The sequence below is a fragment of the Podarcis tiliguerta genome (assembly GCF_965153285.1).
Source record: "Podarcis tiliguerta genome assembly, chromosome: 4".
Classification (NCBI taxonomy): Eukaryota; Metazoa; Chordata; class Lepidosauria; order Squamata; family Lacertidae; genus Podarcis; species Podarcis tiliguerta.
Genome location: NC_139537.1, coordinates 90,430,874 through 90,502,962, shown reverse-complemented (window position 1 = coordinate 90,502,962; position 72,089 = coordinate 90,430,874).

Genomic DNA, 72,089 nt, shown 5'->3' with positions numbered 1-72,089 from the left:
AAAATGGTGCCAAACTCTTGCAAACGATCCCCTGAAAGCTTTTACGGTGGAAACAGATGGGTTTTAATCCTGGGAAACAGAATCAGCTCTCGACGTCTGGACAACTTTTTTTGAAAAAACCCCTAAGCCCCACGGTCACAATTTGATCAAAAATCTGACGTTCTGCAATTCACTCAAAAATGCTGCCAAAATGTTGCAAACGATCCCCTGAAAGCTTTTTCGGTGGAAACAGATGGGTTTTAATCGTGGGAAAAAGAATTAGCCCTCGAAGTCTGAACAACTTTTTTTGAAAAAATCCCTAAGCCGCGCGGTCACAATTTCAGCAAAAATCTGACGTTCTGCAATTTAGTAAAAATGCTGCCAAACTCTTGCAAACGATCCCCTGAAAGCTTTTACGGTGGAAACAGATGGGTTTTAATCCTGGGAAACAGAATCAGCCCTCGACGTCTGGACAACTTTTTCTGAAAAAATCCGTAAGCCGCGCGGTCACAATTTCAGCAAAAATCTGACGTTCTGCAATTCACTCAAAAATGCTGTCAAAATGTTGCAAACGATCCCCTGAAAGCTTTTTCGGTGGAAACAGATGGGTTTTAATGCTGGGAAAAAGAATTAGCCCTCGACGTCTGAACAACTTTTTTTGAAAAAATCCCTAAGCCGCGCGGTCACAATTTCAGCAAAAATCTGACGTTCTGCAATTTAGTCAAAAATGGTGCCACACTGTTTAAACCATCCCCTGAAAGCTTTTTCGGTGGAAACAGATGGGTTTTTATCATGGGAAACAGAATTAGCCCTCGAGGTCTGAACACCTTTTTTTGAAAAACATCCCTAAGCCGCGCGGTCACAATTTCAGCAAAAATCTGACTTTCTGCAATTCACTCAAAAATGGTGCCACACTGTTGCAAACCATCCCCTGAAAGCTTTTTCGGTGGAAACAGATGGGTTTTAATCGTGGGAAGAAGAATTAGCCCTCGACGTCTGAACAACTTTTTTTGAAAAAATCCCTAAGCCGCGCGGTCACAATTTCAGCAAAAATCTGACGTTCTGCAATTTAGTCAAAAATGGTGCCAAACTCTTGCAAACGATCCCCTGAAAGCTTTTACGGTGGAAACAGATGGGTTTTAATCCTGGGAAACAGAATCAGCCCTCGACGTCTGGACAACTTTTTTTGAAAAAACCCCTAAGCCCCGCGGTCACAATTTGAGCAAAAATCTGACGTTCTGCAATTCACTCAAAAATGCTGCCAAAATGTTGCAAACGATCCCCTGAAAGCTTTTTCGGTGGAAACAGATGGGTTTTAATGCTGGGAAAAAGAATTAGCCCTCAACGTCTGAACAACTTTTTTTGAAAAAATCCCTAAGCCGCGCGGTCACAATTTCAGCAAAAATCTGACGTTCTGCAATTTAGTCAAAAATGGTGCGAAAACTGTTGCAAACGATCCCCTGAAAGCTTTTAGGGTGGAAACAGATGGGTTTTAATCCTGGGAAACAGAATCAGCCCTCGACGTCTGGACAACTTTTTTTGAAAAAATCCCTAAGCCGCGCGGTCACAATTTCAGCAAAAATCTGAGGTTCTGCAATTCACTCAAAAATGCTGCCACACTGTTGCAAACCATCCCCTGAAAGCTTTTTCGGTGGAAACAGATGGGTTTTTATCATGGGAAACAGAATTAGCCCTCGAGGTCTGAACACCTTTTATTGAAAAAAATCCGTAAGCCGCGCGGTCACAATTTCAGCAAAAATCTGACGTTCTGCAATTTAGTCAAAAATGGTGCGAAAACTGTTGCAAACGATCCCCTGAAAGCTTTTACGGTGGAAACAGATGGGTTTTAATCCTGGGAAACAGAATCAGCCCTCGACGTCTGGACAACTTTTTTTGAAAAAACCCCTAAGCCCAGCGGTCACAATTTGAGCAAAAATCTGACGTTCTGCAATTCACTCAAAAATGCTGCCAAAATGTTGCAAACGATCCCCTGAAAACTTTTTCGGTGGAAACAGATGGGTTTTAATGCTGGGAAAAAGAATTAGCCCTCAACGTCTGAACACCTTTTTTTGAAAAAATCCCTAAGCCGCGCGGTCACAATTTCAGCAAAAATCTGACGTTCTGCAATTCACTCAAAAATGGTGCCACACTGTTGCAAACGATCCCCTGAAAGCTTTTACGGTGGAAACAGATGGGTTTTAATCCTGGGAAACAGAATCAGCCCTCGACGTCTGGACAACTTTTTTTGAAAAAATCCCTAAGCCGCGCAGTCACAATTTCAGCAAAAATCTGACGTTCTGCAATTCACTCAAAAATGCTGCCAAAATGTTGCAAACGATCCCCTGAAAGCTTTTTCGGTGGAAACAGATGGGTTTTAATCGTGAGAAAAAGAATTAGCCCTCGACTTCTGGACAACTTTTTTTGAAAAAATCCCTAAGCCGCGCGGTCACAATTTCAGCAAAAATCTGACGTTCTGCAATTTAGTCAAAAATGGTGCCAAACTGTTGCAAACGATCCCCTGAAAGCTTTTACGGTGGAAACAGATGGGTTTTTATCATGGGAAACAGAATTAGCCCTCGAGGTCTGAACACCTTTTTTTGAAAAACATCCCTAAGCCGCGCGGTCACAATTTCAGCAAAAATCTGACGTTCTGCAATTCACTCAAAAATGCTGCCAAAATGTTGCAAACGATCCCCTGAAAGCTTTTTCGGTGGAAACAGATGGGTTTTAATCCTGGGAAAAAGAATTAGCTCTCGAGATCTGAACAACTTTTTTTGAAAAAAATCCCTAAGCCGCGCGGTCACAATTTCAGCAAAAATCTGACGTTCTGCAATTAAGTCAAAAATGGTGCCAAACTCTTGCAAACGATCCCCTGAAAGCTTTTTCGGTGGAAACAGATGGGTTTTTGTCATGGGAAACAGATTTAGCCCTCGACTTCTGGACAACTTTTTTTGAAAAAATCCCTAAGCCGCGCGGTCACAATTTCAGCAAAAATCTGACGTTCTGCAATTTAGTCAAAAATGGTGCCAAACTGTTGCAAACGACCCCCTGAAAGCTTTTACGGTGGAAACAGATGGGTTTTTATCATGGGAAACAGAATTAGCCCTCGAGGTCTGAATACCTTTTTTTGAAAAAATCCCTAAGCCGCGCGGTCACAATTTCAGCAAAAATCTGACGTTCTGCAATTTAGTCAAAAATGGTGCCAAACTCTTGCAAACGATCCCCTGAAAGCTTTTACGGTGGAAACAGATGGGTTTTAATCCTGGGAAACAGAATCAGCCCTCGACGTCTGGACAACTTTTTTTGAAAAAACCCCTAAGCCCCGCGGCCACAATTTGATCAAAAATCTGACGTTCTGCAATTCACTCAAAAATGCTGCCAAAATGTTGCAAACGATCCCCTAAAAGCTTTTTCGGTGGAAACAGATGGGTTTTAATGCTGGGAAAAAGAATTAGCCCTCGACGTCTGGACACCTTTTTTTGAAAAAATCCCTAAGCCGCGCGGTCACAATTTCAGCAAAAATCTGACGTTCTGCAATTCACTCAAAAATGCTGCCACACTGTTGCAAACCATCCCCTGAAAGCTTTTTCGGTGGAAACAGATGGGTTTTTATCATGGGAAACAGAATCAGCCCTCGACGTCTGAACACCTTTTTTTGAAAAAATCCCTAAGCCGCTCGGTCACAATTTCAGCAAATATCTGACGTTCTGCAATTCACTCAAAAATGGTGCCACACTGTTGCAAACCATCCCCTGAAAGCTTTTTCGGTGGAAACAGATGGGTTTTTATCATGGGAAACAGAATTAGCCCTCGAGGTCTGAACACCTTTTTTGAAAAAATCCCTAAGCCGCGCGGTCACAATTTCAGCAAAAATCTGACGTTCTGCAATTCACTCAAAAATGGTGCCACACTGTTGCAAACGATCCCCTGAAAGCTTTTTCGGTGGAAACAGATGGGTTTTTATCATGGGAAACAGAATTAGCCCTCGAGGTCTGAACACCTTTTTTTGAAAAACATCCCTAAGCCGCGCGGTCACAATTTCAGCAAAAATCTGACGTTCTGCAATTCACTCAAAAATGCTGCCAAAATGTTGCAAACGATCCCCTGAAAGCTTTTTCGGTGGAAACAGATGGGTTTTAATCGTGAGAAAAAGAATTAGCCCTCGACGTCTGAACAACGGTTTTTGAAAAAATCCCTAAGCCGCGCGGTCACAATTTCAGCAAAAATCTGACGTTCTGCAATTCACTCAAAAATGCTGCCAAAATGTTGCAAACGATCCCCTGAAAGCTTTTTCGGTGGAAACAGATGGGTTTTAATCCTGGGAAAAAGAATTAGCCCTCGAGATCTGAACAACTTTTTTTGAAAAAAATCCCTAAGCCGCGCGGTCACAATTTCAGCAAAAATCTGACGTTCTGCAATTTAGTCAAAAATGGTGCCAAACTCTTGCAAACGATCCCCTGAAAGCTTTTTCGGTGGAAACAGATGGGTTTTTGTCATGGGAAACAGATTTAGCCCTCGACTTCTGGACAACTTTTTTTGAAAAAATCCCTAAGCCGCGCGGTCACAATTTCAGCAAAAATCTGACGTTCTGCAATTTAGTCAAAAATGGTGCCACACTGTTTAAACCATCCCCTGAAAGCTTTTTCGGTGGAAACAGATGGGTTTTTATCATGGGAAACAGAATTAGCCCTCGAGGTCTGAACACCTTTTTTTGAAAAACATCCCTAAGCCGCGCGGTCACAATTTCAGCAAAAATCTGACTTTCTGCAATTCACTCAAAAATGGTGCCACACTGTTGCAAACCATCCCCTGAAAGCTTTTTCGGTGGAAACAGATGGGTTTTAATCGTGGGAAGAAGAATTAGCCCTCGACGTCTGAACAACTTTTTTTGAAAAAATCCCTAAGCCGCGCGGTCACAATTTCAGCAAAAATCTGACGTTCTGCAATTTAGTCAAAAATGGTGCCAAACTCTTGCAAACGATCCCCTGAAAGCTTTTACGGTGGAAACAGATGGGTTTTAATCCTGGGAAACAGAATCAGCCCTCGACGTCTGGACAACTTTTTTTGAAAAAACCCCTAAGCCCCGCGGTCACAATTTGAGCAAAAATCTGACGTTCTGCAATTCACTCAAAAATGCTGCCAAAATGTTGCAAACGATCCCCTGAAAGCTTTTTCGGTGGAAACAGATGGGTTTTAATGCTGGGAAAAAGAATTAGCCCTCAACGTCTGAACAACTTTTTTTGAAAAAATCCCTAAGCCGCGCGGTCACAATTTCAGCAAAAATCTGACGTTCTGCAATTTAGTCAAAAATGGTGCGAAAACTGTTGCAAACGATCCCCTGAAAGCTTTTAGGGTGGAAACAGATGGGTTTTAATCCTGGGAAACAGAATCAGCCCTCGACGTCTGGACAACTTTTTTTGAAAAAATCCCTAAGCCGCGCGGTCACAATTTCAGCAAAAATCTGAGGTTCTGCAATTCACTCAAAAATGCTGCCACACTGTTGCAAACCATCCCCTGAAAGCTTTTTCGGTGGAAACAGATGGGTTTTTATCATGGGAAACAGAATTAGCCCTCGAGGTCTGAACACCTTTTATTGAAAAAAATCCGTAAGCCGCGCGGTCACAATTTCAGCAAAAATCTGACGTTCTGCAATTTAGTCAAAAATGGTGCGAAAACTGTTGCAAACGATCCCCTGAAAGCTTTTACGGTGGAAACAGATGGGTTTTAATCCTGGGAAACAGAATCAGCCCTCGACGTCTGGACAACTTTTTTTGAAAAAACCCCTAAGCCCAGCGGTCACAATTTGAGCAAAAATCTGACGTTCTGCAATTCACTCAAAAATGCTGCCAAAATGTTGCAAACGATCCCCTGAAAACTTTTTCGGTGGAAACAGATGGGTTTTAATGCTGGGAAAAAGAATTAGCCCTCAACGTCTGAACACCTTTTTTTGAAAAAATCCCTAAGCCGCGCGGTCACAATTTCAGCAAAAATCTGACGTTCTGCAATTCACTCAAAAATGGTGCCACACTGTTGCAAACGATCCCCTGAAAGCTTTTACGGTGGAAACAGATGGGTTTTAATCCTGGGAAACAGAATCAGCCCTCGACGTCTGGACAACTTTTTTTGAAAAAATCCCTAAGCCGCGCAGTCACAATTTCAGCAAAAATCTGACGTTCTGCAATTCACTCAAAAATGCTGCCAAAATGTTGCAAACGATCCCCTGAAAGCTTTTTCGGTGGAAACAGATGGGTTTTAATCGTGAGAAAAAGAATTAGCCCTCGACTTCTGGACAACTTTTTTTGAAAAAATCCCTAAGCCGCGCGGTCACAATTTCAGCAAAAATCTGACGTTCTGCAATTTAGTCAAAAATGGTGCCAAACTGTTGCAAACGATCCCCTGAAAGCTTTTACGGTGGAAACAGATGGGTTTTTATCATGGGAAACAGAATTAGCCCTCGAGGTCTGAACACCTTTTTTTGAAAAACATCCCTAAGCCGCGCGGTCACAATTTCAGCAAAAATCTGACGTTCTGCAATTCACTCAAAAATGCTGCCAAAATGTTGCAAACGATCCCCTGAAAGCTTTTTCGGTGGAAACAGATGGGTTTTAATCCTGGGAAAAAGAATTAGCTCTCGAGATCTGAACAACTTTTTTTGAAAAAAATCCCTAAGCCGCGCGGTCACAATTTCAGCAAAAATCTGACGTTCTGCAATTAAGTCAAAAATGGTGCCAAACTCTTGCAAACGATCCCCTGAAAGCTTTTTCGGTGGAAACAGATGGGTTTTTGTCATGGGAAACAGATTTAGCCCTCGACTTCTGGACAACTTTTTTTGAAAAAATCCCTAAGCCGCGCGGTCACAATTTCAGCAAAAATCTGACGTTCTGCAATTTAGTCAAAAATGGTGCCAAACTGTTGCAAACGACCCCCTGAAAGCTTTTACGGTGGAAACAGATGGGTTTTTATCATGGGAAACAGAATTAGCCCTCGAGGTCTGAATACCTTTTTTTGAAAAAATCCCTAAGCCGCGCGGTCACAATTTCAGCAAAAATCTGACGTTCTGCAATTTAGTCAAAAATGGTGCCAAACTCTTGCAAACGATCCCCTGAAAGCTTTTACGGTGGAAACAGATGGGTTTTAATCCTGGGAAACAGAATCAGCCCTCGACGTCTGGACAACTTTTTTTGAAAAAACCCCTAAGCCCCGCGGCCACAATTTGATCAAAAATCTGACGTTCTGCAATTCACTCAAAAATGCTGCCAAAATGTTGCAAACGATCCCCTAAAAGCTTTTTCGGTGGAAACAGATGGGTTTTAATGCTGGGAAAAAGAATTAGCCCTCGACGTCTGGACACCTTTTTTTGAAAAAATCCCTAAGCCGCGCGGTCACAATTTCAGCAAAAATCTGACGTTCTGCAATTCACTCAAAAATGCTGCCACACTGTTGCAAACCATCCCCTGAAAGCTTTTTCGGTGGAAACAGATGGGTTTTTATCATGGGAAACAGAATCAGCCCTCGACGTCTGAACACCTTTTTTTGAAAAAATCCCTAAGCCGCTCGGTCACAATTTCAGCAAATATCTGACGTTCTGCAATTCACTCAAAAATGGTGCCACACTGTTGCAAACCATCCCCTGAAAGCTTTTTCGGTGGAAACAGATGGGTTTTTATCATGGGAAACAGAATTAGCCCTCGAGGTCTGAACACCTTTTTTGAAAAAATCCCTAAGCCGCGCGGTCACAATTTCAGCAAAAATCTGACGTTCTGCAATTCACTCAAAAATGGTGCCACACTGTTGCAAACGATCCCCTGAAAGCTTTTTCGGTGGAAACAGATGGGTTTTTATCATGGGAAACAGAATTAGCCCTCGAGGTCTGAACACCTTTTTTTGAAAAACATCCCTAAGCCGCGCGGTCACAATTTCAGCAAAAATCTGACGTTCTGCAATTCACTCAAAAATGCTGCCAAAATGTTGCAAACGATCCCCTGAAAGCTTTTTCGGTGGAAACAGATGGGTTTTAATCGTGAGAAAAAGAATTAGCCCTCGACGTCTGAACAACGGTTTTTGAAAAAATCCCTAAGCCGCGCGGTCACAATTTCAGCAAAAATCTGACGTTCTGCAATTCACTCAAAAATGCTGCCAAAATGTTGCAAACGATCCCCTGAAAGCTTTTTCGGTGGAAACAGATGGGTTTTAATCCTGGGAAAAAGAATTAGCCCTCGAGATCTGAACAACTTTTTTTGAAAAAAATCCCTAAGCCGCGCGGTCACAATTTCAGCAAAAATCTGACGTTCTGCAATTTAGTCAAAAATGGTGCCAAACTCTTGCAAACGATCCCCTGAAAGCTTTTTCGGTGGAAACAGATGGGTTTTTGTCATGGGAAACAGATTTAGCCCTCGACTTCTGGACAACTTTTTTTGAAAAAATCCCTAAGCCGCGCGGTCACAATTTCAGCAAAAATCTGACGTTCTGCAATTTAGTCAAAAATGGTGCCAAACTGTTGCAAACGATCCCCTGAAAGCTTTTACGGTGGAAACAGATGGGTTTTTATCATGGGAAACAGAATTAGCCCTCGAGGTCTGAACACCTTTTTTTGAAAAACATCCCTAAGCCGCGCGGTCACAATTTCAGCAAAAATCTGACGTTCTGCAATTTAGTCAAAAATGGTGCCAAACTCTTGAAAACGATCCCCTGAAAGCTTTTACGGTGGAAACAGATGGGTTTTAATCCTGGGAAACAGAATCAGCCCTCGACGTCTGGACAACTTTTTCTGAAAACATACCTAAGCCGCGCGGTCACAATTTCAGCAAAAATCTGACGTTCTGCAATTCACTCAAAAATGCTGCCAAAATGTTGCAAACGATCCCCTGAAAGCTTTTTCGGTGGAAACAGATGGGTTTTAATCCTGGGAAAAAGAATTAGCTCTCGAGATCTGAACAACTTTTTTTGAAAAAAATCCCTAAGCCGCGCGGTCACAATTTCAGCAAAAATCTGACGTTCTGCAATTAAGTCAAAAATGGTGCCAAACTCTTGCAAACGATCCCCTGAAAGCTTTTTCGGTGGAAACAGATGGGTTTTTGTCATGGGAAACAGATTTAGCCCTCGACTTCTGGACAACTTTTTTTGAAAAAATCCCTAAGCCGCGCGGTCACAATTTCAGCAAAAATCTGACGTTCTGCAATTTAGTCAAAAATGGTGCCAAACTGTTGCAAACGACCCCCTGAAAGCTTTTACGGTGGAAACAGATGGGTTTTTATCATGGGAAACAGAATTAGCCCTCGAGGTCTGAATACCTTTTTTTGAAAAAATCCCTAAGCCGCGCGGTCACAATTTCAGCAAAAATCTGACGTTCTGCAATTTAGTCAAAAATGGTGCCAAACTCTTGCAAACGATCCCCTGAAAGCTTTTACGGTGGAAACAGATGGGTTTTAATCCTGGGAAACAGAATCAGCCCTCGACGTCTGGACAACTTTTTTTGAAAAAACCCCTAAGGCCCGCGGCCACAATTTGATCAAAAATCTGACGTTCTGCAATTCACTCAAAAATGATGCCAAAATGTTGCAAACGATCCCCTGAAAGCTTTTTCGGTGGAAACAGATGGGTTTTAATGCTGGGAAAAAGAATTAGCCCTCGACGTCTGGACACCTTTTTTTGAAAAAATCCCTAAGCCGCGCGGTCACAATTTCAGCAAAAATCTGACGTTCTGCAATTCACTCAAAAATGCTGCCACACTGTTGCAAACCATCCCCTGAAAGCTTTTTCGGTGGAAACAGATGGGTTTTTATCATGGGAAACAGAATCAGCCCTCGACGTCTGAACACCTTTTTTTGAAAAAATCCCTAAGCCGCTCGGTCACAATTTCAGCAAATATCTGACGTTCTGCAATTCACTCAAAAATGGTGCCACACTGTTGCAAACCATCCCCTGAAAGCTTTTTCGGTGGAAACAGATGGGTTTTTATCATGGGAAACAGAATTAGCCCTCGAGGTCTGAACACCTTTTTTGAAAAAATCCCTAAGCCGCGCGGTCACAATTTCAGCAAAAATCTGACGTTCTGCAATTCACTCAAAAATGGTGCCACACTGTTGCAAACGATCCCCTGAAAGCTTTTTCGGTGGAAACAGATGGGTTTTTATCATGGGAAACAGAATTAGCCCTCGAGGTCTGAACACCTTTTTTTGAAAAACATCCCTAAGCCGCGCGGTCACAATTTCAGCAAAAATCTGACGTTCTGCAATTCACTCAAAAATGCTGCCAAAATGTTGCAAACGATCCCCTGAAAGCTTTTACGGTGGAAACAGATGGGTTTTAATCCTGGGAAACAGAATCAGCCCTCGACGTCTGGACAACTTTTTCTGAAAACATCCCTAAGCCGCGCGGTCACAATTTCAGCAAAAATCTGACGTTCTGCAATTCACTCAAAAATGCTGCCAAAATGTTGCAAACGATCCCCTGAAAGCTTTTTCGGTGGAAACAGATGGGTTTTTATCATGGGAAACAGAATTAGCCCTCGAGGTCTGAACACCTTTTTTTGAAAAAATCCCTAAGCCGCGCGGTCACAATTTCAGCAAAAATCTGACGTTCTGCAATTTAGTCAAAAATGGTGCCAAACTCTTGCAAACGATCCCCTGAAAGCTTTTACGGTGGAAACAGATGGGTTTTAATCCTGGGAAACAGAATCAGCCCTCGACGTCTGGACAACTTTTTTTGAAAAAACCCCTAAGCCCCGCGGCCACAATTTGATCAAAAATCTGACGTTCTGCAATTCACTCAAAAATGCTGCCAAAATGTTGCAAACGATCCCCTGAAAGCTTTTTCGGTGGAAACAGATGGGTTTTAATCGTGGGAAAAAGAATTAGCCCTCGACGTCTGAACAACTTTTTTTGAAAAAATCCCTAAGCCGCGCGGTCACAATTTCAGCAAAAATCTGACATTCTGCAATTTAGTCAAAAATGCTGCCAAACTCTTGCAAACGATCCCCTGAAAGCTTTTACGGTGGAAACAGATGGGTTTTAATGCTGGGAAAAAGAATTAGCCCTCGACGTCTGAACAACTTTTTTTGAAAAAATCCCTAAGCCGCGCGGTCACAATTTCAGCAAAAATCTGACGTTCTGCAATTCACTCAAAAATGCTGCCACACTGTTGCAAACCATCCCCTGAAAGCTTTTTCGGTGGAAACAAATGGGTTTTTATAATGGGAAACAGAATCAGCCCTCGACGTCTGAACACCTTTTTTTGAAAAAATCCCTAAGCCGCTCGGTCACAATTTCAGCAAATATCTGACGTTCTGCAATTCACTCAAAAATGGTGCCACACTGTTGCAAACCATCCCCTGAAAGCTTTTTCGGTGGAAACAAATGGGTTTTTATAATGGGAAACAGAATCAGCCCTCGACGTCTGAACACCTTTTTTTGAAAAAATCCCTAAGCCGCTCGGTCACAATTTCAGCAAATATCTGACGTTCTGCAATTCACTCAAAAATGGTGCCACACTGTTGCAAACCATCCCCTGAAAGCTTTTTCGGTGGAAACAGATGGGTTTTTATCATGGGAAACAGAATTAGCCCTCGAGGTCTGAACACCTTTTTTGAAAAAATCCCTAAGCCGCGCGGTCACAATTTCAGCAAAAATCTGACGTTCTGCAATTCACTCAAAAATGGTGCCACACTGTTGCAAACGATCCCCTGAAAGCTTTTTCGGTGGAAACAGATGGGTTTTTATCATGGGAAACAGAATTAGCCCTCGAGGTCTGAACACCTTTTTTTGAAAAACATCCCTAAGCCGCGCGGTCACAATTTCAGCAAAAATCTGACGTTCTGCAATTCACTCAAAAATGCTGCCAAAATGTTGCAAACGATCCCCTGAAAGCTTTTTCGGTGGAAACAGATGGGTTTTAATCCTGGGAAACAGAATCAGCCCTCGACGTCTGGACAACCTTTTTTGAAAAAACCCCTAAGCCCCGCGGTCACAATTTGATCAAAAATCTGACGTTCTGCAATTCACTCAAAAATGCTGCCAAAATGTTGCAAACGATCCCCTGAAAGCTTTTTCGGTGGAAACAGATGGGTTTTAATCGTGGGAAAAAGAATTAGCCCTTGACGTCTGAACAACTTTTTTTGAAAAAATCCCTAAGCCGCGCGGTCACAATTTCAGCAAAAATCTGACGTTCTGAAATTTAGTCAAAAATGGTGCCAAACTCTTGCAAACGATCCCCTGAAAGCTTTTACGGTGGAAACAGATGGGTTTTAATCCTGGGAAACAGAATCAGCCCTCGACGTCTGGACAACTTTTTCTGAAAAAATCCGTAAGCCGCGCGGTCACAATTTCAGCAAAAATCTGACGTTCTGCAATTCACTCAAAAATGCTGCCAAAATGTTGCAAACGATCCCCTGAAAGCTTTTTCGGTGGAAACAGATGGGTTTTAATGCTGGGAAAAAGAATTAGCCCTCGACGTCTGAACACCTTTTTTTGAAAAAATCCCTAAGCCGCGCGGTCACAATTTCAGCAAAAATCTGACGTTCTGCAATTCACTCAAAAATGCTGCCACACTGTTGCAAACCATCCCCTGAAAGCTTTTTCGGTGGAAACAGATGGGTTTTTATCATCGGAAACAGAATTAGCCCTCGAGGTCTGAACACCTTTTTCTGAAAAAATCCCTAAGCCGCGTGGTCACAATTTCAGCAAAAATCTGACGTTCTGCAATTTAGTCAAAAATGGTGCCAAACTCTTGCAAACGATCCCCTGAAAGATTTTACGGTGGAAATAGATGGGTTTTAATGCTGGGAAACAGAATCAGCCCTCGACGTCTGGACAACTTTCTTTGAAAAAATCCCTAAGCCGCGCGTTCACAATTTCAGCAAAAATCTGACGTTCTGCAATTCACTCAAAAATGCTGCCAAAATGTTGCAAACGATCCCCTGAAAGCTTTTTCGGTGGAAACAGATGGGTTTTTATCATGGGAAACAGAATTAGCCCTCGAGGTCTGAACACCTTTTTTGAAAAAATCCCTAAGCCGCGTGGTCACAATTTCAGCAAAAATCTGACGTTCTGCAATTCACTCAAAAATGGTGCCACACTGTTGCAAACGATCCCCTGAAAGCTTTTTCGAAGGAAACAGATGGGTTTTAATCCTGGGAAACAGAATCAGCCCTCGACATCTGGACAACTTTTTCTGAAAAAATCCCTAAGCCGCGCGGTCACAATTTCAGCAAAAATCTGACGTTCTGCAATTCACTCAAAAATGGTGCCACACTGTTGCAAACCATCCCCTGAAAGCTTTTTCGGTGGAAACAGATGGGTTTTAATCCTGGGAAAAAGAATTAGCCCTCGACGTCTGAACACCTTTTTTAAAAAATATCCCTAAGCCGCGCGGTCACAATTTCAGCAAAAATCTGACGTTCTGCAATTTAGTCAAAAATGGTGCCAAACTCTTGCAAACGATCCCCTGAAAGCTTTTTCGGTGGAAACAGATGGGTTTTAATCCTGGGAAACAGAATCAGCCCTCGACGTCTGGACAACTTTTTCTGAAAAAGTCCCTAAGCCGCGCGGTCACAATTTCAGCAAAAATCTGACGTTCTGCAATTCACTCAAAAATGGTGCCACACTGTTGCAAACGATCCCCTCAAAGCTTTTTCGGTGCAAACAGATGGGTTTTTATCCTGGGAAAAAATTAGCCCTCGAGGTCTGAACACCTTTTTTTGAAAAAATCCCTAAGCCGCGTGGTCACAATTTCAGCAAAAATCTGACGTTCTGCAATTTAGTCAAAAATGGTGCCAAACTCTTGCAAACGATCCCCTGAAAGCTTTTTCGGTGGAAACAGATGGGTTTTAATCCTGGGAAACAGAATCAGCCTTCGACGTCTGGACAACTTTTTCTGAAAAAATCCCTAAGCCGCGCGGTCACAATTTCAGCAAAAATCTGACGTTCTGCAATTCACTCAAAAATGCTGCCAAAATGTTGCAAACGATCCCCTCAAAGCTTTTTTGGTGGAAACAGATGGGTTTTTATCCTGGGAAACAGAATTAGCCCTCGACGTCTGAACACCTTTTTTAAAAAATATCCCTAAGCCGCGCGGTCACAATTTCAGCAAAAATCTGACGTTCTGCAATTTAGTCAAAAATGGTGCCAAACGCTTGCAAACGATCCCCGGAAAGCTTTATCGGTGGAAACAGATGGGTTTTAATCCTGGGAAAAAGAATCAGCCCTCGACCTCTGTACACCTTTTTTTAAAAAAATCCCTAAGCCGCGCGGTCACAATTTCAGCAAAAATCTGACGTTCTGCAATTTCGTCAAAAATGGTGCCAAACTCTTGCAAACGATCCCCTGAAAGCTTTTTCGGTGGAAACAGATGGGTTTTAATCCTGGGAAACAGAATCAGCCCTCGACGTCTGGACAACTTTTTTAAAAAATATCCCTAAGCCGCGCGGTCACAATTTCAGCAAAAATCTGACGTTCTGCAATTTAGTCAAAAATGGTGCCAAACTCTTGCAAACGATCCCCGGAAAGCTTTATCGGTGGAAACAGATGGGTTTTAATCCTGGGAAAAAGAATCAGCCCTCGACCTCTGTACACCTTTTTTTTAAAAAATCCCTAAGCCGCGCGGTCACAATTTCAGCAAAAATCTGACGTTCTGCAATTTCGTCAAAAATGGTGCCAAACTCTTGCAAACGATCCCATGAAAGCTTTTTCGGTGGAAACAGATGGGTTTTAATCCTGGGAAAGAGAATCAGCCCTCTACGTCTGGACAACTTTTTCTGAAAAAATACCTAAGCCGCGCGGTCACAATTTCAGCAAAAATCTGACGTTCTGCAATTCACTCAAAAATGCTGCCAAAATGTTGCAAACGATCCCCTGAAAGCTTTTTCGGTGGAAACAGATGGGTTTTAATCCTGGGAAACAGAATTAGCCCTCGACGTCTGAACACCTTTTTTTAAAAATATCCCTAAGCCGCGCGGTCACAATTTCAGCAAAAATCTGACGTTCTGCAATTTAGTCAAAAATGGTGCCAAACTCTTGCAAACGATCCCCTGAAAGCTTTTTCGATGGAAACAGATGGGTTTTAATCCTGGGAAACAGAATCAGCCCTCGACGTCTGGACAACTTTTTCTGAAAAAATCCCTAAGCCGCGCGGTCACAATTTCAGCAAAAATCTGATGTTCTGCAATTCACTCAAAAATGGTGCCACACTGTTGCAAACGATCCCCTCAAAGCTTTTTCGGTGGAAACAGATGGGTTTTTATCCTGGGAAAAAGAATTAGCCCTCGAGGTCTGAACACCTTTTTTTGAAAAAATCCCTAAGCCGCGTGGTCACAATTTCAGCAAAAATCTGACGTTCTGCAATTTAGTCAAAAATGGTGCCAAACTCTTGCAAACGATCCCCTGAAAGCTTTTTCGGTGGAAACAGATGGGTTTTAATCCTGGGAAACAGAATCAGCCTTCGACGTCTGGACAACTTTTTCTGAAAAAATCCCTAAGCCGCGCGGTCACAATTTCAGCAAAAATCTGACATTCTGCAATTTAGTCAAAAATGCTGCCACAATGTTGCAAACGATCTCCTCAAACCTTTTTCTGTGGAAACAGATGGGTTTTAATCCTGGGAAAAAGAATTAGCCCTCGACGTCTGAACAACCATTTTTGAAAAAATCCCTAAGCCGCGCGGTCACAATTTCAGCAAAAATCTGACGTTCTGCAATTCACTCAAAAATGGTGCCACACTGTTGAAAACTATCCCCTGAAAGCTTTATCGGTGGAAACAGATGGGTTTTAATCCTGGGAAACAGAATTAGCCCTCGACGTCTGAATACCTTTTTCTGAAAAAATCCCTAAGCCGCGCGGTCACAATTTCAGCAAAAATCTGACGTTCTGCAATTCACTCAAAAATGCTGCCACACTGTTGCAAACGATCCCCTCAAAGCTTTTTCGGTGGAAACAGATGGGTTTTAATCCTGGGGAAAAGAATTAGCCCTCGACGTCTGAACAACTTTTTTTGAAAAAATCCCTAAGCCGCGCGGTCACAATTTCAGCAAAAATCTGACGTTCTGCAATTTAGTCAAAAATGGTGCCAAACTGTGGCAAACGATCCCCTGAAAGCTTTTTCGGTGGAAACAGATGGGTTTTTATCATGGGAAACAGAATTAGCCCTCGACGTCTGAATACCTTTTTCTGAAAAAATCCCTAAGCCGCGCGGTCACAATTTCAGCAAAAATCTGACGTTCTGCAATTTCGTCAAAAATGGTGCCAAACTCTTGCAAACGATCCCCGGAAAGCTTTATCGGTGGAAACAGATGGGTTTTAACCCTGGGAAAAAGAATCAGCCCTCGACCTCTGTACACCTTTTTTTAAAAAAATCCCTAAGCCGCGCGGTCACAATTTCAGCAAAAATCTGACGTTCTGCAATTTCGTCAAAAATGGTGCCAAACTCTTGCAAACCATCCCCTGAAAGCTTTTTCGGTGGAAACAGATGGGTTTTAATCCTGGGAAACAGAATCAGCCCTCGACGTCTGGACAACTTTTTTAAAAAATATCCCTAAGCCGCGCGGTCACAATTTCAGCAAAAATCTGACGTTCTGCAATTTAGTCAAAAATGGTGCCAAACTCTTGCAAACGATCCCCGGAAAGCTTTATCGGTGGAAACAGATGGGTTTTAATCCTGGGAAAAAGAATCAGCCCTCGACCTCTGTACACCTTTTTTTTAAAAAATCCCTAAGCCGCGCGGTCACAATTTCAGCAAAAATCTGACGTTCTGCAATTTCGTCAAAAATGGTGCCAAACTCTTGCAAACGATCCCCGGAAAGCTTTTTCGGTGGAAACAGATGGGTTTTAATCCTGGGATACAGAATCAGCCCTCGACGTCTGGACAACTTTTTTAAAAAATATCCCTAAGCCGCACGGTCACAATTTCAGCAAAAATCTGACGTTCTGCAATTTAGTCAAAAATGGTGCCAAACGCTTGCAAACGATCCCCGGAAAGCTTTATCGGTGGAAACAGATGGGTTTTAATCCTGGGAAAAAGAATCAGCCCTCGACCTCTGTACACCTTTTTTTAAAAAAATCCCTAAGCCGCGCGGTCACAATTTCAGCAAAAATCTGACGTTCTGCAATTTCGTCAAAAATGGTGCCAAACTCTTGCAAACGATCCCCTGAAAGCGTTTTCGGTGGAAACAGATGGGTTTTAATCCTGGGAAAAAGAATCAGCCCTCGACGTCTGGACAACTTTTTCTGAAAAAATACCTAAGCTGCGCGGTCACAATTTCAGCAAAAATCTGACGTTCTGCAATTCACTCAAAAATGCTGCCAAAATGTTGCAAACGATCCCCTGAAAGCTTTTTCAGTGGAAACAGATGGGTTTTAATCCTGGGAAACAGAATCAGCCTTCGACGTCTGTACAACTTTTTCTGAAAAAATCCGTAAGCCGCGCGGTCACAATTTCAGCAAAAATCTGACGTTCTGCAATTTAGTCAAAAATGCTGCCAAAATGTTGCAAACGATCTCCTCAAAGCTTTTTCGGTGGAAACAGATGGGTTTTTATCCTGGGAAAAAGAATTATCCCTCGAGGTCTGAACACCTTTTTTTGAAAAAATCCCTAAGCCGCGTGGTCACAATTTCAGCAAAAATCTGACGTTCTGCAATTTAGTCAAAAATGGTGCCAAACTCTTGCAAACGATCCCCTGAAAGCATTTTCGGTGGAAACAGATGGGTTTTAATCCTGGGAAACAGAATCAGCCTTCGACGTCTGGACAACTTTTTCTGAAAAAATCCCTAAGCCGCGCGGTCACAATTTCAGCAAAAATCTGACGTTCTGCAATTCACTCAAAAATGCTGCCAAAATGTTGCAAACGATCCCCTGAAAGCTTTTTGGTGGGAAACAGATGGGTTTTAATCCTCGGAAAAAGAATTAGCCCTCGACGTCTGAACACCTTTTTTTGAAAAAATCCCTAAGCCGCGCGGTCAAAATTTCAGCAAAAATCTGACGTTCTGCAATTCACTCAAAAATGGTGCCACACTCTTGCAAACGATCCCCTGAAAGCTTTTTCGGTGGAAACAGATGGGTTTTTATCCTGGGAAAAAGAATTAGCCCTCGACGTCTGAACACCTTTTTTTAAAAATATCCCTAAACCGCGCGGTCACAATTTCAGCAAAAATCTGACGTTCTGCAATTTAGTCAAAAATGCTGCCACAATGTTGCAAACGATCCCCTGAAAGCTTTTTCGGTGGAAACAGATGGGTTTTAATCCTGGGGAAAAGAATTAGCCCTCGACGTCTGAACACCTTTTTTTGAAAAAATCCCTAAGCCGCGCGGTCACAATTTCAGCAAAAATCTGACGTTCTGCAATTCACTCAAAAATGCTGCCAAAATGTTGCAAACCATCCCCTGAAAGCTTTATCGGTGGAAACAGATGGGTTTTTATCATGGGAAACAGAATTAGCCCTCGACGTCTGAATACCTTTTTCTGAAAAAATCCCTAAGGTGCGCGGTCACAATTTCAGCAAAAATCTGACGTTCTGCAATTTAGTCAAAAATGGTGCCAGACTCTTGCAAACGATCCCCTGAAAGCTTTTTCGGTGGAAACAGATGGGTTTTAATCCTGGGAAACAGAATCAGCCCTCGACATCTGGACAACTTTTTCTGAAAAAATCCCTAAGCCGCGCGGTCACAATTTCAGCAAAAATCTGACGTTCTGTAATTTAGTAAAAAATGGTGCCAAACTGTTGCAAACGATCCCCGGAAAGCTTTATCGGTGGAAAAAGATGGGTTTTTATCATGGGAAACAGAATTAGCCCTCGACGTCTGAACACCTTTTTCTGAAAAAATCCCTAAGCCGCGCGGTCAGAATTTCAGCAAAAAACTGACGTTCTGCAATTTAGTCAAAAATGCTGCCAAAATGTTGCAAACGATCTCCTCAAAGCTTTTTCGGTGGAAACAGATGGGTTTTAATCCTGGGAAAAAGAATTAGCCCTCGACGTCTGAACAACTATTTTTGAAAAAATCCCTTAGCTGCGCGGTCATAATTTCAGCAAAAATCTGACGTTCTGCAATTCACTCAAAAATGCTGCCAAAATGTTGCAAAAGATCCCCTGAAAGCTTTTTCGGTGGAAACAGATGGGTTTTAATCCTGGGAAACAGAATCAGCCCTCGACATGTGGACAACTTTTTCTGAAAAAATCCCTAAGCCGCGCGGTCACAATTTCAGCAAAAATCTGATGTTCTGCAATTCACTCAAAATGGTGCCACACTGTTGCAAACGATCCCCTCAAAGCTTTATCGGTGGAAATAGATGGGTTTTTATCCTGGGAAAAAGAATTAGCCCTCGAGGTCTGAACACCTTTTATTGAAAAAATCCCTAAGCCGCGCGGTCACAATTTCAGCAAAAATCTGACGTTCTGCAATTTCGTCAAAAATGGTGCCAAACTCTTGCAAACGATCCCCGGAAAGCTTTATCGGTGGAAACAGATGGGTTTTAATCCTGGGAAAAAGAATCAGCCCTCGACCTCTGTACACCTTTTTTTTAAAAAATCCCTAAGCCGCGCGGTCACAATTTCAGCAAAAATCTGACGTTCTGCAATTTCGTCAAAAATGGTGTCAAACTCTTGCAAACCATCCCCTGAAAGCTTTTTCGGTGGAAACAGATGGGTTTTAATCCTGGGAAACAGAATCAGCCCTCGACGTCTGGACAACTTTTTTAAAAAATATCCCTAAGCCGCGCGGTCACAATTTCAGCAAAAATCTGACGTTCTGCAATTTAGTCAAAAATGGTGCCAAACTCTTGCAAACGATCCCCGGAAAGCTTTATCGGTGGAAACAGATGGGTTTTAATCCTGGGAAAAAGAATCAGCCCTCGACCTCTGTACACCTTTTTTTTAAAAAATCCCCAAGCCGCGCGGTCACAATTTCAGCAAAAATCTGACGTTCTGCAATTTCGTCAAAAATGGTGCCAAACTCTTGCAAACGATCCCCGGAAAGCTTTTTCGGTGGAAACAGATGGGTTTTAATCCTGGGAAAAAGAATCAGCCCTCGACGTCTGTACACCTTTTTTTTAAAAAATCCTTAGGCGCGCGGTCACAATTTCAGCAAAAATCTGACGTTCTGCAATTTAGTCAAAAATGGTGCCAAACTGTGGCAAACGATCCCCTGAAAGCTTTTTCGGTGGAAACAGATGGGTTTTTATCATGGGAAACAGAATTAGCCCTCGACGTCTGAATACCTTTTTCTGAAAAAATCCCTAAGCCGCGCGGTCACAATTTCAGCAAAAATCTGACGTTCTGCAATTTAGTCAAAAATGGTGCCAGACTCTTGCAAACGATCCCCTGAAAGCTTTTTCGGTGGAAACAGATGGGTTTTAATCCTGGGAAACAGAATCAGCCCTCGACATCTGGACAACTTTTTCTGAAAAAATCCCTAAGCCGCGCGGTCACAATTTCAGCAAAAATCTGACGTTCTGTAATTTAGTAAAAAATGGTGCCAAACTGTTGCAAACGATCCCCGGAAAGCTTTATCGGTGGGAAAAGATGGGTTTCTACCATGGGAAACAGAATTAGCCCTCGACGTCTGAACACCTTTTTCTGAAAAAATCCCTAAGCCGCGCGGTCACAATTTCAGCAAAAATCTGACGTTCTGCAATTTAGTCAAAAATGCTGCCAAAATGTTGCAAACGATCTCCTCAAAGCTTTTTCGGTGGAAACAGATGGGTTTTAATCCTGGGAAAAAGAATTAGCCCTCGACGTCTGAACAACTATTTTTGAAAAAATCCCTTAGCTGCGCGGTCATAATTTCAGCAAAAATCTGACGTTCTGCAATTCACTCAAAAATGCTGCCAAAATGTTGCAAAAGATCCCCTGAAAGCTTTTTCGGTGGAAACAGATGGGTTTTAATCCTGGGAAACAGAATCAGCCCTCGACATCTGGACAACTTTTTCTGAAAAAATCCCTAAGCCGCCCGGTCACAATTTCAGCAAAAATCTGATGTTCTGCAATTCACTCAAAAATGGTGCCACACTGTTGCAAACGATTCCCTCAAAGCTTTATCGGTGGAAACAGATGGGTTTTTATCCTGGGAAAAAGAATTAGCCCTCGAGGTCTGAACACCTTTTTTTGAAAAAATCCCTAAGCCGCGCGGTCACAATTTCAGCAAAAATCTGACGTTCTGCAATTTCGTCAAAAATGGTGCCAAACTCTTGCAAACGATCCCCGGAAAGCTTTATCGGTGGAAACAGATGGGTTTTAACCCTGGGAAAAAGAATCAGCCCTCGACCTCTGTACACCTTTTTTTAAAAAAATCCCTAAGCCGCGCGGTCACAATTTCAGCAAAAATCTGACGTTCTGCAATTTCGTCAAAAATGGTGCCAAACTCTTGCAAACCATCCCCTGAAAGCTTTTTCGGTGGAAACAGATGGGTTTTAATCCTGGGAAACAGAATCAGCCCTCGACGTCTGGACAACTTTTTTAAAAAATATCCCTAAGCCGCGCGGTCACAATTTCAGCAAAAATCTGACGTTCTGCAATTTAGTCAAAAATGGTGCCAAACTCTTGCAAACGATCCCCGGAAAGCTTTATCGGTGGAAACAGATGGGTTTTAATCCTGGGAAAAAGAATCAGCCCTCGACCTCTGTACACCTTTTTTTTAAAAAATCCCTAAGCCGCGCGGTCACAATTTCAGCAAAAATCTGACGTTCTGCAATTTCGTCAAAAATGGTGCCAAACTCTTGCAAACGATCCCCGGAAAGCTTTTTCGGTGGAAACAGATGGGTTTTAATCCTGGGATACAGAATCAGCCCTCGACGTCTGGACAACTTTTTTAAAAAATATCCCTAAGCCGCGCGGTCACAATTTCAGCAAAAATCTGACGTTCTGCAATTTAGTCAAAAATGGTGCCAAACGCTTGCAAACGATCCCCGGAAAGCTTTATCGGTGGAAACAGATGGGTTTTAATCCTGGGAAAAAGAATCAGCCCTCGACCTCTGTACACCTTTTTTTAAAAAAATCCCTAAGCCGCGCGGTCACAATTTCAGCAAAAATCTGACGTTCTGCAATTTCGTCAAAAATGGTGCCAAACTCTTGCAAACGATCCCCTGAAAGCGTTTTCGGTGGAAACAGATGGGTTTTAATCCTGGGAAAAAGAATCAGCCCTCGACGTCTGGACAACTTTTTCTGAAAAAATACCTAAGCTGCGCGGTCACAATTTCAGCAAAAATCTGACGTTCTGCAATTCACTCAAAAATGCTGCCAAAATGTTGCAAACGATCCCCTGAAAGCTTTTTCGGTGGAAACAGATGGGTTTTAATCCTGGGAAACAGAATCAGCCTTCGACGTCTGTACAACTTTTTCTGAAAAAATCCGTAAGCCGCGCGGTCACAATTTCAGCAAAAATCTGACGTTCTGCAATTTAGTCAAAAATGCTGCCAAAATGTTGCAAACGATCTCCTCAAAGCTTTTTCGGTGGAAACAGATGGGTTTTTATCCTGGGAAAAAGAATTATCCCTCGAGGTCTGAACACCTTTTTTTGAAAAAATCCCTAAGCCGCGTGGTCACAATTTCAGCAAAAATCTGACGTTCTGCAATTTAGTCAAAAATGGTGCCAAACTCTTGCAAACGATCCCCTGAAAGCATTTTCGGTGGAAACAGATGGGTTTTAATCCTGGGAAACAGAATCAGCCTTCGACGTCTGGACAACTTTTTCTGAAAAAATCCCTAAGCCGCGCGGTCACAATTTCAGCAAAAATCTGACGTTCTGCAATTCACTCAAAAATGCTGCCAAAATGTTGCAAACGATCCCCTGAAAGCTTTTTGGTGGGAAACAGATGGGTTTTAATCCTCGGAAAAAGAATTAGCCCTCGACGTCTGAACACCTTTTTTTGAAAAAATCCCTAAGCCGCGCGGTCAAAATTTCAGCAAAAATCTGACGTTCTGCAATTCACTCAAAAATGGTGCCACACTCTTGCAAACGATCCCCTGAAAGCTTTTTCGGTGGAAACAGATGGGTTTTTATCCTGGGAAAAAGAATTAGCCCTCGACGTCTGAACACCTTTTTTTAAAAATATCCCTAAACCGCGCGGTCACAATTTCAGCAAAAATCTGACGTTCTGCAATTTAGTCAAAAATGCTGCCACAATGTTGCAAACGATCCCCTGAAAGCTTTTTCGGTGGAAACAGATGGGTTTTAATCCTGGGGAAAAGAATTAGCCCTCGACGTCTGAACACCTTTTTTTGAAAAAATCCCTAAGCCGCGCGGTCACAATTTCAGCAAAAATCTGACGTTCTGCAATTCACTCAAAAATGCTGCCAAAATGTTGCAAACCATCCCCTGAAAGCTTTATCGGTGGAAACAGATGGGTTTTTATCATGGGAAACAGAATTAGCCCTCGACGTCTGAATACCTTTTTCTGAAAAAATCCCTAAGGTGCGCGGTCACAATTTCAGCAAAAATCTGACGTTCTGCAATTTAGTCAAAAATGGTGCCAGACTCTTGCAAACGATCCCCTGAAAGCTTTTTCGGTGGAAACAGATGGGTTTTAATCCTGGGAAACAGAATCAGCCCTCGACATCTGGACAACTTTTTCTGAAAAAATCCCTAAGCCGCGCGGTCACAATTTCAGCAAAAATCTGACGTTCTGTAATTTAGTAAAAAATGGTGCCAAACTGTTGCAAACGATCCCCGGAAAGCTTTATCGGTGGGAAAAGATGGGTTTTTATCATGGGAAACAGAATTAGCCCTCGACGTCTGAACACCTTTTTCTGAAAAAATCCCTAAGCCGCGCGGTCAGAATTTCAGCAAAAAACTGACGTTCTGCAATTTAGTCAAAAATGCTGCCAAAATGTTGCAAACGATCTCCTCAAAGCTTTTTCGGTGGAAACAGATGGGTTTTAATCCTGGGAAAAAGAATTAACCCTCGACGTCTGAACAACTATTTTTGAAAAAATCCCTTAGCTGCGCGGTCATAATTTCAGCAAAAATCTGACGTTCTGCAATTCACTCAAAAATGCTGCCAAAATGTTGCAAAAGATCCCCTGAAAGCTTTTTCGGTGGAAACAGATGGGTTTTAATCCTGGGAAACAGAATCAGCCCTAGACATGTGGACAACTTTTTCTGAAAAAATCCCTAAGCCGCGCGGTCACAATTTCAGCAAAAATCTGATGTTCTGCAATTCACTCAAAAATGGTGCCACACTGTTGCAAACGATCCCCTCAAAGCTTTATCGGTGGAAATAGATGGGTTTTTATCCTGGGAAAAAGAATTAGCCCTCGAGGTCTGAACACCTTTTTTTGAAAAAATCCCTAAGCCGCGCGGTCAGAATTTCAGCAAAAAACTGACGTTCTGCAATTTAGTCAAAAATGCTGCCAAAATGTTGCAAACGATCTCCTCAAAGCTTTTTCGGTGGAAACAGATGGGTTTTAATCCTGGGAAAAAGAATTAGCCCTCGACGTCTGAACAACTATTTTTGAAAAAATCCCTTAGCTGCGCGGTCATAATTTCAGCAAAAATCTGACGTTCTGCAATTCACTCAAAAATGCTGCCAAAATGTTGCAAAAGATCCCCTGAAAGCTTTTTCGGTGGAAACAGATGGGTTTTAATCCTGGGAAACAGAATCAGCCCTCGACATCTGGACAACTTTTTCTGAAAAAATCCCTAAGCCGCGCGGTCACAATTTCAGCAAAAATCTGATGTTCTGCAATTCACTCAAAATGGTGCCACACTGTTGCAAACGATCCCCTCAAAGCTTTATCGGTGGAAATAGATGGGTTTTTATCCTGGGAAAAAGAATTAGCCCTCGAGGTCTGAACACCTTTTATTGAAAAAATCCCTAAGCCGCGCGGTCACAATTTCAGCAAAAATCTGACGTTCTGCAATTTCGTCAAAAATGGTGCCAAACTCTTGCAAACGATCCCCGGAAAGCTTTATCGGTGGAAACAGATGGGTTTTAATCCTGGGAAAAAGAATCAGCCCTCGACCTCTGTACACCTTTTTTTTAAAAAATCCCTAAGCCGCGCGGTCACAATTTCAGCAAAAATCTGACGTTCTGCAATTTCGTCAAAAATGGTGCCAAACTCTTGCAAACCATCCCCTGAAAGCTTTTTCGGTGGAAACAGATGGGTTTTAATCCTGGGAAACAGAATCAGCCCTCGACGTCTGGACAACTTTTTTAAAAAATATCCCTAAGCCGCGCGGTCACAATTTCAGCAAAAATCTGACGTTCTGCAATTTAGTCAAAAATGGTGCCAAACTCTTGCAAACGATCCCCGGAAAGCTTTATCGGTGGAAACAGATGGGTTTTAATCCTGGGAAAAAGAATCAGCCCTCGACCTCTGTACACCTTTTTTTTAAAAAATCCCCAAGCTGCGCGGTCACAATTTCAGCAAAAATCTGACGTTCTGCAATTTCGTCAAAAATGGTGCCAAACTCTTGCAAACGATCCCCGGAAAGCTTTTTCGGTGGAAACAGATGGGTTTTAATCCTGGGAAAAAGAATCAGCCCTCGACGTCTGTACACCTTTTTTTTAAAAAATCCTTAGGCGCGCGGTCACAATTTCAGCAAAAATCTGACGTTCTGCAATTTCGTCAAAAATGGTGCCAAACTCTTGCAAACGATCCCCTGAAAGCGTTTTCGGTGGAAACAGATGGGTTTTAATCCTGGGAAAAAGAATCAGCCCTCGACGTCTGGACAACTTTTTCTGAAAAAATACCTAAGCTGCGCGGTCACAATTTCAGCAAAAATCTGACGTTCTGCAATTCACTCAAAAATGCTGCCAAAATGTTGCAAACGATCCCCTGAAAGCTTTTTCGGTGGAAACAGATGGGTTTTAATCCTGGGAAACAGAATCAGCCCTCGACTTCTGGACAACTTTTTCTGAAAAAATCCCTAAGCCGCGCGGTCACAATTTCAGCAAAAATCTGACGTTCTGCAATTCACTCAAAAATGCTGCCAAAATGTTGCAAACGATCCCCTGAAAGCTTTTTCGGTGGAAACAGATGGGTTTTAATCCTGGGAAAAAGAATTAGCCCTCGACGTCTGAACACCTTTTTTTAAAAATATCCCTAAGCCGCGCGGTCACAATTTCAGCAAAAATCTGACGTTCTGTAATTTAGTAAAAAATGGTGCCAAACTGTTGCAAACGATCCCCGGAAAGCTTTATCGGTGGAAAAAGATGGGTTTTTATCATGGGAAACAGAATTAGCCCTCGACGTCTGAACACCTTTTTCTGAAAAAATCCCTAAGCCGCGCGGTCACAATTTCAGCAAAAATCTGACGTTCTGCAATTTAGTCAAAAATGCTGCCAAAATGTTGCAAACGATCTCCTCAAAGCTTTTTCGGTGGAAACAGATGGGTTTTAATCCTGGGAAAAAGAATTAGCCCTCGACGTCTGAACAACTATTTTTGAAAAAATCCCTTAGCTGCGCGGTCATAATTTCAGCAAAAATCTGACGTTCTGCAATTCACTCAAAAATGCTGCCAAAATGTTGCAAAAGATCCCCTGAAAGCTTTTTCGGTGGAAACAGATGGGTTTTAATCCTGGGAAACAGAATCAGCCCTCGACATCTGGACAATTTTTTCTGAAAAAATCCCTAAGCCGCGCGGTCACAATTTCAGCAAAAATCTGATGTTCTGCAATTCACTCAAAAATGGTGCCACACTGTTGCAAACGATCCCCTCAAAGCTTTATCGGTGGAAACAGATGGGTTTTTATCCTGGGAAAAAGAATTAGCCCTCGAGGTCTGAACACCTTTTTTTGAAAAAATCCCTAAGCCGCGCGGTCACAATTTCAGCAAAAATCTGACGTTCTGCAATTTCGTCAAAAATGGTGCCAAACTCTTGCAAACGATCCCCGGAAAGCTTTATCGGTGGAAACAGATGGGTTTTAATCCTGGGAAAAAGAATCAGCCCTCGACCTCTGTACACCTTTTTTTTAAAAAATCCCTAAGCCGCGCGGTCACAATTTCAGCAAAAATCTGACGTTCTGCAATTTCGTCAAAAATGGTGCCAAACTCTTGCAAACCATCCCCTGAAAGCTTTTTCGGTGGAAACAGATGGGTTTTAATCCTGGGAAACAGAATCAGCCCTCGACGTCTGGACAACTTTTTTAAAAAATATCCCTAAGCCGCGCGGTCACAATTTCAGCAAAAATCTGACGTTCTGCAATTTAGTCAAAAATGGTGCCAAACTCTTGCAAACGATCCCCGGAAAGCTTTATCGGTGGAAACAGATGGGTTTTAATCCTGGGAAAAAGAATCAGCCCTCGACCTCTGTACACCTTTTTTTTAAAAAATCCCTAAGCCGCGCGGTCACAATTTCAGCAAAAATCTGACGTTCTGCAATTTCGTCAAAAATGGTGCCAAACTCTTGCAAACGATCCCCGGAAAGCTTTTTCGGTGGAAACAGATGGGTTTTAATCCTGGGATACAGAATCAGCCCTCGACGTCTGGACAACTTTTTTAAAAAATATCCCTAAGCCGCGCTGTCACAATTTCAGCAAAAATCTGACGTTCTGCAATTTAGTCAAAAATGGTGCCAAACTCTTGCAAACGATCCCCGGAAAGCTTTATCGGTGGAAACAGATGGGTTTTAATCCTGGGAAAAAGAATCAGCCCTCGACCTCTGTACACCTTTTTTTAAAAAAATCCCTAAGCCGCGCGGTCACAATTTCAGCAAAAATCTGACGTTCTGCAATTTCGTCAAAAATGGTGCCAAACTCTTGCAAACGATCTCCTGAAAGCGTTTTCGGTGGAAACAGATGGGTTTTAATCCTGGGAAAAAGAATCAGCCCTCGACGTCTGGACAACTTTTTCTGAAAAAATACCTAAGCTGCGCGGTCACAATTTCAGCAAAAATCTGACGTTCTGCAATTCACTCAAAAATGCTGCCAAAATGTTGCAAACGATCCCCTGAAAGCTTTTTCGGTGGAAACAGATGGGTTTTAATCCTGGGAAACAGAATCAGCCCTCGACTTCTGGACAACTTTTTCTGAAAAAATCCCTAAGCCGCGCGGTCACAATTTCAGCAAAAATCTGACGTTCTGCAATTTCGTCAAAAATGGTGCCAAACTCTTGCAAACGATCCCCTGAAAGCTTTTTCGGTGGAAACAGATGGGTTTTAATCCTGGGAAACAGAATCAGCCCTCGACGTCTGTACAACTTTTTCTGAAAAAATCCGTAAGCCGCGCGGTCACAATTTCAGCAAAAATCTGACGTTCTGCAATTTAGTCAAAAATGGTGCCAAACTGTTGCAAACGATCCCCGGAAAGCTTTTTCGGTGGAAACAGATGGGTTTTAATCCTGGGAAACAGAATCAGCCTTCGACGTCTGGACAACTTTTTCTGAAAAAATCCCTAAGCCGCGCGGTCACAATTTCAGCAAAAATCTGACGTTCTGTAATTCACTCAAAAATGCTGCCAAAATGTTGCAAACGATCCCCTGAAAGCTTTTTGGTGGGAAACAGATGGGTTTTAATCCTCGGAAAAAGAATTAGCCCTCGACGTCTGAACACCTTTTTTTGAAAAAATCCCTAAGCCGCGCGGTCAAAATTTCAGCAAAAATCTGACGTTCTGCAATTCACTCAAAAATGGTGCCACACTGTTGCAAACCATCCCCTGAAAGCTTTATCGGTGGAAACAGATGGGTTGTTATCATGGGAAACAGAATTAGCCCTCGACGTCTGAATACCTTTTTCTGAAAAAATCCCTAAGCCGCGCGGTCACAATTTCAGCAAAAATCTGACGTTCTGCAATTTAGTAAAAAATGGTGCCAAACTCTTGCAAACGATCCCCTGAAAGCTTCTAAGGTGGAAACAGATGGGTTTTAATCATGGGAAACAGAATTAGCCCTCAAGGTCTGAACACCTTTTTTTGAAAAAAATCCCTAAGCTGCGCGGTCACAATTTCAGCAAAAACCTGACGTTCTGCAATTCAATCAAAAATGGTGCCAAACTGTTTCAAACAATCCCCTGAAACTTTTTCGGTGGAAACAGATGGGTTTTAATCCTGGGAAACAGAATCAGCCCTCGACGTCTGGACAACTTTTTCTGAAAAAATCCCTAAGCCGCGCGGTCACCATTTCAGCAAAAATCTGACGTTCTGCAATTCACTCAAAAATGCTGCCAAAATGTTGCAAACCATCCCCTGAAAGCTTTATCGGTGGAAACAGATGGGTTTTTATCATGGGAAACAGAATTAGCCCTCGACGTCTGAATACCTTTTTCTGAAAAAATCCCTAAGCCGCGCGGTCACAATTTCAGCAAAAATCTGACGTTCTGCAATTTAGTCAAAAATGGTGCCAAACTCTTGCAAACGATCCCCTGAAAGCTTTTTCGGTGGAAACAGATGGGTTTTAATCCTGGGAAACAGAATCAGCCCTCGACATCTGGACAACTTTTTCTGAAAAAATCCCTAAGCCGCGCTGTCACAATTTCAGCAAAAATCTGACGTTCTGTAATTTAGTAAAAAATGGTGCCAAACTGTTGCAAACGATCCCCGGAAAGCTTTTTCGGTGGAAACAGATGGGTTTTAATCCTGGGAAACAGAATCAGCCCTCGACATCTGGACAACTTTTTCTGAAAAAATCCCTAAGCCGCGCGGTCACAATTTCAGCAAAAATCTGACGTTCTGTAATTTAGTAAAAAATGGTGCCAAACGGTTGCAAACGATCCCCGGAAAGCTTTTTCGGTGGAAACAGATGGGTTTTTATCATGGGAAACAGAATTAGCCCTCGACGTCTTAACACCTTTTTCTGAAAAAATCCCTAAGCCGCGCGGTCACAATTTCAGCAAAAATCTGACGTTCTGCAATTTCGTCAAAAATGGTGCCACACTGTTGCAAATGATCCCCTCAAAGCTTTTTCGGTGGAAACAGATGGGTTTTTATCCTGGGAAAAAATTAGCCCTCGAGGTCTGAACACCTTTTTTTGAAAAAATCCCTAAGCCGCGTGGTCACAATTTCAGCAAAAATCTGACGTTCTGCAATTTAGTCAAAAATGGTGCCAAACTCTTGCAAACGATCCCCTGAAAGCTTTTTCGGTGGAAACAGATGGGTTTTAATCCTGGGAAACAGAATCAGCCTTCGACGTCTGGACAACTTTTTCTGAAAAAATCCCTAAGCCGCGCGGTCACAATTTCAGCAAAAATCTGACGTTCTGCAATTCACTCAAAAATGCTGCCAAAATGTTGCAAACGATCCCCTCAAAGCTTTTTCGGTGGAAACAGATGGGTTTTTATCCTGGGAAACAGAATTAGCCCTCGACGTCTGAACACCTTTTTTAAAAAATATCCCTAAGCCGCGCGGTCACAATTTCAGCAAAAATCTGACGTTCTGCAATTTAGTCAAAAATGGTGCCAAACTCTTGCAAACGATCCCCGGAAAGCTTTATCGGTGGAAACAGATGGGTTTTAATCCTGGGAAAAAGAATCAGCCCTCGACCTCTGTACACCTTTTTTTTAAAAAATCCCTAAGCCGCGCGGTCACAATTTCAGCAAAAATCTGACGTTCTGCAATTTAGTCAAAAATGCTGCCAAACTCTTGCAAACGATCCTCTGAAAGCTTTTTCGGTGGAAACAGATGGGTTTTAATCCTGGGAAACAGAATCAGCCCTCGACGTCTGGACAACTTTTTCTGAAAAAATCCCTAAGCCGCGCGGTCACAATTTCAGCAAAAATCTGACGTTCTGCAATTCACTCAAAAATGGTGCCAAAATGTTGCAAACCATCCCCTGAAAGCTTTATCGGTGGAAACAGATGGGTTTTTATCATGGGAAACAGAATTAGCCCTCGACGTCTGAATACCTTTTTCTGAAAAAATCCCTAAGCCTCGCGGTCACAATTTCAGCAAAAATCTGACTTTCTGCAATTTAGTCAAAAATGGTGCCAAACTCTTGCAAACGATCCCCTGAAAGCTTTTTCGGTGGAAACAGATGGGTTTTAATCCTGGGAAACAGAATCAGCCCTCGACATCTGGACAACTTTTTCTGAAAAAATCACTAAGCCGCGCTGTCACAATTTCAGCAAAAATCTGACGTTCTGTAATTTAGTAAAAAATGGTGCCAAATTGTTGCAAACGATCCCCGGAAAGCTTTATCGGTGGAAAAAGATGGGTTTTTATCATGGGAAACAGAATTAGCCCTCGACGTCTGAACACCTTTTTCTGAAAAAATCCCTAAGCCGCGCGGTCAGAATTTCAGCAAAAATCTGACGTTCTGCAATTTAGTCAAAAATGCTGCCAAAATGTTCCAAACCATCCCCGGAAAGCTTTTTCGGTGGAAACAGATGGGTTTTAATCCTGGGAAAAAGAATTAGCCCTCGACGTCTGAACAACTATTTTTGAAAAAATCCCTTAGCTGCGCGGTCACAATTTCAGCAAAAATCTGACGTTCTGCAATTCACTCAAAAATGGTGCCAAACGCTTGCAAACGATCCCCGGAAAGCTTTTTCGGTGGAAACAGATGGGTTTTAATCCTGGGAAACAGAATCAGCCCTCGACGTCTGGACAACTTTTTAAAAAAATATCCCTAAGCCGCGCGGTCACAATTTCAGCAAAAATCTGACGTTCTGCAATTTAGTCAAAAATGGTGCCAAACTCTTGCAAACGATCCCCTGAAAGCTTTTTCGGTGGAAACAGATGGGTTTTAATCCTGGGAAAAAGAATTAGCCCTCGACGTCTGAACACCTTTTTTTAAAAATATCCCTAAGCCGCGCGGTCACAATTTCAGCAAAAATCTGACGTTCTGCAATTTCGTCAAAAATGGTGCCAAACTCTTGCAAACGATCCCCTGAAAGCTTTTTCGGTGGAAACAGATGGGTTTAAATCCTGGGAAAAAGAATCAGCCCTCGACGTCTGGACAACTTTTTCTGAAAAAATACCTAAGCTGCGCGGTCACAATGTCAGCAAAAATCTGACGTTCTGCAATTCACTCAAAAATGCTGCCAAAATGTCGCAAACGTTCCCCCAAAGCTTTTTCGGTGGAAACAGATGGGTTTTAATCCTGGGAAAAAGAATCAGCCCTCGACATCTGGACAACTTTTTTTGAAAAAATCCCTAAGCCGCGCGGTCACAATTTCAGCAAAAATCTGACGTTCTGCAATTCACTCAAAAATGGTGCCAAACTGTTTCAAACAATCCCCTGAAACTTTTTCGGTGGAAACAGATGGGTTTTAATCCTGGGAAACAGAATCAGCCCTCGACGTCTGGACAACTTTTTCTGAAAAAATCCCTAAGCCGCGCGGTCACAATTTCAGCAAAAATCTGACGTTCTGCAATTCACTCAAAAATGGTGCCAAAATGTTGCAAACCATCCCCTGAAAGCTTTATCGGTGGAAACAGATGGGTTTTTATCATGGGAAACAGAATTAGCCCTCGACGTCTGAATACCTTTTTCTGAAAAAATCCCTAAGCCGCGCGGTCACAATTTCAGCAAAAATCTGACGTTCTGCAATTTAGTAAAAAATGGTGCCAAACTGTTGCAAACGATCCCCGGAAAGCTTTTTCGGTGGAAACAGATGGGTTTTAATCCTGGGAAAAAGAATCAGCCCTCGACCTCTGTACACCTTTTTTTTAAAAAATCCCTAAGCCGCGCGGTCACAATTTCAGCAAAAATCTGACGTTCTGCAATTTCGTCAAAAATGGTGCCAAACTCTTGCAAACGATCCCCTGAAAGCTTTTTCGGTGGAAACAGATGGGTTTTAATCCTGGGAAACAGAATCAGCCCTCGACGTCTGGACAACTTTTTTAAAAAATATCCCTAAGCCGCGCGGTCACAATTTCAGCAAAAATCTGACGTTCTGCAATTTAGTCAAAAATGGTGCCAAACTCTTGCAAACGATCCCCGGAAAGCTTTATCGGTGGAAACAGATGGGTTTTAATCCTGGGAAAAAGAATCAGCCCTCGACCTCTGTACACCTTTTTTTAAAAAAATCCCTAAGCCGCGCGGTCACAATTTCAGCAAAAATCTGACGTTCTGCAATTTCGTCAAAAATGGTGCCAAACTCTTGCAAACGATCCCCTGAAAGCTTTTTCGGTGGAAACAGATGGGTTTTAATCCTGGGAAACAGAATCAGCCCTCGACGTCTGGACAACTTTTTCTGAAAAAATACCTAAGCTGCGCGGTCACAATTTCAGCAAAAATCTGACGTTCTGCAATTCACTCAAAAATGCTGCCAAAATGTTGCAAACGATCCCCTGAAAGCTTTTTCGGTGGAAACAGATGGGTTTTAATCCTGGGAAACAGAATCAGCCCTCGACATCTGGACAACTTTTTCTGAAAAAACCCCTAAGCCGCGCGGTCACAATTTCAGCAAAAATCTGACGTTCTGCAATTCACTCAAAAATGCTGCCAAAATGTTGCAAACGATCCCCTGAAAGCTTTTTCGGTGGAAACAGATGGGTTTTTATCATGGGAAACAGAATTAGCCCTCGACGTCTGAACACCTTTTTTTTGAAAAAATCCCTAAGCCGCGCGGTCACAATTTCAGCAAAAATCTGACGTTCTGCAATTCACTCAAAAATGGTGCCACACTGTTGCAAACCATCCCCTGAAAGCTTTATCGGTGGAAACAGATGGGTTGTTATCATGGGAAACAGAATTAGCCCTCGACGTCTGAATACCTTTTTCTGAAAAAATCCCTAAGCCGCGCGGTCACAATTTCAGCAAAAATCTGACGTTCTGCAATTTAGTCAAAAATGGTGCCAAACTCTTGCAAACGATCCCCTGAAAGCTTCTAAGGTGGAAACAGATGGGTTTTAATCATGGGAAACAGAATTAGCCCTCAAGGTCTGAACACCTTTTTTTGAAAAAAATCCCTAAGCTGCGCGGTCACAATTTCAGCAAAAACCTGACGTTCTGCAATTCAATCAAAAATGGTGCCAAACTGTTTCAAACAATCCCCTGAAACTTTTTCGGTGGAAACAGATGGGTTTTAATCCTGGGAAACAGAATCAGCCCTCGACGTCTGGACAACTTTTTCTGAAAAAATCCCTAAGCCGCGCGGTCACCATTTCAGCAAAAATCTGACGTTCTGCAATTCACTCAAAAATGCTGCCAAAATGTTGCAAACCATCCCCTGAAAGCTTTATCGGTGGAAACAGATGGGTTTTTATCATGGGAAACAGAATTAGCCCTCGACGTCTGAATACCTTTTTCTGAAAAAATCCCTAAGCCGCGCGGTCACAATTTCAGCAAAAATCTGACGTTCTGCAATTTAGTCAAAAATGGTGCCAAACTCTTGCAAACGATCCCCTGAAAGCTTTTTCGGTGGAAACAGATGGGTTTTAATCCTGGGAAACAGAATCAGCCCTCGACATCTGGACAACTTTTTCTGAAAAAATCCCTAAGCCGCGCTGTCACAATTTCAGCAAAAATCTGACGTTCTGTAATTTAGTAAAAAATGGTGCCAAACTGTTGCAAACGATCCCCGGAAAGCTTTTTCGGTGGAAACAGATGGGTTTTAATCCTGGGAAACAGAATCAGCCCTCGACATCTGGACAACTTTTTCTGAAAAAATCCCTAAGCCGCGCGGTCACAATTTCAGCAAAAATCTGACGTTCTGTAATTTAGTAAAAAATGGTGCCAAACGGTTGCAAACGATCCCCGGAAAGCTTTTTCGGTGGAAACAGATGGGTTTTTATCATGGGAAACAGAATTAGCCCTCGACGTCTTAACACCTTTTTCTGAAAAAATCCCTAAGCCGCGCGGTCACAATTTCAGCAAAAATCTGACGTTCTGCAATTTCGTCAAAAATGGTGCCACACTGTTGCAAATGATCCCCTCAAAGCTTTTTCGGTGGAAACAGATGGGTTTTTATCCTGGGAAAAAATTAGCCCTCGAGGTCTGAACACCTTTTTTTGAAAAAATCCCTAAGCCGCGTGGTCACAATTTCAGCAAAAATCTGACGTTCTGCAATTTAGTCAAAAATGGTGCCAAACTCTTGCAAACGATCCCCTGAAAGCTTTTTCGGTGGAAACAGATGGGTTTTAATCCTGGGAAACAGAATCAGCCTTCGACGTCTGGACAACTTTTTCTGAAAAAATCCCTAAGCCGCGCCGTCACAATTTCAGCAAAAATCTGACGTTCTGCAATTCACTCAAAAATGCTGCCAAAATGTTGCAAACGATCCCCTCAAAGCTTTTTCGGTGGAAACAGATGGGTTTTTATCCTGGGAAACAGAATTAGCCCTCGACGTCTGAACACCTTTTTTAAAAAATATCCCTAAGCCGCGCGGTCACAATTTCAGCAAAAATCTGACGTTCTGCAATTTAGTCAAAAATGGTGCCAAACTCTTGCAAACGATCCCCGGAAAGCTCTATCGGTGGAAACAGATGGGTTTTAATCCTGGGAAAAAGAATCAGCCCTCGACCTCTGTACACCTTTTTTTTAAAAAATCCCTAAGCCGCGCGGTCACAATTTCAGCAAAAATCTGACGTTCTGCAATTCACTCAAAAATGCTGCCAAAATGTTGCAAACGATCCTCTGAAAGCTTTTTCGGTGGAAACAGATGGGTTTTAATCCTGGGAAACAGAATCAGCCCTCGACGTCTGGACAACTTTTTCTGAAAAAATCCCTAAGCCGCGCGGTCACAATTTCAGCAAAAATCTGACGTTCTGCAATTCACTCAAAAATGGTGCCAAAATGTTGCAAACCATCCCCTGAAAGCTTTATCGGTGGAAACAGATGGGTTTTTATCATGGGAAACAGAATTAGCCCTCGACGTCTGAATACCTTTTTCTGAAAAAATCCCTAAGCCTCGCGGTCACAATTTCAGCAAAAATCTGACTTTCTGCAATTTAGTCAAAAATGGTGCCAAACTCTTGCAAACGATCCCCTGAAAGCTTTTTCGGTGGAAACAGATGGGTTTTAATCCTGGGAAACAGAATCAGCCCTCGACATCTGGACAACTTTTTCTGAAAAAATCACTAAGCCGCGCTGTCACAATTTCAGCAAAAATCTGACGTTCTGTAATTTAGTAAAAAATGGTGCCAAATTGTTGCAAACGATCCCCGGAAAGCTTTATCGGTGGAAAAAGATGGGTTTTTATCATGGGAAACAGAATTAGCCCTCGACGTCTGAACACCTTTTTCTGAAAAAATCCCTAAGCCGCGCGGTCAGAATTTCAGCAAAAATCTGACGTTCTGCAATTTAGTCAAAAATGCTGCCAAAATGTTCCAAACCATCCCCGGAAAGCTTTTTCGGTGGAAACAGATGGGTTTTAATCCTGGGAAAAAGAATTAGCCCTCGACGTCTGAACAACTATTTTTGAAAAAATCCCTTAGCTGCGCGGTCACAATTTCAGCAAAAATCTGACGTTCTGCAATTCACTCAAAAATGGTGCCAAACGCTTGCAAACGATCCCCGGAAAGCTTTTTCGGTGGAAACAGATGGGTTTTAATCCTGGGAAACAGAATCAGCCCTCGACGTCTGGACAACTTTTTAAAAAAATATCCCTAAGCCGCGCGGTCACAATTTCAGCAAAAATCTGACGTTCTGCAATTTAGTCAAAAATGGTGCCAAACTCTTGCAAACGATCCCCTGAAAGCTTTTTCGGTGGAAACAGATGGGTTTTAATCCTGGGAAAAAGAATTAGCCCTCGACGTCTGAACACCTTTTTTTAAAAATATCCCTAAGCCGCGCGGTCACAATTTCAGCAAAAATCTGACGTTCTGCAATTTCGTCAAAAATGGTGCCAAACTCTTGCAAACGATCCCCTGAAAGCTTTTTCGGTGGAAACAGATGGGTTTAAATCCTGGGAAAAAGAATCAGCCCTCGACGTCTGGACAACTTTTTCTGAAAAAATACCTAAGCTGCGCGGTCACAATGTCAGCAAAAATCTGACGTTCTGCAATTCACTCAAAAATGCTGCCAAAATGTCGCAAACGTTCCCCCAAAGCTTTTTCGGTGGAAACAGATGGGTTTTAATCCTGGGAAAAAGAATCAGCCCTCGACATCTGGACAACTTTTTTTGAAAAAATCCCTAAGCCGCGCGGTCACAATTTCAGCAAAAATCTGACGTTCTGCAATTCACTCAAAAATGGTGCCAAACTGTTTCAAACAATCCCCTGAAACTTTTTCGGTGGAAACAGATGGGTTTTAATCCTGGGAAACAGAATCAGCCCTCGACGTCTGGACAACTTTTTCTGAAAAAATCCCTAAGCCGCGCGGTCACAATTTCAGCAAAAATCTGACGTTCTGCAATTCACTCAAAAATGGTGCCAAAATGTTGCAAACCATCCCCTGAAAGCTTTATCGGTGGAAACAGATGGGTTTTTATCATGGGAAACAGAATTAGCCCTCGACGTCTGAATACCTTTTTCTGAAAAAATCCCTAAGCCGCGCGGTCACAATTTCAGCAAAAATCTGACGTTCTGCAATTTAGTAAAAAATGGTGCCAAACTGTTGCAAACGATCCCCGGAAAGCTTTTTCGGTGGAAACAGATGGGTTTTAATCCTGGGAAAAAGAATCAGCCCTCGACCTCTGTACACCTTTTTTTTAAAAAATCCCTAAGCCGCGCGGTCACAATTTCAGCAAAAATCTGACGTTCTGCAATTTCGTCAAAAATGGTGCCAAACTCTTGCAAACGATCCCCTGAAAGCTTTTTCGGTGGAAACAGATGGGTTTTAATCCTGGGAAACAGAATCAGCCCTCGACGTCTGGACAACTTTTTTAAAAAATATCCCTAAGCCGCGCGGTCACAATTTCAGCAAAAATCTGACGTTCTGCAATTTAGTCAAAAATGGTGCCAAACTCTTGCAAACGATCCCCGGAAAGCTTTATCGGTGGAAACAGATGGGTTTTAATCCTGGGAAAAAGAATCAGCCCTCGACCTCTGTACACCTTTTTTTAAAAAAATCCCTAAGCCGCGCGGTCACAATTTCAGCAAAAATCTGACGTTCTGCAATTTCGTCAAAAATGGTGCCAAACTCTTGCAAACGATCCCCTGAAAGCTTTTTCGGTGGAAACAGATGGGTTTTAATCCTGGGAAACAGAATCAGCCCTCGACGTCTGGACAACTTTTTCTGAAAAAATACCTAAGCTGCGCGGTCACAATTTCAGCAAAAATCTGACGTTCTGCAATTCACTCAAAAATGCTGCCAAAATGTTGCAAACGATCCCCTGAAAGCTTTTTCGGTGGAAACAGATGGGTTTTAATCCTGGGAAACAGAATCAGCCCTCGACATCTGGACAACTTTTTCTGAAAAAACCCCTAAGCCGCGCGGTCACAATTTCAGCAAAAATCTGACGTTCTGCAATTCACTCAAAAATGCTGCCAAAATGTTGCAAACGATCCCCTGAAAGCTTTTTCGGTGGAAACAGATGGGTTTTAATCCTGGGAAAAAGAATTAGCCCTCGACGTCTGAACACCTTTTTTTAAAAATATCCCTAAGCCGCGCGGTCACAATTTCAGCAAAAATCTGACGTTCTGCAATTTAGTCAAAAATGGTGCCAAACTCTTGCAAACGATCCCCTGAAAGCTTTTTCGGTGGAAACAGATGGGTTTTAATCCTGGGAAACAGAATCAGCCCTCGACGTCTGGACAACTTTTTCTGAAAAAATCCCTAAGCCGCGCGATCACAATTTCAGCAAAAATCTGACGTTCTGCAATTCACTCAAAAATGCTGCCACACTGTTGCAAACGATCCCCTCAAAGCTTTTTCGGTGGAAACAGATGGGTTTTAATCCTGGGGAAAAGAATTAGCCCTCGACGTCTGAACAACTTTTTTTGAAAAAATCCCTAAGCCGCGCGGTCACAATTTCAGCAAAAATCTGACGTTCTGCAATTTAGTCAAAAATGGTGCCAAACTGTGGCAAACGATCCCCTGAAAGCTTTTTCGGTGGAAACAGATGGGTTTTTATCATGGGAAACAGAATTAGCCCTCGAGGTCTGAACACCTTTTTTTGAAAAAATCCCTAAGCCGCGCGGTCACAATTTCAGCAAAAATCTGACGTTCTGCAATTTAGTCAAAAATGCTGCCAAACTCTTGCAAACGATCCTCTGAAAGCTTTTTCGGTGGAAACAGATGGGTTTTAATCCTGGGAAACAGAATAAGCCCTCGACGTCTGGACAACTTTTTCTGAAAAAATCCCTAAGCCGCGCGGTCACAATTTCAGCAAAAATCTGACGTTCTGCAATTCACTCAAAAATGGTGCCAAAATGTTGCAAACCATCCCCTGAAAGCTTTTACGGTGGAAACAGATGGGTTTTTATCATGGGAAACAGAATTAGCCCTCGACGTCTGAATACCTTTTTCTGAAAAAATCCCTAAGCCGCGCGGTCACAATTTCAGCAAAAATCTGACTTTCTGCAATTTAGTCAAAAATGGTGCCAAACTCTTGCAAACGATCCCCTGAAAGCTTTTTCGGTGGAAACAGATGGGTTTTAATCCTGGGAAACAGAATCAGCCCTCGACATCTGGACAACTTTTTCTGAAAAAATCCCTAAGCCGCGCTGTCACAATTTCAGCAAAAATCTGACGTTCTGTAATTTAGTAAAAAATGGTGCCAAATTGTTGCAAACGATCCCCGGAAAGCTTTATCGGTGGAAAAAGATGGGTTTTTATCATGGGAAACAGAATTAGCCCTCGACGTCTGAACACCTTTTTCTGAAAAAATCCCTAAGCCGCGCGGTCACAATTTCAGCAAAAATCTGACGTTCTGCAATTCACTCAAAAATGGTGCCAAACTCTTGCAAACGATCCCCGGAAAGCTTTATCGGTGGAAACAGATGGGTTTTAATCCTGGGAAAAAGAATCAGCCCTCGACCTCTGTACACCTTTTTTTAAAAATTCCCTAAGCCGCGCGGTCACAATTTCAGCAAAAATCTGACCTTCTGCAATTTAGTCAAAAATGGTGCCAAACTCTTGCAAACGATCCCCGGAAAGCTTTATCGGTGGAAACAGATGGGTTTTAATCCTGGGAAAAAGAATCAGCCCTCGACCTCTGTACACCTTTTTTTAAAAAAATCCCTAAGCCGCGCGGTCACAATTTCAGCAAAAATCTGACGTTCTGCAATTTCGTCAAAAATGGTGCCAAACTCTTGCAAACGATCCCCTGAAAGCTTTTTCGGTGGAAACAGATGGGTTTTAATCCTGGGAAACAGAATCAGCCCTCGACGTCTGGACAACTTTTTAAAAAAATATCCCTAAGCCGCGCGGTCACAATTTCAGCAAAAATCTGACGTTCTGCAATTTAGTCAAAAATGGTGCCAAACTCTTGCAAACGATCCCCGGAAAGCTTTATCGGTGGAAACAGATGGGTTTTAATCCTGGGAAAAAGAATCAGCCCTCGACCTCTGTACACCTTTTTTTCAAAAAATCCCTAAGCCGCGCGGTCACAATTTCAGCAAAAATCTGACGTTCTGCAATTTCGTCAAAAATGGTGCCACACTGTTGCAAACGATCCCCTCAAAGCTTTTTCGGTGGAAACAGATGGGTTTTAATCCTGGGGAAAAGAATTAGCCCTCGACGTCTGAACAACTTTTTTTGAAAAAATCCCTAAGCCGCGCGGTCACAATTTCAGCAAAAATCTGACGTTCTGCAATTTAGTCAAAAATGGTGCCAAACTGTGGCAAACGATCCCCTGAAAGCTTTTTCGGTGGAAACAGATGGGTTTTTATCATGGGAAACAGAATTAGCCCTCGAGGTCTGAACACCTTTTTTTGAAAAAATCCCTAAGCCGCGCGGTCACAATTTCAGCAAAAATCTGACGTTCTGCAATTTAGTCAAAAATGCTGCCAAACTCTTGCAAACGATCCTCTGAAAGCTTTTTCGGTGGAAACAGATGGGTTTTAATCCTGGGAAACAGAATCAGCCTTCGACCTCTGGACAACTTTTTCTGAAAAAATCCCTAAGCCGCGCGGTCACAATTTCAGCAAAAATCTGACGTTCTGCAATTCACTCAAAAATGGTGCCAAAATGTTGCAAACCATCCCCTGAAAGCTTTATCGGTGGAAACAGATGGGTTTTTATCATGGGAAACAGAATCAGCCCTCGACATCTGGACAACTTTTTCTGAAAAAATCCCTAAGCCGCGCTGTCACAATTTCAGCAAAAATCTGACGTTCTGTAATTTAGTAAAAAATGGTGCCAAATTGTTGCAAACGATCCCCGGAAAGCTTTATCGGTGGAAAAAGATGGGTTTTTATCATGGGAAACAGAATTAGCCCTCGACGTCTGAACACCTTTTTCTGAAAAAATCCCTAAGCCGCGCGGTCACAATTTCAGCAAAAATCTGACGTTCTGCAATTCACTCAAAAATGGTGCCAAACTCTTGCAAACGATCCCCGGAAAGCTTTATCGGTGGAAACAGATGGGTTTTAATCCTGGGAAAAAGAATCAGCCCTCGACCTCTGTACACCTTTTTTTTAAAAAATCCCTAAGCCGCGCGGTCACAATTTCAGCAAAAATCTGACGTTCTGCAATTTCGTCAAAAATGGTGCCAAACTCTTGCAAACCATCCCCTGAAAGCTTTTTCGGTGGAAACAGATGGGTTTTAATCCTGGGAAACAGAATCAGCCCTCGACGTCTGGACAACTTTTTTAAAAAATATCCCTAAGCCGCGCGGTCACAATTTCAGCAAAAATCTGACGTTCTGCAATTTAGTCAAAAATGGTGCCAAACTCTTGCAAACGATCCCCGGAAAGCTTTATCGGTGGAAACAGATGGGTTTTAATCCTGGGAAAAAGAATCAGCCCTCGACCTCTGTACACCTTTTTTTAAAAAAATCCCTAAGCCGCGCGGTCACAATTTCAGCAAAAATCTGACGTTCTGCAATTTCGTCAAAAATGGTGCCAAACTCTTGCAAACGATCCCCTGAAAGCTTTTTCGGTGGAAACAGATGGGTTTTAATCCTGGGAAACAGAATCAGCCCTCGACGTCTGGACAACTTTTTAAAAAAATATCCCTAAGCCGCGCGGTCACAATTTCAGCAAAAATCTGACGTTCTGCAATTTAGTCAAAAATGGTGCCAAACTCTTGCAAACGATCCCCGGAAAGCTTTATCGGTGGAAACAGATGGGTTTTAATCCTGGGAAAAAGAATCAGCCCTCGACCTCTGTACACCTTTTTTTCAAAAAATCCCTAAGCCGCGCGGTCACAATTTCAGCAAAAATCTGACGTTCTGCAATTTCGTCAAAAATGGTGCCAAACTCTTGCAAACGATCCCCTGAAAGCTTTTTCGGTGGAAACAGATGGGTTTAAATCCTGGGAAAAAGAATCAGCCCTCGACGTCTGGACAACTTTTTCTGAAAAAATACCTAAGCTGCGCGGTCACAATTTCAGCAAAAATCTGACGTTCTGCAATTCACTCAAAAATGCTGCCAAAATGTTGCAAACGATCCCCTGAAAGCTTTTTCGGTGGAAACAGATGGGTTTTAATCCTGGGAAACAGAATCAGCCCTCGACATCTGGACAACTTTTTCTGAAAAAATCCCTAAGCCGCGCGGTCACAATTTCAGCAAAAATCTGACGTTCTGCAATTCACTCAAAAATGGTGCCAAACTGTTTCAAACAATCCCCTGAAACTTTTTCGGTGGAAACAGATGGGTTTTAATCCTGGGAAACAGAATCAGCCCTCGACGTCTGGACAACTTTTTCTGAAAAAATCCCTAAGCCGCGCGGTCACAATTTCAGCAAAAATCTGACGTTCTGCAATTCACTCAAAAATGCTGCCAAAATGTTGCAAACCATCCCCTGAAAGCTTTATCGGTGGAAACAGATGGGTTTTTATCATGGGAAACAGAATTAGCCCTCGACGTCTGAACACCTTTTTTTAAAAATATCCCTAAGCCGCGCGGTCACAATTTCAGCAAAAATCTGACGTTCTGCAGTTTAGTCAAAAATGGTGCCAAACTCTTGCAAACGATCCCCTGAAAGCTTTTTCGGTGGAAACAGATGGGTTTTAATCCTGGGAAACAGAATCAGCCCTCGACATCTGGACAACATTTTCTGAAAAAATCCCTAAGCCGCGCTGTCACAATTTCAGCAAAAATCTGACGTTCTGTAATTTAGTAAAAAATGGTGCCAAACTGTTGCAAACGATCCCCGGAAAGCTTTTTCGGTGGAAACAGATGGGTTTTAATCCTGGGAAACAGAATCAGCCCTCGACGTCTGGACAACTTTTTTAAAAAATATCCCTAAGCCGCGCGGTCACAATTTCAGCAAAAATCTGACGTTCTGCAATTTAGTCAAAAATGGTGCCAAACTCTTGCAAACGATCCCCGGAAAGCTTTATCGGTGGAAACAGATGGGTTTTAATCCTGGGAAAAAGAATCAGCCCTCGACCTCTGTAGACCTTTTTTTAAAAAAATCCCTAAGCCGCGCGGTCACAATTTCAGCAAAAATCTGACGTTCTGCAATTTCGTCAAAAATGGTGCCAAACTCTTGCAAACGATCCCCTGAAAGCTTTTTCGGTGGAAACAGATGGGTTTTAATCCTGGGAAACAGAATCAGCCCTCGACGTCTGGACAACTTTTTTAAAAAATATCCCTAAGCCGCGCGGTCACAATTTCAGCAAAAATCTGACGTTCTGCAATTTAGTCAAAAATGGTGCCAAACTCTTGCAAACGATCCCCTGAAAGCTTTATCGGTGGAAACAGATGGGTTTTAATCCTGGGAAAAAGAATCAGCCCTCGACCTCTGTACACCTTTTTTTCAAAAAATCCCTAAGCCGCGCGGTCACAATTTCAGCAAAAATCTGACGTTCTGCAATTTCGTCAAAAATGGTGCCAAACTCTTGCAAACGATCCCCTGAAAGCTTTTTCGGTGGAAACAGATGGGTTTTAATCCTGGGAAACAGAATCAGCCCTCGACGTCTGGACAACTTTTTAAAAAAATATCCCTAAGCCGCGCGGTCACAATTTCAGCAAAAATCTGACGTTCTGCAATTTAGTCAAAAATGGTGCCAAACTCTTGCAAACGATCCCCGGAAAGCTTTATCGGTGGAAACAGATGGGTTTTAATCCTGGGAAAAAGAATCAGCCCTCGACCTCTGTACACCTTTTTTTCAAAAAATCCCTAAGCCGCGCGGTCACAATTTCAGCAAAAATCTGACGTTCTGCAATTTCGTCAAAAATGGTGCCAAACTCTTGCAAACGATCCCCTGAAAGCTTTTTCGGTGGAAACAGATGGGTTTAAATCCTGGGAAAAAGAATCAGCCCTCGACGTCTGGACAACTTTTTCTGAAAAAATACCTAAGCTGCGCGGTCACAATTTCAGCAAAAATCTGACGTTCTGCAATTCACTCAAAAATGCTGCCACAATGTTGCAAACGATCCCCTGAAAGCTTTTTCGGTGGAAACAGATGGGTTTTAATCCTGGGAAACAGAATCAGCCCTCGACATCTGGACAACTTTTTCTGAAAAAATCCCTAAGCCGCGCGGTCACAATTTCAGCAAAAATCTGACGTTCTGCAATTCACTCAAAAATGGTGCCAAACTGTTTCAAACAATCCCCTGAAACTTTTTCGGTGGAAACAGATGGGTTTTAATCCTGGGAAACAGAATCAGCCCTCGACGTCTGGACAACTTTTTCTGAAAAAATCCCTAAGCCGCGCGGTCACAATTTCAGCAAAAATCTGACGTTCTGCAATTCACTCAAAAATGCTGCCAAAATGTTGCAAACCATCCCCTGAAAGCTTTATCGGTGGAAACAGATGGGTTTTTATCATGGGAAACAGAATTAGCCCTCGATGTCTGAATACCTTTTTCTGAAAAAATCCCTAAGCCGCGCGGTCACAATTTCAGCAAAAATCTGACGTTCTGCAATTTAGTCAAAAATGGTGCCAAACTCTTGCAAACGATCCCCTGAAAGCTTTTTCGGTGGAAACAGATGGGTTTTAATCCTGGGAAACAGAATCAGCCCTCGACATCTGGACAACATTTTCTGAAAAAATCCCTAAGCCGCGCTGTCACAATTTCAGCAAAAATCTGACGTTCTGTAATTTAGTAAAAAATGGTGCCAAACTGTTGCAAACGATCCCCGGAAAGCTTTTTCGGTGGAAACAGATGGGTTTTTATCATGGGAAACAGAATTAGCCCTCGACGTCTTAACACCTTTTTCTGAAAAAATCCCTAAGCCGCGCGGTCACAATTTCAGCAAAAATCTGACGTTCTGCAATTTCGTCAAAAATGGTGCCACACTCTTGCAAACGATCCCCTCAAAGCTTTTTCGGTGGAAACAGATGGGTTTTTATCCTGGGAAAAAATTAGCCCTCGAGGTCTGAACACCTTTTTTTGAAAAAATCCCTAAGCCGCGTGGTCACAATTTCAGCAAAAATCTGACGTTCTGCAATTTAGTCAAAAATGGTGCCAAACTCTTGCAAACGATCGCCTGAAACTTTTTCGGTGGAAACAGATGGGTTTTAATCCTGGGAAAAAGAATCAGCCCTCGACCTCTGTACACCTTTTTTTTAAAAAATCCCTAAGCCGCGCGGTCACAATTTCAGCAAAAATCTGACGTTCTGCAATTCACTCAAAAATGCTGCCACACTGTTGCAAACGATCCCCTCAAAGCTTTTTCGGTGGAAACAGATGGGTTTTAATCCTGGGAAAAAGAATTAGCCCTCGACGTCTGAACAACTTTTTGGGAAAAAATCCCTAAGCCGCGAAGTCACAATTTCAGCAAAAATCTGACGTTCTGCAATTCACTCAAAAATGGTGCCACACTGTTGCAAACCATCCCCTGAAAGCTTTTTCGGTGGAAACAGATGGGTTTTTATCATGGGAAACAGAATTAGCCCTCGAGGTCTGAACACCTTTTTTTGAAAAAATCCCTAAGCCGCGCGGTCACAATTTCAGCAAAAATCTGACGTTCTGCAATTTAGTCAAAAATGCTGCCAAACTCTTGCAAACGATCCTCTGAAAGCTTTTTCGGTGGAAACAGATGGGTTTTAATCCTGGGAAACAGAATCAGCCCTCGACGTCTGGACAACTTTTTCTGAAAAAATCCCTAAGCCGCGCGGTCACAATTTCAGCAAAAATCTGACGTTCTGCAATTCACTCAAAAATGGTGCCAAAATGTTGCAAACCATCCCCTGAAAGCTTTATCGGTGGAAACAGATGGGTTTTTATCATGGGAAACAGAATTAGCCCTCGACGTCTGTACACCTTTTTTTCAAAAAATCCCTAAGCCGCGCGGTCACAATTTCAGCAAAAATCTGACTTTCTGCAATTTAGTCAAAAATGGTGCCAAACTCTTGCAAACGATCCCCTGAAAGCTTTTTCGGTGGAAACAGATGGGTTTTAATCCTGGGAAACAGAATCAGCCCTCGACATCTGGACAACTTTTTCTGAAAAAATCCCTAAGCCGCGCTGTCACAATTTCAGCAAAAATCTGACGTTCTGTAATTTAGTAAAAAATGGTGCCAAATTGTTGCAAACGATCCCCGGAAAGCTTTATCGGTGGAAAAAGATGGGTTTTTATCATGGGAAACAGAATTAGCCATCGACGTCTGAACACCTTTTTTTGAAAAAATCCCTAAGCCGCGCGGTCACAATTTCAGCAAAAATCTGACGTTCTGCAATTTAGTCAAAAATGCTGCCAAAATGTTGCAAACGATCTCCTCAAACCTTTTTCGGTGGAAACAGATGGGTTTTAATCCTGGGAAAAAGAATCAGCCCTCGACGTCTGAACAACTTTTTAAAAAAATATCCCTAAGCCGCGCGGTCACAATTTCAGCAAAAATCTGACGTTCTGCAATTTAGTCAAAAATGGTGCCAAACTCTTGCAAACGATCCCCGGAAAGCTTTATCGGTGGAAACAGATGGGTTTTAATCCTGGGAAAAAGAATCAGCCCTCGACCTCTGTACACCTTTTTTTCAAAAAATCCCTAAGCCGCGCGGTCACAATTTCAGCAAAAATCTGACGTTCTGCAATTTCGTCAAAAATGGTGCCAAACTCTTGCAAACGATCCCCTGAAAGCTTTTTCGGTGGAAACAGATGGGTTTAAATCCTGGGAAAAAGAATCAGCCCTCGACGTCTGGACAACTTTTTCTGAAAAAATACCTAAGCTGCGCGGTCACAATTTCAGCAAAAATCTGACGTTCTGCAATTCACTCAAAAATGCTGCCAAAATGTTGCAAACGATCCCCTGAAAGCTTTTTCGGTGGAAACAGATGGGTTTTAATCCTGGGAAACAGAATCAGCCCTCGACATCTGGACAACTTTTTCTGAAAAAATCCCTAAGCCGCGCGGTCACAATTTCAGCAAAAATCTGACGTTCTGCAATTCACTCAAAAATGCTGCCAAAATGTTGCAAACGATCCCCTGAAAGCTTTTTCGGTGGAAACAGATGGGTTTTAATCCTGGGAAAAAGAATCAGCCCTCGACGTCTGAACACCTTTTTTTAAAAATATCCCTAAGCCGCGCGGTCACAATTTCAGCAAAAATCTGACGTTCTGCAATTTAGTCAAAAATGGTGCCAAACTCTTGCAAACGATCCCCTGAAAGCTTTTTCGGTGGGAACAGATGGGTTTTAATCCTGGGAAACAGAATCAGCCCTCGACGTCTGGACAACTTTTTCTGAAAAAATCCCTAAGCCGCGCGGTCACAATTTCAGCAAAAATCTGATGTTCTGCAATTCACTCAAAAATGGTGCCACACTGTTGCAAACGATCCCCTCAAAGCTTTTTCGGTGGAAACAGATGGGTTTTTATCCTGGGAAACAGAATTAGCCCTCGACGTCTGAACACCTTTTTTAAAAAATATCCCTAAGCCGCGCGGTCACAATCTCAGCAAAAATCTGACGTTCTGCAATTTAGTCAAAAATGGTGCCAAACTCTTGCAAACGATCCCCTGAAAGCTTTTTCGGTGGAAACAGATGGGTTTTAATCGTGGGAAACAGAATCAGCCCTCGAAGTCTGGACAACTTTTTCTGAAAAAATCCCTAAGCCGCGCGGTCACAATTTCAGCAAAAATCTGACGTTCTGCAATTAACTCAAAAATGGTGCCAAACTCTTGCAAACGATCCCCTGAAAGCTTTTTCGGTGGAAACAGATGGGTTTTAATCCTGGGAAACAGAATCAGCCTTCGACGTCTGGACAACTTTTTCTGAAAAAATCCCTAAGCCGCGCCGTCACAATTTCAGCAAAAATCTGACGTTCTGCAATTTAGTCAAAAATGCTGCCAAAATGTTGCAAACGATCTCCTCAAAGCTTTTTCGGTGGAAACAGATGGGTTTTAATCCTGGGAAAAAGAATTAGCCCTCGACGTCTGAACAACTATTTTTGAAAAAATCCCTAAGCTGCGCGGTCACAATTTCAGCAAAAATCTGACGTTCTGCAATTTAGTAAAAAATGGTGCCAAACTGTTGCAAACGAGCCCCAGAAAGCTTTTTCGGTGAAAACAGATGGGTTTGTATCATGGGAAACAGAATTAGCCCTCGACGTCTGGACAACTTTTTTGGAAAAAATGCCTAAGCCGCGCGGTCACAATTTCAGCAAAAATCTGACGTTCTGCAATTCACTCAAAAATGCTGCCAAAATGTTGCAAACGTTCCCCTGAAAGCTTTTTCAGTGGAAACAGATGTGTTTTTCTCATGGGAAACAGAATTAGCCATCGACGTCTGAACAACTTTTTTTGAAAAAATCCCTAAGCCGCGCGGTCACAATTTCAGCAAAAATCTGACGTTCTGCAATTCACTCAAAAATGCTGCCAAAATGTTGCAAACGATCCCCTCAGAGCTTTTTCGGTGGAAACAGATGGGTTTTAATCCTGGGAAAAAGAATTAGCCCTCGAGGTCTGAACAACTTTTTTTGAAAAAATCCCTAAGCCGCGCGGTCACAATTTCAGCAAAAATCTGACGTTCTGCAATTCACTCAAAAATGGTGCCAAACTCTTGCAAACGATCCCCTGAAAGCTTTTTCGGTGGAAACAGATGGGTTTTAATCCTGGGAAACAGAATCAGCCTTCGACGTCTGGACAACTTTTTCTGAAAAAATCCCTAAGCCGCGCGGTCACAATTTCAGCAAAAATCTGACGTTCTGCAATTTAGTCAAAAATGCTGCCAAAATGTTGCAAACGATCTCCTCAAAGCTTTTTCGGTGGAAACAGATGGGTTTTAATCCTGGGAAAAAGAATTAGCCCTCGACGTCTGAACAACTATTTTTGAAAAAATCCCTAAGCTGCGCGGTCACAATTTCAGCAAAAATCTGACGTTCTGCAATTTAGTCAAAAATGGTGCCAAACTGTTGCAAACGAGCCCCAGAAAGCTTTTTCGGTGAAAACAGATGGGTTTGTCTCATGGGAAACAGAATTAGCCCTCGACGTCTGGACAACTTTTTTGGAAAAAATCCCTAAGCCGCGCGGTCACAATTTCAGCAAAAATCTGACGTTCTGCAATTCACTCAAAAATGCTGCCAAAATGTTGCAAACGATCCCCTCAAAGCTTTTTCGGTGGAAACAGATGGGTTTTAATCCTGGGAAAATGAATTAGCCCTCGAGGTCTGAACAACTTTTTTTGAAAAAATCCCTAAGCCGCGCGGTCACAATTTCAGCAAAAATCTGACGTTCTGCAATTTAGTCAAAAATGGTGCCAAACTCTTGCAAACGATCCCCTGAAAGCTTTTTCGGTGGAAACAGATGGGTTTTAATCCTGGGAAACAGAATCAGCCTTCGACCTCTGGACAACTTTTTCTGAAAAAATCCCTAAGCCGCGCGGTCACAATTTCAGCAAAAATCTGACGTTCTGCAATTCACTCAAAAATGCTGCCAAAATGTTGCAAACGATCCCCTCAAAGCTTTTTCGGTGGAAACAGATGGGTTTTTATCCTGGGAAACAGAATTAGCCCTCGACGTCTGAACACCTTTTTTAAAAAATATCCCTAAGCCGCGCGGTCACAATTTCAGCAAAAATCTGACGTTCTGCAATTTAGTCAAAAATGGTGCCAAACTCTTGCAAACGATCCCCTGAAAGCTTTTTCGGTGGAAACAGATGGGTTTTAATCGTGGGAAACAGAATCAGCCCTCGACGTCTGGACAACTTTTTCTGAAAAAATCCCTAAGCCGCGCGGTCACAATTTCAGCAAAAATCTGACGTTCTGCAATTCACTCAAAAATGGTGCCACACTGTTGCAAACGATCGCCTCAAAGCTTTTTCGGTGGAAACAGATGGGTTTTAATCCTGGGAAAAAGAATTAGCCCTCGAGGTCTGAACACCTTTTTTTGAAAAAATCACTAAGCCGCGCGGTCACAATTTCAGCAAAAATCTGACGTTCTGCAATTTAGTCAAAAATGGTGCCAAACTCTTGCAAACGATCCCCTGAAAGCTTTTTCGGTGGAAACAGATGGGTTTTAATCCTGGGAAACAGAATCAGCCTTCGACGTCTGGACAACTTTTTCTGAAAAAATCCCTAAGCCGCGCGGTCACAATTTCAGCAAAAATCTGACGTTCTGCAATTTAGTCAAAAATGGTGCCAAACTGTTGCAAACGAGCCCCAGAAAGCTTTTTCAGTGGAAACAGATGTGTTTTTCTCATGGGAAACAGAATTAGCCATCGACGTCTGAACAACTTTTTTTGAAAAAATCCCTAAGCCGCGCGGTCACAATTTCAGCAAAAATCTGACGTTCTGCAATTCAATCAAAAATGCTGCCAAAATGTTGCAAACGATCCCCTCAAAGCTTTTTCGGTGGAAACAGATGGGTTTTAATCCTGGGAAAAAGAATTAGCCCTCGAGGTCTGAAGAACTTTTTTTGAAAAAATCCCTAAGCCGCGCGGTCACAATTTCAGCAAAAATCTGACGTTCTGCAATTTAGTCAAAAATGGTGCCAAACTGTTGCAAACGATCCCCTGAAAGCTTTTTCGGTGGAAACAGATGGGTTTTAATCCTGGGAAACAGAATCAGCCTTCGACCTCTGGACAACTTTTTCTGAAAAAATCCCTAAGCCGCGCGGTCACAATTTCAGCAAAAATCTGACGTTCTGCAATTTAGTAAAAAATGGTGCCAAATGGTTGCAAACGAGCCCCAGAAAGCTTTTTCGGTGAAAACGGATGGGTTTGTATCAGGGGAAACAGAATTAGCCCTCGACGTCTGGACAACTTTTTTGGAAAAAATGCCTAAGCCGCGCGGTCACAATTTCAGCAAAAATCTGACGTTCTGCAATTTAGTCAAAAATGGTGCCAAACTGTTGCAAACGTTCCCCTGAAAGCTTTTTCAGTGGAAACAGATGTGTTTTTCTCATGGGAAACAGAATTAGCCATCGACGTCTCAACAACTTTTTTTGAAAAAATCCCTAAGCCGCGCGGTCACAATTTCAGCAAAAATCTGACGTTCTGCAATTCACTCAAAAATGCTGCCAAAATGTTGCAAACGATCGCCTCAAAGCTTTTTCGGTGGAAACAGATGGGTTTTAATCCTGGGAAAAAGAATTAGCCCTCGAGGTCTGAACAACTTTTTTTGAAAAAATCCCTAAGCCGCGCGGTCACAATTTCAGCAAAAATCTGACGTTCTGCAATTTAGTCAAAAATGGTGCCAAACTCTTGCAAACGATCCCCTGAAAGCTTTTTCGGTGGAAACAGATGGGTTTTAATCCTGGGAAACAGAATCAGCCTTCGACCTCTGGACAACTTTTTCTGAAAAAATCCCTAAGCCGCGCGGTCACAATTTCAGCAAAAATCTGACGTTCTGCAATTCACTCAAAAATGGTGCCAAACTCTTGCAAACGATCCCCTGAAAGCTTTTTCGGTGGAAACAGATGGGTTTTAATCCTGGGAAAAAGAATTAGCCCTCGAGGTCTGAACAACTTTTTTTGAAAAAATCCCTAAGCCGCGCGGTCACAATTTCAGCAAAAATCTGACGTTCTGCAATTTAGTCAAAAATGGTGCCAAACTCTTGCAAACGATCCCCTGAAAGCTTTTTCGGTGGAAACAGATGGGTTTTAATCCTGGGAAACAGAATCAGCCTTCGACCTCTGGACAACTTTTTCTGAAAAAATCCCTAAGCCGCGCGGTCACAATTTCAGCAAAAATCTGACGTTCTGCAATTCACTCAAAAATGGTGCCAAACTCTTGCAAACGATCCCCTGAAAGCTTTTTCGGTGGAAACAGATGGGTTTTAATCCTGGGAAACAGAATCAGCCTTCGACGTCTGGACAACTTTTTCTGAAAAAATCCCTAAGCCGCGCGGTCACAATTTCAGCAAAAATCTGACGTTCTGCAATTTAGTCAAAAATGCTGCCAAAATGTTGCAAACGATCTCCTCAAAGCTTTTTCGGTGGAAACAGATGGGTTTTAATCCTGGGAAAAAGAATTAGCCCTCGACGTCTGAACAACTATTTTTGAAAAAATCCCTAAGCTGCGCGGTCACAATTTCAGCAAAAATCTGACGTTCTGCAATTTAGTAAAAAATGGTGCCAAACTGTTGCAAACGAGCCCCAGAAAGCTTTTTCGGTGAAAACAGATGGGTTTGTATCATGGGAAACAGAATTAGCCCTCGACGTCTGGACAACTTTTTTGGAAAAAATGCCTAAGCCGCGCGGTCACAATTTCAGCAAAAATCTGACGTTCTGCAATTTAGTCAAAAATGGTGCCAAACTGTTGCAAACGTTCCCCTGAAAGCTTTTTCAGTGGAAACAGATGTGTTTTTCTCATGGGAAACAGAATTAGCCATCGACGTCTGAACAACTTTTTTTGAAAAAATCCCTAAGCCGCGCGGTCACAATTTCAGCAAAAATCTGACGTTCTGCAATTCACTCAAAAATGCTGCCAAAATGTTGCAAACGATCCCCTCAAAGCTTTTTCGGTGGAAACAGATGGGTTTTAATCCTGGGAAAAAGAATTAGCCCTCGAGGTCTGAACAACTTTTTTTGAAAAAATCCCTAAGCCGCGCGGTCACAATTTCAGCAAAAATCTGACGTTCTGCAATTTAGTCAAAAATGGTGCCAAACTCTTGCAAACGATCCCCTGAAAGCTTTTTCGGTGGAAACAGATGGGTTTTAATCCTGGGAAACAGAATCAGCCTTCGACCTCTGGACAACTTTTTCTGAAAAAATCCCTAAGCCGCGCGGTCACAATTTCAGCAAAAATCTGACGTTCTGCAATTCACTCAAAAATGCTGCCAAAATGTTGCAAACGATCCCCTCAAAGCTTTTTCGGTGGAAACAGATGGGTTTTTATCCTGGGAAACAGAATTAGCCCTCGACGTCTGAACACCTTTTTTAAAAAATATCCCTAAGCCGCGCGGTCACAATTTCAGCAAAAATCTGACGTTCTGCAATTTAGTCAAAAATGGTGCCAAACTCTTGCAAACGATCCCCTGAAAGCTTTTTCGGTGGAAACAGATGGGTTTTAATCGTGGGAAACAGAATCAGCCCTCGACGTCTGGACAACTTTTTCTGAAAAAATCCCTAAGCCGCGCGGTCACAATTTCAGCAAAAATCTGACGTTCTGCAATTCACTCAAAAATGGTGCCACACTGTTGCAAACGATCGCCTCAAAGCTTTTTCGGTGGAAACAGATGGGTTTTAATCCTGGGAAAAAGAATTAGCCCTCGAGGTCTGAACACCTTTTTTTGAAAAAATCACTAAGCCGCGCGGTCACAATTTCAGCAAAAATCTGACGTTCTGCAATTTAGTCAAAAATGGTGCCAAACTCTTGCAAACGATCCCCTGAAAGCTTTTTCGGTGGAAACAGATGGGTTTTAATCCTGGGAAACAGAATCAGCCTTCGACGTCTGGACAACTTTTTCTGAAAAAATCCCTAAGCCGCGCGGTCACAATTTCAGCAAAAATCTGACATTCTGCAATTTAGTCAAAAATGCTGCCAAAATGTTGCAAACGATCTCCTCAAAGCTTTTTCGGTGGAAACAGATGGGTTTTAATCCTGGGAAAAAGAATTAGCCCTCGAGGTCTGAACAACTTTTTTTGAAAAAATCCCTAAGCCGCGCGGTCACAATTTCAGCAAAAATCTGACGTTCTGCAATTCACTCAAAAATGCTGCCAAAATGTTGCAAACGATCCCCTCAAAGCTTTTTCGGTGGAAACAGATGGGTTTTTATCCTGGGAAACAGAATTAGCCCTCGACGTCTGAACACCTTTTTTAAAAAATATCCCTAAGCCGCGCGGTCACAATTTCAGCAAAAATCTGACGTTCTGCAATTTAGTCAAAAATGGTGCCAAACTCTTGCAAACGATCCCCTGAAAGCTTTTTCGGTGGAAACAGATGGGTTTTAATCGTGGGAAACAGAATCAGCCCTTGACGTCTGGACAACTTTTTCTGAAAAAATCCCTAAGCCGCGCGGTCACAATTTCAGCAAAAATCTGACGTTCTGCAATTCACTCAAAAATGGTGCCACACTGTTGCAAACGATCGCCTCAAAGCTTTTTCGGTGGAAACAGATGGGTTTTAATCCTGGGAAAAAGAATTAGCCCTCAAGGTCTGAACAACTTTTTTTGAAAAAATCCCTAAGCCGCGCGGTCACAATTTCAGCAAAAATCTGACGTTCTGCAATTTAGTCAAAAATGGTGCCAAACTCTTGCAAACGATCCCCTGAAAGCTTTTTCGGTGGAAACAGATGGGTTTTAATCCTGGGAAACAGAATCAGCCTTCGACCTCTGGACAACTTTTTCTGAAAAAATCCCTAAGCCGCGCGGTCACAATTTCAGCAAAAATCTGACGTTCTGCAATTCACTCAAAAATGGTGCCAAACTCTTGCAAACGATCCCCTGAAAGCTTTTTCGGTGGAAACAGATGGGTTTTAATCCTGGGAAACAGAATCAGCCTTCGACGTCTGGACAACTTTTTCTGAAAAAATCCCTAAGCCGCGCGGTCACAATTTCAGCAAAAATCTGACGTTCTGCAATTTAGTCAAAAATGCTGCCAAAATGTTGCAAACGATCTCCTCAAAGCTTTTTCGGTGGAAACAGATGGGTTTTAATCCTGGGAAAAAGAATTACCCCTCGACGTCTGAACAACTATTTTTGAAAAAATCCCTAAGCTGCGCGGTCACAATTTCAGCAAAAATCTGACGTTCTGCAATTTAGTAAAAAATGGTGCCAAACTGTTGCAAACGAGCCCCAGAAAGCTTTTTCGGTGAAAACAGATGGGTTTGTATCATGGGAAACAGAATTAGCCCTCGACGTCTGAACAACTTTTTTTGAAAAAATCCCTAAGCCGCGCGGTCACAATTTCAGCAAAAATCTGACGTTCTGCAATTTAGTCAAAAATGGTGCCAAACTGTTGCAAACGTTCCCCTGAAAGCTTTTTCGGTGGAAACAGATGGGTTTTAATCCTGGGAAACAGAATCAGCCTTCGACCTCTGGACAACTTTTTCTGAAAAAATCCCTAAGCCGCGCGGTCACAATTTCAGCAAAAATCTGACGTTCTGCAATTCACTCAAAAATGCTGCCAAAATGTTGCAAACGATCCCCTCAAAGCTTTTTCGGTGGAAACAGATGGGTTTTTATCCTGGGAAACAGAATTAGCCCTCGACGTCTGAACACCTTTTTTAAAAAATATCCCTAAGCCGCGCGGTCACAATTTCAGCAAAAATCTGACGTTCTGCAATTTAGTCAAAAATGGTGCCAAACTCTTGCAAACGATCCCCTGAAAGCTTTTTCGGTGGAAACAGATGGGTTTTAATCGTGGGAAACAGAATCAGCCCTCGACGTCTGGACAACTTTTTCTGAAAAAATCCCTAAGCCGCGCGGTCACAATTTCAGCAAAAATCTGACGTTCTGCAATTCACTCAAAAATGGTGCCACACTGTTGCAAACGATCGCCTCAAAGCTTTTTCGGTGGAAACAGATGGGTTTTAATCCTGGGAAAAAGAATTAGCCCTCGAGGTCTGAACACCTTTTTTTGAAAAAATCACTAAGCCGCGCGGTCACAATTTCAGCAAAAATCTGACGTTCTGCAATTTAGTCAAAAATGGTGCCAAACTCTTGCAAACGATCCCCTGAAAGCTTTTTCGGTGGAAACAGATGGGTTTTAATCCTGGGAAACAGAATCAGCCTTCGACGTCTGGACAACTTTTTCTGAAAAAATCCCTAAGCCGCGCGGTCACAATTTCAGCAAAAATCTGACGTTCTGCAATTTAGTCAAAAATGCTGCCAAAATGTTGCAAACGATCTCCTCAAAGCTTTTTCGGTGGAAACAGATGGGTTTTAATCCTGGGAAAAAGAATTAGCCCTCGACGTCTGAACAACTATTTTTGAAAAAATCCCTAAGCTGCGCGGTCACAATTTCAGCAAAAATCTGACGTTCTGCAATTTAGTCAAAAATGGTGCCAAACTGTTGCAAACGAGCCCCAGAAAGCTTTTTCAGTGGAAACAGATGTGTTTTTCTCATGGGAAACAGAATTAGCCATCGACGTCTGAACAACTTTTTTTGAAAAAATCCCTAAGCCGCGCGGTCACAATTTCAGCAAAAATCTGACGTTCTGCAATTCACTCAAAAATGCTGCCAAAATGTTGCAAACGATCCCCTCAAAGCTTTTTCGGTGGAAACAGATGGGTTTTTATCCTGGGAAACAGAATTAGCCCTCGACGTCTGAACACCTTTTTTAAAAAATATCCCTAAGCTGCGCGGTCACAATTTCAGCAAAAATCTGACGTTCTGCAATTTAGTAAAAAATGGTGCCAAACTGTTGCAAACGAGCCCCAGAAAGCTTTTTCGGTGAAAACAGATGGGTTTGTATCAGGGGAAACAGAATTAGCCCTCGACGTCTGGACAACTTTTTTGGAAAAAATGCCTAAGCCGCGCGGTCACAATTTCAGCAAAAATCTGACGTTCTGCAATTTAGTCAAAAATGGTGCCAAACTGTTGCAAACGTTCCCCTGAAAGCTTTTTCAGTGGAAACAGATGTGTTTTTCTCATGGGAAACAGAATTAGCCTTCGACCTCTGGACAACTTTTTCTGAAAAAATCCCTAAGCCGCGCGGTCACAATTTCAGCAAAAATCTGACGTTCTGCAATTCACTCAAAAATGCTGCCAAAATGTTGCAAACGATCCCCTCAAAGCTTTTTCGGTGGAAACAGATGGGTTTTTATCCTGGGAAACAGAATTAGCCCTCGACGTCTGAACACCTTTTTTAAAAAATATCCCTAAGCTGCGCGGTCACAATTTCAGCAAAAATCTGACGTTCTGCAATTTTAGTAAAAAATGGTGCCAAACTGTTGCAAACGATCCCCGGAAAGCTTTATCGGTGGAAACAGATGGGTTTTTATCATGGGAAACAGAATTAGCCCTCGAGGTCTGAACACCTTTTTTTGAAAAAATCCCTAAGCCGCGTGGTCACAATTTCAGCAAAAATCTGACGTTCTGCAATTTAGTCAAAAATGCTGCCAAAATGTTGCAAACGATCTCCTCAAAGCTTTTTCGGTGGAAACAAATGGGTTTTAATCCTGGGAAAAAGAATTAGCCCTCGACGTCTGAACAACTATTTTTGAAAAAATCCCTAAGCTGCGCGGTCACAATTTCAGCAAAAATCTGACGTTCTGCAATTTAGTCAAAAATGGTGCCAAACTGTTGCAAACGAGCCCCAGAAAGCTTTTTCAGTGGAAACAGATGTGTTTTTCTCATGGGAAACAGAATTAGCCATCGACGTCTGAACAACTTTTTCTGAAAAAATCCCTAAGCCGCGCGGTCACAATTTCAGCAAAAATCTGACGTTCTGCAATTTAGTCAAAAATGCTGCCAAAATGTTGCAAACGATCCCCTCAAAGCTTTTTCGGTGGAAACAGATGAGTTTTAATCCTGGGAAAAAGAATTAGCCCTCGAGGTCTGAACAACTTTTTTTGAAAAAATCCCTAAGCCGCGCGGTCACAATTTCAGCAAAAATCTGACGTTCTGCAATTTAGTCAAAAATGGTGCCAAACTGTTGCAAACGATCCCCTGAAAGCTTTTTCGGTGGAAACAGATGGGTTTTAATCCTGGGAAACAGAATCAGCCTTCGACCTCTGGACAACTTTTTCTGAAAAAATCCCTAAGCCGCGCGGTCACAATTTCAGCAAAAATCTGACGTTCTGCAATTCACTCAAAAATGCTGCCAAAATGTTGCAAACGATCCCCTCAAAGCTTTTTCGGTGGAAACAGATGGGTTTTTATCCTGGGAAACAGAATTAGCCCTCGACGTCTGAACACCTTTTTTAAAAAATATCCCTAAGCTGCGCGGTCACAATTTCAGCAAAAATCTGACGTTCTGCAATTTAGTAAAAAATGGTGCCAAACTGTTGCAAACGAGCCCCAGAAAGCTTTTTCGGTGAAAACAGATGGGTTTGTATCAGGGGAAACAGAATTAGCCCTCGACGTCTGGACAACTTTTTTGGAAAAAATGCCTAAGCCGCGCGGTCACAATTTCAGCAAAAATCTGACGTTCTGCAATTTAGTCAAAAATGGTGCCAAACTGTTGCAAACGTTCCCCTGAAAGCTTTTTCAGTGGAAACAGATGTGTTTTTCTCATGGGAAACAGAATTAGCCTTCGACCTCTGGACAACTTTTTCTGAAAAAATCCCTAAGCCGCGCGGTCACAATTTCAGCAAAAATCTGACGTTCTGCAATTCACTCAAAAATGCTGCCAAAATGTTGCAAACGATCCCCTCAAAGCTTTTTCGGTGGAAACAGATGGGTTTTTATCCTGGGAAACAGAATTAGCCCTCGAGGTCTGAACACCTTTTTTTAAAAATATCCCTAAGCTGCGCGGTCACAATTTCAGCAAAAATCTGACGTTCTGCAATTTTAGTAAAAAATGGTGCCAAACTGTTGCAAACGATCCCCGGAAAGCTTCATCGGTGGAAACAGATGGGTTTTTATCATGGGAAACAGAATTAGCCCTCGAGGTCTGAACACCTTTTTTTGAAAAAATCCCTAAGCCGCGTGGTCACAATTTCAGCAAAAATCTGACGTTCTGCAATTTAGTCAAAAATGCTGCCAAAATGTTGCAAACGATCCCCTGAAAGCTTTTTCGGTGGAAACAGATGGGTTTTAATCCTGGGAAACAGAATCAGCCTTCGACGTCTGGACAACTTTTTCTGAAAAAATCCCTAAGCCGCGCGGTCACAATTTCAGCAAAAATCTGACGTTCTGCAATTTAGTCAAAAATGCTGCCACAATGTTGCAAACGATCTCCTCAAAGCTTTTTCGGTGGAAACAGATGGGTTTTAATCCTGGGAAAAAGAATTAGCCCTCGACGTCTGAACAACTATTTTTGAAAAAATCCCTAAGCTGCGCGGTCACAATTTCAGCAAAAATCTGACGTTCTGCAATTCACTCAAAAATGGTGCCACACTGTTGAAAACTATCCACTGAAAGCTTTATCGGTGGAAACAGATGGGTTTTAATCCTGGGAAACAGAATTAGCCCTCGACCTCTGAACACCTTTTTTAAAAAAAATCCCTAAGCCGCGCGGTCACAATTTCAGCAAAAATCTGACGTTCTGCAATTTCGTCAAAAATGGTGCCAAACTCTTGCAAACGATCCCCTGAAAGCTTTTTCGGTGGAAACAGATGGGTTTTAATCCTGGGAAAAAGAATTAGCCCTCGACGTCTGAACACCTTTTTTTGAAAAAATCCCTAAGCCGCGCGGTCACAATTTCAGCAAAAATCTGACATTCTGCAATTCACTCAAAAATGGTGCCACACTGTTGCAAACCATCCCCTGAAAGCTTTTAAGGTGGAAACAGATGGGTTTTAATCATGGGAAACAGATTTAGCCCTCAAGGTCTGAACACCTTTTTTTGAAAAAAATCCCTAAGCTGCGCGGTCACAATTTCAGCAAAAACCTGACGTTCTGCAATTCAATCAAAAATGGTGCCAAACTGTTTCAAACAATCCCCTGAAACTTTTTCGGTGGAAACAGATGGGTTTTAATCCTGGGAAACAGAATCAGCCCTCGACGTCTGGACAACTTTTTCTGAAAAAATCCCTAAGCCGCGCGGTCACAATTTCAGCAAAAATCTGACGTTCTGCAATTCACTGAAAAATGCTGCCAAAATGTTGCAAACCATCCCCTGAAAGCTTTATCGGTGGAAACAGATGGGTTTTTATCATGGGAAAAAGAATTAGCCCTCGACGTCTGAATACCTTTTTCTGAAAAAATCCCTAAGCCGCGCGGTCACAATTTCAGCAAAAATCTGACGTTCTGCAATTTAGTCAAAAATGGTGCCAAACTCTTGCAAACGATCCCCTGAAAGCTTTTTCGGTGGAAACAGATGGGTTTTAATCCTGGGAAACAGAATCAGCCCTCGACATCTGTACAACTTTTTCTGAAAAAATCCCTAAGCCGCGCGGTCACAATTTCAGCAAAAATCTGACGTTCTGCAATTTAGTCAAAAATGCTGCCAAAATGTTGCAAACGATCCCCTCAAAGCTTTTTCGGTGGAAACAGATGGGTTTTAATCCTGGGAAACAGAATTAGCCCTCGACGTCTGGACAACTATTTTTGAAAAAATCCCTAAACCGCGCGGTCACAATTTCAGCAAAAATCTGACGTTCTGCAATTTAGTCAAAAATGGTGCCAAACTCTTGCAAACGATCCCCTGAAAGCTTTTTCGGTGGAAACAGATGGGTTTTAATCCTGGGAAACAGAATCAGCCCTCGACATCTGGACAACTTTTTCTGAAAAAATCCCTAAGCCGCGCGGTCACAATTTCAGCAAAAATCTGACGTTCTGCAATTCACTCAAAAATGGTGCCACACTGTTGCAAACGATCCCCTCAAAGCTTTTTCGGTGGAAACAGATGGGTTTTAATCCTGGGAAAAAGAATTAGCCCTCGAGGTCTGAACAACTTTTTTTGAAAAAATCCCTAAGCCGCGCGGTCACAATTTCAGCAAAAATCTGACGTTCTGCAATTTAGTCAAAAATGGTGCCAAACTGTTGCAAACGATCCCCTGAAAGCTTTTTCGGTGGAAACAGATGGGTTTTAATCCTGGGAAACAGAATCAGCCTTCGACCTCTGGACAACTTTTTCTGAAAAAATCCCTAAGCCGCGCGGTCACAATTTCAGCAAAAATCTGACGTTCTGCAATTCACTCAAAAATGCTGCCAAAATGTTGCAAACGATCCCCTCAAAGCTTTTTCGGTGGAAACAGATGGGTTTTTATCCTGGGAAACAGAATTAGCCCTCGACGTCTGAACACCTTTTTTAAAAAATATCCCTAAGCTGCGCGGTCACAATTTCAGCAAAAATCTGACGTTCTGCAATTTAGTAAAAAATGGTGCCAAACTGTTGCAAACGAGCCCCAGAAAGCTTTTTCGGTGAAAACAGATGGGTTTGTATCAGGGGAAACAGAATTAGCCCTCGACGTCTGGACAACTTTTTTGGAAAAAATGCCTAAGCCGCGCGGTCACAATTTCAGCAAAAATCTGACGTTCTGCAATTTAGTCAAAAATGGTGCCAAACTGTTGCAAACGTTCCCCTGAAAGCTTTTTCAGTGGAAACAGATGTGTTTTTCTCATGGGAAACAGAATTAGCCTTCGACCTCTGGACAACTTTTTCTGAAAAAATCCCTAAGCCGCGCGGTCACAATTTCAGCAAAAATCTGACGTTCTGCAATTCACTCAAAAATGCTGCCAAAATGTTGCAAACGATCCCCTCAAAGCTTTTTCGGTGGAAACAGATGGGTTTTTATCCTGGGAAACAGAATTAGCCCTCGACGTCTGAACACCTTTTTTTAAAAATATCCCTAAGCTGCGCGGTCACAATTTCAGCAAAAATCTGACGTTCTGCAATTTTAGTAAAAAATGGTGCCAAACTGTTGCAAACGATCCCCGGAAAGCTTTATCGGTGGAAACAGATGGGTTTTTATCATGGGAAACAGAATTAGCCCTCGAGGTCTGAACACCTTTTTTTGAAAAAATCCCTAAGCCGCGTGGTCACAATTTCAGCAAAAATCTGACGTTCTGCAATTTAGTCAAAAATGCTGCCAAAATGTTGCAAACGATCTCCTCAAAGCTTTTTCGGTGGAAACAGATGGGTTTTAATCCTGGGAAAAAGAATTAGCCCTCGACGTCTGAACAACTATTTTTGAAAAAATCCCTAAGCTGCGCGGTCACAATTTCAGCAAAAATCTGACGTTCTGCAATTTAGTCAAAAATGGTGCCAAACTGTTGCAAACGAGCCCCAGAAAGCTTTTTCAGTGGAAACAGATGTGTTTTTCTCATGGGAAACAGAATTAGCCATCGACGTCTGAACAACTTTTTTTGAAAAAATCCCTAAGCCGCGCGGTCACAATTTCAGCAAAAATCTGACGTTCTGCAATTCAATCAAAAATGCTGCCAAAATGTTGCAAACGATCCCCTCAAAGCTTTTTCGGTGGAAACAGATGGGTTTTAATCCTGGGAAAAAGAATTAGCCCTCGAGGTCTGAACAACTTTTTTTGAAAAAATCCCTAAGCCGCGCGGTCACAATTTCAGCAAAAATCTGACGTTCTGCAATTCACTCAAAAATGCTGCCAAAATGTTGCAAACGATCCCCTCAAAGCTTTTTCGGTGGAAACAGATGGGTTTTTATCCTGGGAAACAGAATTAGCCCTCGACGTCTGAACACCTTTTTTAAAAAATATCCCTAAGCTGCGCGGTCACAATTTCAGCAAAAATCTGACGTTCTGCAATTTAGTAAAAAATGGTGCCAAACTGTTGCAAACGAGCCCCAGAAAGCTTTTTCGGTGAAAACAGATGGGTTTGTATCAGGGGAAACAGAATTAGCCCTCGACGTCTGGACAACTTTTTTGGAAAAAATGCCTAAGCCGCGCGGTCACAATTTCAGCAAAAATCTGACGTTCTGCAATTTAGTCAAAAATGGTGCCAAACTGTTGCAAACGTTCCCCTGAAAGCTTTTTCAGTGGAAACAGATGTGTTTTTCTCATGGGAAACAGAATTAGCCTTCGACCTCTGGACAACTTTTTCTGAAAAAATCCCTAAGCCGCGCGGTCACAATTTCAGCAAAAATCTGACGTTCTGCAATTCACTCAAAAATGCTGCCAAAATGTTGCAAACGATCCCCTCAAAGCTTTTTCGGTGGAAACAGATGGGTTTTTATCCTGGGAAACAGAATTAGCCCTCGACGTCTGAACACCTTTTTTTAAAAATATCCCTAAACTGCGCGGTCACAATTTCAGCAAAAATCTGACGTTCTGCAATTTTAGTAAAAAATGGTGCCAAACTGTTGCAAACGATCCCCGGAAAGCTTTATCGGTGGAAACAGATGGGTTTTTATCATGGGAAACAGAATTAGCCCTCGAGGTCTGAACACCTTTTTTTGAAAAAATCCCTAAGCCGCGTGGTCACAATTTCAGCAAAAATCTGACGTTCTGCAATTTAGTCAAAAATGCTGCCAAAATGTTGCAAACGATCCCCTGAAAGCTTTTTCGGTGGAAACAGATGGGTTTTAATCCTGGGAAACAGAATCAGCCTTCGACGTCTGGACAACTTTTTCTGAAAAAATCCCTAAGCCGCGCGGTCACAATTTCAGCAAAAATCTGACGTTCTGCAATTTAGTCAAAAATGCTGCCACAATGTTGCAAACGATCTCCTCAAAGCTTTTTCGGTGGAAACAGATGGGTTTTAATCCTGGGAAAAAGAATTAGCCCTCGACGTCTGAACAACTATTTTTGAAAAAATCCCTAAGCTGCGCGGTCACAATTTCAGCAAAAATCTGACGTTCTGCAATTCACTCAAAAATGGTGCCACACTGTTGAAAACTATCCACTGAAAGCTTTATCGGTGGAAACAGATGGGTTTTAATCCTGGGAAACAGAATTAGCCCTCGACCTCTGAACACCTTTTTTAAAAAAAATCCCTAAGCCGCGCGGTCACAATTTCAGCAAAAATCTGACGTTCTGCAATTTCGTCAAAAATGGTGCCAAACTCTTGCAAACGATCCCCTGAAAGCTTTTTCGGTGGAAACAGATGGGTTTTAATCCTGGGAAAAAGAATTAGCCCTCGACGTCTGAACACCTTTTTTTGAAAAAATCCCTAAGCCGCGCGGTCACAATTTCAGCAAAAATCTGACATTCTGCAATTCACTCAAAAATGGTGCCACACTGTTGCAAACCATCCCCTGAAAGCTTTTAAGGTGGAAACAGATGTGTTTTAATCCTGGGAAACAGAATCAGCCCTCGACATCTGGACAACTTTTTCTGAAAAAATCCCTAAGCCGCGCGGTCACAATTTCAGCAAAAATCTGACGTTCTGCAATTCAATCAAAAATGCTGCCAAAATGTTGCAAACGATCCCCTCAAAGCTTTTTCGGTGGAAACAGATGGGTTTTAATCCTGGGAAAAAGAATTAGCCCTCGAGGTCTGAACAACTTTTTTTGAAAAAATCCCTAAGCCGCGCGGTCACAATTTCACCAAAAATCTGACGTTCTGCAATTTAGTCAAAAATGGTGCCAAACTGTTGCAAACGATCCCCTGAAAGCTTTTTCGGTGGAAACAGATGGGTTTTAATCCTGGGAAACAGAATCAGCCTTCGACCTCTGGACAACTTTTTCTGAAAAAATCCCTAAGCCGCGCGGTCACAATTTCAGCAAAAATCTGACGTTCTGCAATTCACTCAAAAATGCTGCCAAAATGTTGCAAACGATCCCCTCAAAGCTTTTTCGGTGGAAACAGATGGGTTTTTATCCTGGGAAACAGAATTAGCCCTCGACGTCTGAACACCTTTTTTAAAAAATATCCCTAAGCTGCGCGGTCACAATTTCAGCAAAAATCTGACGTTCTGCAATTTAGTAAAAAATGGTGCCAAACTGTTGCAAACGAGCCCCAGAAAGCTTTTTCGGTGAAAACAGATGGGTTTGTATCAGGGGAAACAGAATTAGCCCTCGACGTCTGGACAACTTTTTTGGAAAAAATGCCTAAGCCGCGCGGTCACAATTTCAGCAAAAATCTGACGTTCTGCAATTTAGTCAAAAATGGTGCCAAACTGTTGCAAACGTTCCCCTGAAAGCTTTTTCAGTGGAAACAGATGTGTTTTTCTCATGGGAAACAGAATTAGCCTTCGACCTCTGGACAACTTTTTCTGAAAAAATCCCTAAGCCGCGCGGTCACAATTTCAGCAAAAATCTGACGTTCTGCAATTCACTCAAAAATGCTGCCAAAATGTTGCAAACGATCCCCTCAAAGCTTTTTCGGTGGAAACAGATGGGTTTTTATCCTGGGAAACAGAATTAGCCCTCGACGTCTGAACACCTTTTTTTAAAAATATCCCTAAGCTGCGCGGTCACAATTTCAGCAAAAATCTGACGTTCTGCAATTTTAGTAAAAAATGGTGCCAAACTGTTGCAAACGATCCCCGGAAAGCTTTATCGGTGGAAACAGATGGGTTTTTATCATGGGAAACAGAATTAGCCCTCGAGGTCTGAACACCTTTTTTTGAAAAAATCCCTAAGCCGCGTGGTCACAATTTCAGCAAAAATCTGACGTTCTGCAATTTAGTCAAAAATGCTGCCAAAATGTTGCAAACGATCTCCTCAAAGCTTTTTCGGTGGAAACAGATGGGTTTTAATCCTGGGAAAAAGAATTAGCCCTCGACGTCTGAACAACTATTTTTGAAAAAATCCCTAAGCTGCGCGGTCACAATTTCAGCAAAAATCTGACGTTCTGCAATTTAGTCAAAAATGGTGCCAAACTGTTGCAAACGAGCCCCAGAAAGCTTTTTCAGTGGAAACAGATGTGTTTTTCTCATGGGAAACAGAATTAGCCATCGACGTCTGAACAACTTTTTTTGAAAAAATCCCTAAGCCGCGCGGTCACAATTTCAGCAAAAATCTGACGTTCTGCAATTCAATCAAAAATGCTGCCAAAATGTTGCAAACGATCCCCTCAAAGCTTTTTCGGTGGAAACAGATGGGTTTTAATCCTGGGAAAAAGAATTAGCCCTCGAGGTCTGAACAACTTTTTTTGAAAAAATCCCTAAGCCGCGCGGTCACAATTTCAGCAAAAATCTGACGTTCTGCAATTCACTCAAAAATGCTGCCAAAATGTTGCAAACGATCCCCTCAAAGCTTTTTCGGTGGAAACAGATGGGTTTTTATCCTGGGAAACAGAATTAGCCCTCGACGTCTGAACACCTTTTTTAAAAAATATCCCTAAGCTGCGCGGTCACAATTTCAGCAAAAATCTGACGTTCTGCAATTTAGTAAAAAATGGTGCCAAACTGTTGCAAACGAGCCCCAGAAAGCTTTTTCGGTGAAAACAGATGGGTTTGTATCAGGGGAAACAGAATTAGCCCTCGACGTCTGGACAACTTTTTTGGAAAAAATGCCTAAGCCGCGCGGTCACAATTTCAGCAAAAATCTGACGTTCTGCAATTTAGTCAAAAATGGTGCCAAACTGTTGCAAACGTTCCCCTGAAAGCTTTTTCAGTGGAAACAGATGTGTTTTTCTCATGGGAAACAGAATTAGCCTTCGACCTCTGGACAACTTTTTCTGAAAAAATCCCTAAGCCGCGCGGTCACAATTTCAGCAAAAATCTGACGTTCTGCAATTCACTCAAAAATGCTGCCAAAATGTTGCAAACGATCCCCTCAAAGCTTTTTCGGTGGAAACAGATGGGTTTTTATCCTGGGAAACAGAATTAGCCCTCGACGTCTGAACACCTTTTTTTAAAAATATCCCTAAACTGCGCGGTCACAATTTCAGCAAAAATCTGACGTTCTGCAATTTTAGTAAAAAATGGTGCCAAACTGTTGCAAACGATCCCCGGAAAGCTTTATCGGTGGAAACAGATGGGTTTTTATCATGGGAAACAGAATTAGCCCTCGAGGTCTGAACACCTTTTTTTGAAAAAATCCCTAAGCCGCGTGGTCACAATTTCAGCAAAAATCTGACGTTCTGCAATTTAGTCAAAAATGCTGCCAAAATGTTGCAAACGATCCCCTGAAAGCTTTTTCGGTGGAAACAGATGGGTTTTAATCCTGGGAAACAGAATCAGCCTTCGACGTCTGGACAACTTTTTCTGAAAAAATCCCTAAGCCGCGCGGTCACAATTTCAGCAAAAATCTGACGTTCTGCAATTTAGTCAAAAATGCTGCCACAATGTTGCAAACGATCTCCTCAAAGCTTTTTCGGTGGAAACAGATGGGTTTTAATCCTGGGAAAAAGAATTAGCCCTCGACGTCTGAACAACTATTTTTGAAAAAATCCCTAAGCTGCGCGGTCACAATTTCAGCAAAAATCTGACGTTCTGCAATTCACTCAAAAATGGTGCCACACTGTTGAAAACTATCCACTGAAAGCTTTATCGGTGGAAACAGATGGGTTTTAATCCTGGGAAACAGAATTAGCCCTCGACCTCTGAACACCTTTTTTAAAAAAAATCCCTAAGCCGCGCGGTCACAATTTCAGCAAAAATCTGACGTTCTGCAATTTCGTCAAAAATGGTGCCAAACTCTTGCAAACGATCCCCTGAAAGCTTTTTCGGTGGAAACAGATGGGTTTTAATCCTGGGAAAAAGAATTAGCCCTCGACGTCTGAACACCTTTTTTTGAAAAAATCCCTAAGCCGCGCGGTCACAATTTCAGCAAAAATCTGACATTCTGCAATTCACTCAAAAATGGTGCCACACTGTTGCAAACCATCCCCTGAAAGCTTTTAAGGTGGAAACAGATGGGTTTTAATCATGGGAAACAGATTTAGCCCTCAAGGTCTGAACACCTTTTTTTGAAAAAAAATCCCTAAGCTGCGCGGTCACAATTTCAGCAAAAATCTGACGTTCTGCAATTCACTCAAAAATGCTGCCAAAATGTTGCAAACGATCCCCTGAAAGCTTTTTTGGTGGAAACAGATGGGTTTTAATCCTGGGAAACAGAATTAGCCCTCGACTCCTGGACAACTTTTTTTGAAAAAATCCCGAAGCCACGCGGTCACAATTTCAGCAAAAACCTGACGTTCTGCAATTCAATCAAAAATGGTGCCAAACTGTTTCAAACAATCCCCTGAAACTTTTTCGGTGGAAACAGATGGGTTTTAATCCTGGGAAACAGAATCAGCCCTCGACGTCTGGACAACTTTTTCTGAAAAAATCCCTAAGCCGCGCGGTCACAATTTCAGCAAAAATCTGACGTTCTGCAATTCACTGAAAAATGCTGCCAAAATGTTGCAAACCATCCCCTGAAAGCTTTATCGGTGGAAACAGATGGGTTTTTATCATGGGAAAAAGAATTAGCCCTCGACGTCTGAATACCTTTTTCTGAAAAAATCCCTAAGCCGCGCGGTCACAATTTCAGCAAAAATCTGACGTTCTGCAATTTAGTCAAAAATGGTGCCAAACTCTTGCAAACGATCCCCTGAAAGCTTTTTCGGTGGAAACAGATGGGTTTTAATCCTGGGAAACAGAATCAGCCCTCGACATCTGTACAACTTTTTCTGAAAAAATCCCTAAGCCGCGCGGTCACAATTTCAGCAAAAATCTGACGTTCTGCAATTTAGTCAAAAATGCTGCCAAAATGTTGCAAACGATCCCCTCAAAGCTTTTTCGGTGGAAACAGATGGGTTTTAATCCTGGGAAACAGAATTAGCCCTCGACGTCTGGACAACTATTTTTGAAAAAATCCCTAAACCGCGCGGTCACAATTTCAGCAAAAATCTGACGTTCTGCAATTTAGTCAAAAATGGTGCCAAACTCTTGCAAACGATCCCCTGAAAGCTTTTTCGGTGGAAACAGATGGGTTTTAATCCTGCGAAACAGAATCAGCCCTCGACATCTGGACAACTTTTTCTGAAAAAATCCCTAAGCCGCGCGGTCACAATTTCAGCAAAAATCTGACGTTCTGCAATTCAATCAAAAATGCTGCCAAAATGTTGCAAACGATCCCCTCAAAGCTTTTTCGGTGGAAACAGATGGGTTTTAATCCTGGGAAAAAGAATTAGCCCTCGAGGTCTGAACAACTTTTTTTGAAAAAATCCCTAAGCCGCGCGGTCACAATTTCAGCAAAAATCTGACGTTCTGCAATTTAGTCAAAAATGGTGCCAAACTGTTGCAAACGATCCCCTGAAAGCTTTTTCGGTGGAAACAGATGGGTTTTAATCCTGGGAAACAGAATCAGCCTTCGACCTCTGGACAACTTTTTCTGAAAAAATCCCTAAGCCGCGCGGTCACAATTTCAGCAAAAATCTGACGTTCTGCAATTCACTCAAAAATGCTGCCAAAATGTTGCAAACGATCCCCTCAAAGCTTTTTCGGTGGAAACAGATGGGTTTTTATCCTGGGAAACAGAATTAGCCCTCGACGTCTGAACACCTTTTTTAAAAAATATCCCTAAGCTGCGCGGTCACAATTTCAGCAAAAATCTGACGTTCTGCAATTTAGTAAAAAATGGTGCCAAACTGTTGCAAACGAGCCCCAGAAAGCTTTTTCGGTGAAAACAGATGGGTTTGTATCAGGGGAAACAGAATTAGCCCTCGACGTCTGGACAACTTTTTTGGAAAAAATGCCTAAGCCGCGCGGTCACAATTTCAGCAAAAATCTGACGTTCTGCAATTTAGTCAAAAATGGTGCCAAACTGTTGCAAACGTTCCCCTGAAAGCTTTTTCAGTGGAAACAGATGTGTTTTTCTCATGGGAAACAGAATTAGCCTTCGACCTCTGGACAACTTTTTCTGAAAAAATCCCTAAGCCGCGCGGTCACAATTTCAGCAAAAATCTGACGTTCTGCAATTCACTCAAAAATGCTGCCAAAATGTTGCAAACGATCCCCTCAAAGCTTTTTCGGTGGAAACAGATGGGTTTTTATCCTGGGAAACAGAATTAGCCCTCGACGTCTGAACACATTTTTTTAAAAATATCCCTAAGCTGCGCGGTCACAATTTCAGCAAAAATCTGACGTTCTGCAATTTTAGTAAAAAATGGTGCCAAACTGTTGCAAACGATCCCCGGAAAGCTTTATCGGTGGAAACAGATGGGTTTTTATCATGGGAAACAGAATTAGCCCTCGAGGTCTGAACACCTTTTTTTGAAAAAATCCCTAAGCCGCGTGGTCACAATTTCAGCAAAAATCTGACGTTCTGCAATTTAGTCAAAAATGCTGCCAAAATGTTGCAAACGATCTCCTCAAAGCTTTTTCGGTGGAAACAGATGGGTTTTAATCCTGGGAAAAAGAATTAGCCCTCGACGTCTGAACAACTATTTTTGAAAAAATCCCTAAGCTGCGCGGTCACAATTTCAGCAAAAATCTGACGTTCTGCAATTTAGTCAAAAATGGTGCCAAACTGTTGCAAACGAGCCCCAGAAAGCTTTTTCAGTGGAAACAGATGTGTTTTTCTCATGGGAAACAGAATTAGCCATCGACGTCTGAACAACTTTTTTTGAAAAAATCCCTAAGCCGCGCGGTCACAATTTCAGCAAAAATCTGACGTTCTGCAATTCAATCAAAAATGCTGCCAAAATGTTGCAAACGATCCCCTCAAAGCTTTTTCGGTGGAAACAGATGGGTTTTAATCCTGGGAAAAAGAATTAGCCCTCGAGGTCTGAACAACTTTTTTTGAAAAAATCCCTAAGCCGCGCGGTCACAATTTCAGCAAAAATCTGACGTTCTGCAATTCACTCAAAAATGCTGCCAAAATGTTGCAAACGATCCCCTCAAAGCTTTTTCGGTGGAAACAGATGGGTTTTTATCCTGGGAAACAGAATTAGCCCTCGACGTCTGAACACCTTTTTTAAAAAATATCCCTAAGCTGCGCGGTCACAATTTCAGCAAAAATCTGACGTTCTGCAATTTAGTAAAAAATGGTGCCAAACTGTTGCAAACGAGCCCCAGAAAGCTTTTTCGGTGAAAACAGATGGGTTTGTATCAGGGGAAACAGAATTAGCCCTCGACGTCTGGACAACTTTTTTGGAAAAAATGCCTAAGCCGCGCGGTCACAATTTCAGCAAAAATCTGACGTTCTGCAATTTAGTCAAAAATGGTGCCAAACTGTTGCAAACGTTCCCCTGAAAGCTTTTTCAGTGGAAACAGATGTGTTTTTCTCATGGGAAACAGAATTAGCCTTCGACCTCTGGACAACTTTTTCTGAAAAAATCCCTAAGCCGCGCGGTCACAATTTCAGCAAAAATCTGACGTTCTGCAATTCACTCAAAAATGCTGCCAAAATGTTGCAAACGATCCCCTCAAAGCTTTTTCGGTGGAAACAGATGGGTTTTTATCCTGGGAAACAGAATTAGCCCTCGACGTCTGAACACCTTTTTTTAAAAATATCCCTAAACTGCGCGGTCACAATTTCAGCAAAAATCTGACGTTCTGCAATTTTAGTAAAAAATGGTGCCAAACTGTTGCAAACGATCCCCGGAAAGCTTTATCGGTGGAAACAGATGGGTTTTTATCATGGGAAACAGAATTAGCCCTCGAGGTCTGAACACCTTTTTTTGAAAAAATCCCTAAGCCGCGTGGTCACAATTTCAGCAAAAATCTGACGTTCTGCAATTTAGTCAAAAATGCTGCCAAAATGTTGCAAACGATCCCCTGAAAGCTTTTTCGGTGGAAACAGATGGGTTTTAATCCTGGGAAACAGAATCAGCCTTCGACGTCTGGACAACTTTTTCTGAAAAAATCCCTAAGCCGCGCGGTCACAATTTCAGCAAAAATCTGACGTTCTGCAATTTAGTCAAAAATGCTGCCACAATGTTGCAAACGATCTCCTCAAAGCTTTTTCGGTGGAAACAGATGGGTTTTAATCCTGGGAAAAAGAATTAGCCCTCGACGTCTGAACAACTATTTTTGAAAAAATCCCTAAGCTGCGCGGTCACAATTTCAGCAAAAATCTGACGTTCTGCAATTCACTCAAAAATGGTGCCACACTGTTGAAAACTATCCACTGAAAGCTTTATCGGTGGAAACAGATGGGTTTTAATCCTGGGAAACAGAATTAGCCCTCGACCTCTGAACACCTTTTTTAAAAAAAATCCCTAAGCCGCGCGGTCACAATTTCAGCAAAAATCTGACGTTCTGCAATTTCGTCAAAAATGGTGCCAAACTCTTGCAAACGATCCCCTGAAAGCTTTTTCGGTGGAAACAGATGGGTTTTAATCCTGGGAAAAAGAATTAGCCCTCGACGTCTGAACACCTTTTTTTGAAAAAATCCCTAAGCCGCGCGGTCACAATTTCAGCAAAAATCTGACATTCTGCAATTCACTCAAAAATGGTGCCACACTGTTGCAAACCATCCCCTGAAAGCTTTTAAGGTGGAAACAGATGGGTTTTAATCATGGGAAACAGATTTAGCCCTCAAGGTCTGAACA